Below are 72,089 nucleotides of genomic sequence, written 5' to 3'. Positions count from 1 at the left end.
AAGACCCTTTACCCCATCACTCTCAACACCTTCCCCTGTCTCATCGAGTCATCACCCAGAAAGACCAATTGTGAAATCCAAATCTACCAAATATCACACCAATAACAACTCTTGCACTTCACATTCCTATTCAGCAACAAAGAACAAGCAAAAGCTACCAACTTGATAGACCACAAGCCCTTCCCGACAAACCCATCTCAAAAGCCACGAAATGGAGCAATTCTTTTCACGAGCAATTAATAAATGGACATAAATTGAGAAAACCAGCACTGCCTGATTTGACAAATAAGGAATTTAACAAAGGATGCATAAATTCATCATACGCCATCACTTAATCAAATTGCATACCACAAAGGAAAACGAATGCTTGGATGATTACGCAAAATAAGCTCACTTTATTGTCTTCATATCATTAAGAATGAAGGGGCTCCGGAACCCAAAATAGAAAAGTAGGAGAAAACGAAAGCTTTCTTGATTAGTGCAGAGAAATTGATCAGCGCACATTGTCCTCACATCACAAGACCGAAGGGGTGAGAAACCCAAAACAGAAAAGCATGAGAAAAAGCGAAAGGATTCTTGATTAGTGCAAAGAAATCAATTGACTAACAAAGAAACATTCAGACATCAAATGGGTAACTGTACTGGAGAGTAGAGAGTTCAAACGCCGAGCAAGCTCTCAAGGAGACCCCTCAACTCCTTCCCACGAAAACCCACCGTTCAAGAGCCAAAATGAACTAACACCTAAAAAAAGAAGAGCAAGGAAGAGAAAGAGTAAAGCCTGCCACACAAGGAGAAGAGCGAAAAAGAGCTCACCAAAGCCACAAAAAGATTCCAATCCAAAAGTGCAGTCGAAAGCAGCGAAAGTGTAGTTGAGCAGCGAATAACGCACCGAGCTCTCGCAGTCTTCACAAGGGAGAAAGCGATGGGGAAGGTGGGAAGGGTGCAATCGAGCTCTGAACATCACGAGGGAGAGAACGACGGAAGGGGGTGCAAGAGCAATGGGGAATGGTGCGAAGAGAACGCCATCGAGGGTTTTAGTTTTACAAATGAGTAAAATTGGTTTTTCGGTAAAGTTTTTGAGGGTAAAATAAACAACTTACTAATTTTCACTAAATGAGCCTCAACATTCTGAAAGCACAAAGCTCCACCTGCCTTGAGCTTTCGTGATTCTCAATGGTCTCACTTTCACTTGAAAGCCCTTGAAGAATGATTGCCAAACACCCCAATTGGGGTGAAGGGGCTTTCAAATGCCCATCCAAATGCACCCCTAGTCCATTCCCACCATTAAAGCTCCCCCTCTCTGCCTTCTCATCCCTTAAATTTGACAGTGCTAGTATTTACACCTGAGGGGGTGAATGGTGAGAAAACATTTTTTGTAAATGCAATGAAAACTTTATTTTTAACCTAAGTTTGGTTGACTTTAGACTTTGTAGAAGGATTCAAACTTTTAACGGTTATTTCTAAGCACAGAAATATATCGCAAGAAGTAAAGTAGAGGAGCTTAGGGTAGAGAAAATGAACATAGCAATTTATAGTGGTTCGGCTTAAATTAAGCCTACGTCCACTCTCCCACTGGCAAACATTCTGGCTAAATTCCACTAAGAATCAAAAGAGAATTTACAATCTTGTGATCTCGACTTCAGTGAAGAGTATATACTGCTCTCACAAAGTCTTTATTTGAGTCTTTCTCTCTTTAACTACAAATATCAGCACAAAGGTAAGGAATAACAAGTGAGTGGGAAGCTTCAGACTTTGGAAATTTTCTTTCACGCACACTATCAAACAACTAGAGAGGTCTCCTTAAATACTCATTCGTGCCTTCGACCGTTGGCATTTTCCAAAAGAATTCTTCCAATTAACCCTTTTGACAGAATCAATCAAGGAGATCTTTCTGAGTCAGTTGAGTGATTGTGATGAAACCCATCAATCCTATTTGCCCATACAATTAGGATCTTAGTTTCCATAAGCAGATTCTTTCCAAAATTAATCTTGCTATCCTAAAAATTAATAGATTAAATTGATTCAATAAAGATAATCAATCTTGAAGGTGATATTTCCAACCATAAGACCATATATAACATATACGAACCGAACCCTTGAAGAAAGAAAAATAATCCCGAGTCTGGTTAAGTCTTATTCTTCTGCTCTGCGTTCGCTCCGAACCCGCCAAAGTGGGCAGACTTCAGCAAAGAGACTGACAAAGCCCATGCATCTTCCAATAGAACTTAGATAAGTTTTGTCACCTTCAAAACAACATAGGAGCTTTCATAACAATCCTATTTTGTCTTGTAGACAAAACTTTCCTGCATATTTAAAAGAACTATATTTTTAGAAAAACAATACTTTAGTAGTAATATGATAACTTATAAAACATATTATTAAGGACTTGGATAACATCATTCCCGTAACCACAGAAAACTTGTCAATCTTGAAAGTTTAAGCAAGATTCAATCATCCATATCCATAATCACAATCACAACCATAAAAGATTAACTACAGAATGTGTGTTCAAAATCTCAAAAGAACAAAACTGCTCAAAGTGTTCTCAAAATAAAATCTGCAAACAAATAAATGCAAACAAATCTCAAAGTTCAAATCTGCACTATTACCTCCCATTTTGTCAATAGCAAAAGAATGAGAATTTCAAAATGATAGAATTTGAAAAGATGAAATTAATCAGGTTTGTCTAGGCTCGAACCGCCGGAAATCCTCGCGACTGCACCGCCTTCCACTTTGTCTACAACTCCGGGACGTCTCAAGATTCAAAGTCTCAACTTTAGTATCAAGATTGTACCTTGACATGAAGTCCATCGAGAGAGTTTGTGGAAGATTGTAGGGCAGTGTAGAGCTCACCCCGACTCCATTGCGTATTGCCGAGCTTTCTTCAAAGGGAGAGCTCACCAACCTTGCATAGTTGGGATTAGTTTCAATTTGTACACGGCTTCAGCAAAGTTAGTTTGGAGGAGTACCAAGAGATGGAGGAACATCGACTGAGTACGAGCATACTTGTTGCTTGTCCTAATTGTTAGCTCTTTTCTTCAATCTCAGCTAAGGAAAGTGAGATGCAAAGCACTTTCCGGATCTGCGGTGGGATCCGCTATCACCATCACTAAAGCAGAGGAATTTTCAAGATCTCCCCGACTGCTTGCCTTCAAAGTTGAGATGAGACTTCTCCTTCTGTAGCCTTTTCTTCCTCTACACTAGATCCCTTCCCTTGTAGATTTTCTTCGTCTTTGGAAATAGCATCTCCTATTTCTTCTTCAAAACTCATTTCTCAATCTCGTCTGAAAAGTGGTATGTGGCACCACTAGCTCCATCTCGAGTCTTCTTCTTCATGGTCCTTCTCCGTTGATCTTTCAAGTCAGCCTTTTCTTTGTGTCATCTTCTTTCTTCTTCTTCTTCTTCTTCTTCTCTTATATTTATGCTTCTGGTTTTGTCAACTTCTTCTTCCTATGTTTCTTCGAATCAACTCCTTGAAGATTCCTCAAGGCAAGAGTAGAGATGGTAAGGTCATCCTCCTCTTCTTCAACTATCAGATAGACACGCCTTTTACTCGCTTTGTGCTGTTTAGGCAATACTCTTCCCTTTTCTTTTCTTTGGCAGTTTGGACTTCCCGCTCTTGGTTCTCCTGGCTGATTCTTTCTTTAGATGCTCAATTGCCTTTGTTAAATCTCTTTTCCAACCTCATCTTCAAGATCATCTTCGCTCTATCACCATAGGACTAATGGTTATTGTGCAAAGCAAATAGGGAATTGATCTTGAATGGCGAAACGGCTTGGTGATCAAAGCCGAGCAAGGCAACTACCCTTTTTCTTTCAAGATTGTCCTTGCATATGTGCAGAAAATAGTGTGGGCAAAGAAAAGGAGACTAAAATGCAAATGACCCACATGATCTTTGCTTCAATTTGGACACGTCGGTCTTGGAGGCCGCCTTAGGTCTAAAGCAATTTATCACAATTTTGTGCAATAGAACGCTGGATGCTAGCAATCGAGAGTAAGTGATACTCCTAGTAATCCCGCCCTTCACTCAAGTAACGCGTTGCTTGACCGATTGAGACTGATCAATTGAAAGCCACTTTCTTTCTACTCCTAGAATATCGTAGAGAGTGTCAACATCCACAACACAAGCTTTTTCACGCATTATGAACTAAATGTGAGTCTAGTCAAGAAAAGACATATTTGATAGTAAAAGCAGCCAACTCTCGATTGGCCACAATAGTTTTAGCACATAATTTTTCAAGTTGAAGAGCAGCCAACTTTGCCTCAAATCAACATTGATCGAGCCTCAGGGAAATCAAAATCCACCGTTCGAGGGTTTATCACCTTGTTTAATATCTGGGTATAAGCCCTTTTGTGCCCTTTTTTAGAACGAAACAATCTCATTCTCTCCAGAACATCAACAGCCACACTTTTTGGGTTGAAATTAATAAATCCGCTCATCATCATTCTTTTTGTTTTCAGATGCCTTAACTAAATATAGGGTCAGAAAGAAAATAAAGAAAAGCTTTGTCTCCGCTAAACCTTCCGAAGCGATACTTGCACTCGCTGCTATGCCCATGTCCTCTTAGGAAATTAGTAATAAAATTTATGGGAGAACCACCCCGTCGTATAAGTGTAATGCTTATAGAGAACCTAGGGTGTCAAAAGTTCGTAGAGGAACTGCGTCTTGCTCGATTTCCTCTTCCACAGGTTGGTGGGAGGATTCTGTGGAGAGTGCTGTGGAGAGTTGCAAAGAGTCTTCCTGAGATGATTGCGCTTCGGTCCTTCTAGCATGCTTTGAGGACCTTGACTAGCAATCCGAGAGGATTTCCTTCCAGAACGACATAGATGCAAATCCTGGGAAATTTTTGAAGACATGTTTGAGTGAAAAGGTGGAAACTATAAGGATTTTGAGAGTACGTAATGAGTGCCAGAGAGAATCAAGATTCTAGGGTTTTGAAGAGATGGATCGAAAGAAATGCTTGAAAGTATTAATGAAAATGAAACATCATAACGAAATAGGTATTCGGCCATAAGGAAAAAAATCCTTTTCAAAACAAATTTTTAAAAGGTAACTAAAATTAAAATCCAAAAATTACTCATAAAATCAGAAATTCTAAAAATAAAACAAGCAAGAGACAATTCAGTTAATCACACATTTTCATACCAAAAAAATAATGTACCCGGATTTGATGATTCTCAACTATAGTAGCTTCTTAAAGTTCCGAGTCCGACCAATTTTAGACTTTAGTCGAAAGGAGAAATAATATTCAACTTGTTGCGAATAGACTCAAATAGGATTTTCTCTAGAGGATTCGTGAAGATATCTTCCAATTGATTCTTTTGACTCAATAAATTGAACCAAAATCTCACCATTTTGGACATGATCCCTTATAAAATGATGTCGAATCTTTATATGCTTCGCTCCTTTGAATGAAGAATTATGTTCCTAGTGAGAGATTAATAGCACTTGTATTGTCGCATCTCGATCTTAGTGCAGATTCTTCTATTCCAAAGTATCTTAGTTGTTGTCTTATCTATAAAATTTGAGAACAACAATTACCAAGAGCAACATACTCTATTTCTACTATTGATAGAGCTACCGTACTTTGCTTCCTTGTGAACCAACATACCAGCATATTTCCTGCAACAATATGACAAGTACCGGGAGATGTGCTCTTTTTGTCGACTCTACAACCGGCTAAATCAACATCAGAATATCCAAGTAAAGTAAAGTCTCTTCTTTGGATACCATAGACCCATCTTTAGATAAGTCGCAACATATTTAATGATGCATTCTACAGCACTTAGATGAGATTCCCTTAGATTAGACTGAAATCTTGCATAGATGCATACACTAAATAAATATCAAGTCTAGAGGTAGTAAACTAGAGAAGAGAATTGATCATGCTTTTGTATAGCTTCTGATCTACTTTCTTCCATTCTTCATCCTTGTCTAGTTTTGAAGAACTTGACATAGGTGTCTCTATTTTCTTGCAATTCTTCAATCCAAATTTCTTGATTAGATTTTTGGCATATTCTCTTGGTGAATGGATATACCTTTCTTCTTTGATTGTCTAACTTGCAATCCCAGAAAGAAAGTTAACTTACCCATCATGCTCATTTCGAATTCATCCTTGCATAGATCTCAAAATTTCTTGCAAAGACTTTCGTTAGAGAACCAAAGATAATATCACATAAATTCTTTACTAGCAGAAAATCTTTTTTCATTCTCTTTTTATAAATAAAGTAGTATCAACTTTTCCTTTTCAAAACCATTTTGAGTTAGAAACTTACTCAACCTTCATATCATGCTCGAGGTGCTTGCTTTAGCCCATACAAAGCCTTTTCGCCTATAGACCGAGTCTAGCTACCTTGATCTTCAAATTCTTGTGGTTGTTCCACATAGATTTCTTCTTGTATGAATCCATTCAAGAATGCACTTTGACATCCATCTAAAATAACCTGAAATTTTTAAACAAGCAAAAGCAAGTAATAACCCATTTCGTTTCAATCACGATTTGCCCTTACATCGGTGAATAGGTCTCATCATAGTCTATCCATTCTTCCCCCCGTATATCCTTTTGCCATGAGTCTTACTTTGTTTCGGATCACTTTTCCTTTCTCATTCATCTTGTTCCTAAAACCCATTTCTTGCTTCAATCACGCTTTGCCCTTGAGTTTTGGAATCAACTCCCATACATCGTTGATGCTGAATTGTCTAAGTTCTTGCATGACTTCTATCCAGCTTTCATCGACAAGGCTTCATCTACTCCTTTTGGTTCTATCTCAAAACAAGTGCCAAACACTCGGACTCTTCTCTTCCTTTAGATCTGGTGCGAATTCCTTCATCAATGTCGTCAATGATGAGTTCTTTGGGATGACTTGACTTGTGCTTCCTGTTGCTACTTGATTTGAAAGTCTGTTGATTCTCTCGCTTCGCTTGAATCTTTCTTGATATGCTTGTTGTCTTCCGTAAGTCCGAACCTCTTCTGGGAAGTAGACTTTGTTAAGTTTAGAGCAGGTTCAAACTCTTCAAGTTGAGTTTGATTTGGTTGATTCTCGCACATAATCTTGAAACTTAACGTTCATAGATTCTTCCACGATTGATTTTTTTATTGAAAACCTTGTAAGCTTTGCTTGAAGTCGAATAGCCAAGGAAGATTCCTTCGTCTGATTTTTCCTCGAACTTTCCAAATCAATCATTCGCATTCTTCAGAATAGAACATTTACAGCCAAAGACATGAAAGTAGGAAACAATAGGTTTTTTTTCCTTTTATATATTTCATAAGGAGTTTTATCTAAGATATGCCTTATGGATACTCTATCGAGAATATAGCAAGCAAAAACTACTTCGCCCAAAAACGAGAGGATATTTTTGCTCTCTATCAAGAAAGTTCGCCATCTCCTCGTAAGGATTTGTTTTTCCTTTCCACAACCCCATTTTGTTCTGAGTGTATGGAGAAAAGAAAACATTCTGAAAACCAAATTCATCATAGAACTTCGCAAAGTCCAGATTTTCAAACTTACCTCCATGGTCAATTCAGTATGCTAGAAATAGCATAACCTTTTCATTCTGAACCTTCTTGGCAAACTTTTGAGAAATAAGAGAAAGGTTCAAACTTACTTGCCAAAAAGTATACCCAAGTGAAACGAGAGTAATCATCCATAATTACTAGATAATATTTCTTTCCACCAATACTTTGAGTTCAAGTTAGTCCAAAAAGGTCCATATGGAGAAGCCGCAATGCTTGACTCGGTAGAAACTTGATTTACAGTTTAAAGGAACTTCACCTATTTTCCCAAGACATAGGGGAGTGCATAATTTAAACTTCTAATAGGCCAAATTAGGAAGTCCTTGAACTAGCTTCCTAGAGGAAATTTTTGCAATTTGCTTCATCTTGAATAGAAATAAGATATGAGAACTTTATGGATTTACGTCTAGAAGGTATATGTTGCCATGCCTTTGCCTAGTAAAAGATTAAGAGAAGTCTTGAATCATTCCGTAATAAATGCCTTCTTGGAAATTTATTTTGAAATCGCATCGCAAAGCCGACTTATGCTCGTAAGATTATAGTTTAAACCTTCCACTAAGGAAACATTATTGATAGTCAAAGCTTCTAATCTTCATAGTTCCACATCCTAAAATTTGTCTTTGCTATTTCCTCCAAAAGAAACTTTTTTCCTCCATTCCGCCTAACAAGCTTTATGAAACAAACTTCTTGAGTCTCCCCGTCATATGTCTCGAAAGCAGCCACTATCCAAATACCATTTGATCTTTCTTTAATAGTGACCTGTGATCAAAAGAAAAACTCAAAATTTCTTTGATACCTAAATTTTCTTAGGTCCAGAAAGTTAGTATTAAAGACAAAGCTTTTTGCCCAAACCTTCTTAATCTGGGCTTCAAACCATGGGACATTCTTTCTAAATGTTATGAGCTGTTACACTTCGAACATCTTAGTGCACTTTGGCCAACAGGTTTTAAAAACTTTTTGAAAGTGATTTTTGCAAAAATGCCCTTTGCAGGGCTTTGTTTAATTATCTCCTTTACTTTAGGAAAATTAATTAATGGAAATTGTACTTTATGAAGTCATACCTAAACCAGATTTGTTAAAGTAAGGTATTTGAACTGAAAGAATTTTCTAGTTTTTCGAATCCTTTTGAAAATCTTTTTGTAATATTTGAAATCTCTTTAAAATAGCATTTTCCTTTGAAAGATAGTAAAATTTTCTTTCAATTATCAAAACTTGCATTCAGACTTCTCAAACTTTTCTTCCATGAAACTTCGTGTTGCCTAAGCTTAGAATTCTCCCTTTTAGTTCGGAAATCCTTTAAGAGAAGATTTAAGACCGAGACAAAGTTCATATATATTTTTAGAAATTTTAACAAGAATTTTTGAGTTTCTAACCTTAATTTCTTTGTCTAAGTCCTGAATCGTAGTCTGTTTCGATTTTTTGACCGATTCGAATGAGCCATCGTATATGTTGGCATATTCTTTCTTCACTTTCCTCGCACTCGATGTCACTCCATCACTCCAAGTTTTATCTTTGAGAGCCTTTTGTACCCTTTATTTTTCTTCAACAACGGACAATTTGGTCCGATATGCCCATTTCTCTTGCATTCAAGCATATTTCATCTTTGTTGGTTTCATTGTCCTCCGTCGGTCTCTTCGAAAGTTTTGTGTGCTTTGCTTCTTCCAAATCTTCTTCCCTTTCTAGCTTTCTGAATTTCTTAATCATAAGTGCTAGCTCCTTATCATCCATGTCATCTCTAAATCTATATCATCAAAATCAATGTTAGACTTTAAAGCAATTGACTTCTTACCTTTAGAATCCTTTTCATCATTTATTTGCTTCCACTTCGTATGACTCAAGCGTGCCTATCCGCCCATCAACTAATAGAGGCATGATCCTCTCGAGTTTCTCTAATTAAAGTCTTCACATGATTCCACCTTCGAAAGCCCATGCAGCAATTTGTTAATTTTCATTGGTCCCAGATTGGCTAACTTTGATAAGTCAGGCTATTTACAATCTCTATAAAGAGATTCAAACATATGAGTTATAGATTCTCTAGGTTTCATTCCTCAAGGCTTCATACTATCCGAGCAAAATGTTTATTTCGGTTTCCTTCAAGGTCAGTGCCTTCGAGATAACATGTAATTTGTCCTAAACTTATTTTGTTGTTTCACAAGAAGAAATTCAGTTATACTTGGTGGGAGATAAGGCACAATATAAAGAATAGATTGCTTTTAAGCGTCAAGAACTTGTCTCTTGGGTAATTTCAGCTTGTGTTGTTTTTGTCGCATCAATAACTTTTCTTCACTTGGTCTCGAAGCTAATGATACTTTAGGGTTGATCCCTTTTCTACAACATCCCACCTCAGAGGATCTCTTGATCTACGAAATGCCTTCATCTTGTTCTTCCACACATTGTACTACTCCTATTGAAGTAAAGGGGGTCTGGTGTTGCTTTGACCATCAACCAAACCCGAGCCAAAATACTAGCCATAGAAGATCTTTAGCTTAGAAGTAAAAACACTTCAAAAGTAAGCACAAGATCTACTATACCAATTGACAAGGCTAGTATGAACACCTAGAGAGGTGAATAGATGTGAAAACAGATTTTTGTAAATGCAATGAAAACTTTATTTTTAACTTGAGTTTGGTTGACTTCAGACTTTTGCAGAAGGATTCAGACTTTAACAGTTATTTCTAAGCAGAAATATATCTTAGTAAGTAAAGTAGAGGAGCTTAGGAAGAGAAAAGGAACACATAATTTATAGTGGTTCGGCTTAGATTAAGCCACGTCCACTTCTCCCACGTTGACAGCCTTTTTGCCTCGATTCCACTAAGAATCAAAAAAGAATTTACAATATTGTGATCTCGACATCATAGTGGAGAGTCTCTACTGCTCGCAAAGTCTCTCTTTGAGTCCTCTTTTGAGTACAAATATCACACAAGGTAAGTAATAACAAGTGAGAGGGAAGCTTCAGATTTTGAATTTTTCTTTCACACGTAATTATCAAACAACTAGAGAGGTCTCCTTAAATACCATTCGTGCCTTCCCCGACCGTTGGCATTTTCCAAAAAGAATTCTTCCAATCAACCATTTCGAGCAGAATAACAATCAAGGAGATCTTTGAGACGTATGAAGATTGTGATGAAAGCCCATCAATCATGTTCGCCCATATAATCAGGATCTTAGTTTCCATAAGTAGATTCTTTCCAAATTAACTTACTATCCGAAAAGATTTGATGTATCTAAATTGATTCCAATAAAGATAATCAATCTCGTAGGTGATATTTCAAACCAAAAGACCAAATATAACTCCGTACAAACTTCTAACCCTTTGAAGAAAGAAAGATAATCTCGAGTCCGATTAAGTCTTCATTCTTCACTTGTGTTCAACTGAATCACGAGTGGGCAAACTTGTAAGTTGTAAGATAGACTTGACACAAAGTCTAGCGATCTTCATAATAGAACTTAGATAAGTTTTGTCAGCTTCAAAATAACATAGGAGTTTTCTCTAATAAAATGCTGCCTCTACAGCCGCAACTTTCGGGTTTATACTTTTTTGCAATTTCCCCATCCGCGAATTAAAGTGAGTGGTGGCAAAGAGCATTAGAAGTTCATTGCACTTCAATGTTTAGTAGATGCCCTTTCTTTACTATCCCTCCTTCCAAGGCCTTGTGGTTTAGCAATCCAATCCAAACAGAAGAAGAAGAAGAAGAAAGCACAAACTTCTGAAATGATCCGAATTGGCGGATCTTCTCTATCTCCACATCAAAATGAAGGCTCCTTTCACGAATATCGTGTCACCAAGCTCATCCTTTGAACTTGATCAGGGCGTTGGATGAAGACCTTGAACAAGCTTGACTAGCTTCGCATCCTTAGCATAAAGGACAACCTCCATCTATGGCACTGTCCCTAAATCTCCGCCCCTTAGCCTAAATGGCAGTGCCTCGGCGGCTCCGCATCTTCAACGAGATACCGGGTAGTCAATAACTCCATGAATTTCTTTTTTTCTTCAATATCAATACATTTTTCTTTAGATACTAGCACACATGTAAAAACAAATGGTTTTCTACAGCATATTTGTGGTCTGGTTTACTACTTGTAAAAGTAAAGGTGTTGTTCTTGGAAGCTGCAGGCCCTTTAAGACCTATTTTAGTAATCATTATGTTATGAGAATAATTTTTGCTCATAAATAATTTTTCTTATTCTATTCTTCAAACAAATTTATGAACATTTGAATGCATTTCAAAACTGCACAAAATCTCTAACCACGAAATAGAAAAAGAATAGTAATGCATTTAGTATAACCTCAATTTTTTTTGCGGACTAAACATTTCTTTTTTAATTCTTTATAATTTTATGAGATTTTTCTTTTTCTTTTTATTTCTTTTTTCTTTTTTCTCTTCTTTTCCTCTCTAGTTGGTGACCTTGAGCCTCACTCAGCCATGGTGAGGCCGACTCATGGTGGCTAGGCAAGGTCGACTCGCTGGGGTTGGCAAGGATCAAAGAGGTTGTTGAACCTCATCTTCGCCGTTGCCAACCATCGCTAAGCCTAGTGACCAGCTAGAGCAGGAAGAAGAAGAAAAGAAAAGAGAAAAGAAAATGACTTGATTCCTAGAATTGTTCCTAAGAACAAGAAAGTTACTTTGTTCCACTTGATTTTGTTCCAAATCTATTCTCAGAACAAAGTTTATGGTAAAAAAAATTATAGTGAGCATAATTTATAATTTTGGATAAAAAAAAATCATTAACATAATTTTGCATAGTTTTTATGACTTTATGTTTATATAGTGTTACTTTTGTGGAAACTGTAAGGAATTCCTTGCTATGGAAAGAAGATGGGACTACATCGATTAGAAAGAAAAGGACTGGACATCATTATGGAATTGACGGCGAAATGATAGGTGCCTAAGTCAAAATGATTTAACAATAAAACCATGTTTGGTAACCAGCCACTCCTTGGCTATTTTTGTTATTTTGTTCCTTGGGATATAAATGAATATGATTTCATTTGGTAACATCAGCTAATTTTCTACTTTTTAAGAACCAATTGAACTAATTTAGTCCTAAACATTTTTATATTAATACTAAGTCAGTCCATTCAGCTAATTAAGCTGAAAATTGCTAATGTGGATGTTAGTCATTTTACATGGCATAGCCAACTAATGTAAATATTTTTAATAATATTTTTGAATTCTATTTTATTTTTAATTATTTTTTTAATAATTTTTTAAATTTATTTTAATTTTAAATAATTTTGAATTTTTTTTCTTTTTTCTTTTCCTTTTATTTTTGCTAATGTCGATGTATTAGTTGAAGGCCACAGCCATGGCAGGTCAAGGGAGCACCAAAGAGGCTCCTCTGCACATATGGTGAGGCTGGACCTCACCCTAGTTAGGACGGCCTCATGCCTCATAAAGCTAGATATAATGACAGCAAAGCGAGCTCAGAAGTGGCAACTTCAGCCTGTTGATGCTTGCACTCCCAATGTTTGAAGGAGCTGATGAACTGAGCGAGTATGTGACTTGTTTTGACGATGGCAACGTTGGACCATGGGAACTAGAAAGGAAATTCAAAAGCAAATGAGAGGGCGAGAAGAGGGGCCAAATTTTGATGGACGACAAGGTGAAGTGGATGTTGTCATTGCGAGGCATGTCTCCGCTCAAGGATAGGTGATAGCGACCTAAAATGGCAAAGCAGAGACAAAAGCTCATTGGATTCTAGGTTTTATGAATGGCAAAGAAGATGAAGAAGACAAAGCTAATGCATCAGCTTTCTGAATGAAGATGAGGCGTGGTAAAGCCGTCTTGACTTGGGCAAAGGTCAACCTCACCGGCAAATCACCTCGACCAGGCATTACCCAGCAAAGCCGACCCGCCAACGATAAGGGACCAAATCCACTAGCACCAGCAAAAAGAAAAAGGATAGGAAAAAAATCAAAAAAATGTTAAAAAAAAAAAATTATTGAAAAAAAAAGTCCACTTCAACATCATCTATACCATATAGGACAGCCATCATCTACGTTAGTGATTTCTAACCTAAATTGGCTAAATGGACTGAATTAAAAGTACAAATTTAAAAAGTTTTTGGACTAAACTAGTTCAAGTGAAAAGTTTCTGACTAAATTGTTACTAATGCAGTAGATTTGAGATTTTTTTGTACTTTCCTTAAACATAACACATAATTGTCAAATCATTGTCTTGTATCCATCAAAGATTAAAGCACGTTTCAGCCCCACACCTCTTTGGAACGATAATACCAAATTAATTTGGTGGAGGATGCACATGGTCACCCAAAAATATGTGATCGTAGTTGGTTCTGTAGGGGTGAGCATCGTCTAGGGTCAACCCCGACCTGCCCAACCTTGCCAAGCCTTGGTCCAGCCCTAGGGAAACCGGTTAGTCCTTGGTCTGGGATTCCTAGACCAGCACCGTGCTTGTTGGTTCTCAATCCTAGGAATTTAGGGTTGACCCAACCCATACCAACCTTGACTGTGTGTATATATATTTATATGTCTAATATATTATTTATAACTTTTTTTTTATATAGAGAAAACTCTAAAAAAAATGGTGTCAACAATATTAAACAACTTATTAGTGAGTCCAAGTAATTTTACATTGTTCTTTAATAACTTAGATTTTTAATGTCTTTTTTAAAAAGTTATCAATAGCCATAATTTATAAAGGAGGAAAATGTTTTTATGATGAGTCATCACGGCATCCAAAAAAAAGTATAAATAGCTCATCACGGCATCCTCCTCTAATACTCATTCTCTTTGTCTTATTTGTCCTCTTAGTCCTCAATTTGCCAAAATCAAAAGAAACAATTTCCCTCCGCTCGCCACCTCCGACACTCACCTCGCCCTCTTTTTGGTTACTCATGCTGCTTGCCACTGATGCTCACCTTGCTTGTTGCCTCGCGCTGCCCCGCCTTCGACACTCACCCCACGCCAACGCCCGCCCACTCGACGCCACTGCTAGCCTCTCTTAGCTGACCTCACTCATCATCAAACCCATTGGGCCAATCCAATCCTCGGTTTTTCGAGTACAAAAATGAAATAAAAATTATCGGTTGGTGCCGAAGTTGATCTTGAAATCAAACCAAACCTATTGGGTTAATTCGATCCTCAGTCCTAAGCTTAATAAGGTCGGTCTTCATCTCAAAAAAATTAATTCAACATTGTAATTGGTGATCCAAAGTGTCAGATGTATTGGCCTAACCCGAACCACGCCTCACCCCTAGTTCTTGAGAAAAGGTGATACGAGGTCGGCTTAGTAATTAGTGACGTAGCTACTTTTATAGCAACAATAAATGGAAGCCAGGTTCTACATTTATATAGGGGCAAAAGCACACCTCAAGTGTCAAAAGTTGGTATAGTGGACACTTAAATGCCAAAACTCCCAAAAGGACACGGGTCCCTAAAGTTACAAACTTGGACAGAAAGAGATACTTTGCGCCATAACTTGCGAAATGTACATTTAAGTGCCAAAATCAAGAAAATGGATCACTTGAGTGCCAATCCAGCCAAAATCCAGCTAAAAAGGCTGACGTGGCATTTTCCGACAAAGCGAGCCCAAAACGACGTCAGTTTTGCACGCTAATGTGACCAAATAATGCAAAACGGCATCATTTTGGGCTGATATGGTAAAAAATAATTTAAAATTAAATTTAGTTAAATATTTACTATATTAAAAAATAATAATTTAAAATGTCAAAAAAAAAGGGTGGTTGAGGGCTCAACTATCGCCACCACCTGCCACCTCCCGCCCGTTGTTGGGAAGGGCTAGCGATGGAGGGGGAGGGCCGACTAGCGACCCCGCTAACTGGGGCGACAGGGCTTGAGCCCTCCCTCAAATTGAGGCAAGGGCTGCAACCCATGCCTAGATCCGGGCGAGGGCTGGTGGCCCGCCCAGACTCCGTGGCGAGTGGCGAGGCTCGTACCTCGCCAGATTCCGGCGACGGTCGGCGGCCTCACTGGCCAAGGGCTACCACCCACTAGGGTCGCCCGGCGGGCAGCAGCCCTTGGCCCGGCTGTGGCCGCAACCCTCACCAAATCTGAGCGAGGGCAAAGAACCTCGCCTCGACATGGGCGAGGGCTGCGAGCCTCGCCACACACCCCGCCAACCCTCCACCCTCATTCGTCGATCCTTCCCGCGACGGCGGGAGGTAGCGGGCCGGGTGGCTCACCGTGCTGCCCTCAGCCACCGCCGCCCCTTTTCTTTTTTCTTTTTAATATTTTAACTAAATTTCATTTTAAATTTAATTAATTTTTATATTATTTTACCACGTCAGCCCAAAACGATGTCGTTTTTGCATTATTTGGCTATCGTTAGCATGCAAAAATCGGTGTCGTTTTGGCTGGCTTCGCCGGAAAAATGCCACGCTCAGCTTTTTGGTTGGACTTTGAGTGGCACTTAAATGATCCGTTTTTCTTAATGTGGCACTTAAGTGTACCTTCGTAGTTATGGGCACTTGAAACGTTTTTTTGCCCTTCCAAAAGATATACTTCAATATCACTTATTTATAAATTTGACACTTAAGTGTCAACTCCGACGAGATTTGCAAGAAATATGGCATGACATTATTTTACTAATAAAACTAGTCTACATGACTCGCTGAAATATTTACTCTGAATGTTTGTTCAACGACGTTGAAAAGCTTTCCCAAATTTGATTTTTAATATAAGTATTAATTAAATTAAATTTAAAACTAAAATAAAAAGAAAAAGAAAAGAGAGAGAGAATAGGAGAGGCCCTCATCACTGCCGCCCATCATCGCCGGAAAGTGCCATGACTGGGGGCGCAGCCCTCACCTACGGTCGGCCAAGTTTATTGATCATTGGTCGGGGGCCGGTAACCTCGACTGACCTCACGCCACCATCGCCAGCCCTTTCCATTTATGGTGGGGCGGTGGTGATGAGCGCCCCACTATTCTTTTTTTTTTTTAGTTTTTAATTTAATTTAATTAATATTTATATTTATTAAATCAAATTTGGATCAAAAACGACGGCCATCTTGAGCTAACTAGCCATGACAGTGCCACATGGATAAATTTTTTCAAAGAAAACACCACATCATTTAATTTAATTTAACTAATATTTAATTTAAAAATCAAATTTCAAGGCAAAACGACATTGTGTTGGGCTAACTAGCAACGCCAGCCTCACAAGGATAATTTTTTTTTAAGAAATGCCACATCATTTAATTAATTTAAGTAATAGTTAATTTAAAAATCAAATTTGGAGGCGAAATGATATCATTTTGGGCATATTTAGGTATGTCAACACCACGTGATAATTCTTTTTAAAATAATTGCCTCGTTAGTAAAAAAAAAATGTCGCCGGAAAATGTCACATCAGTAGTTTGGCTGGAAATCCTCGCTGCTAAGTACTCCTAAGTGTTCATTTCTTCTCCGATTTTGACACTTAAGAGTATTTTTTTTTTTTTTTTGGATATTTTGGCTCTTAAGTATCTACCCATGCCATAGAGGCACTTGGAGTGGCAGCAGTCTTATATAAGGGAAGTTCTGGAAAGTACTGGAATTAGTGGAAACAACTTGGAGAAGCAAAGCTTTGGAAGTAGCGGATGACGGTGCCAACGGAGATTGAAGAAAAGATAAAACAAAAACCTGCGTTATATAGAAAAATCCGATTGACCGGCATGATAAAAGAGGCTTGCAAGAAGACCAAACCTCGAGTAGAACAAAGCTGATTATGAGGTGCTTGAGAACAAGAGGAATTGAGGCATTTTCCGCTATTCTTGAGCCTCGTCTGCTGTTACATTGTAGCCAATTGAGAGCTGATCCTAACAATGTTAGGGAAGTGTCCAAACCCATTTTTAGATTTACTTGAGAAGTCCCTGACTTAAATAAAAGACATTGCCTTAAGAGTAAACAAAATTATAACTTTATAATAATTACCGGTGTAGTTTATGATTTGGGGAGTGGTATCATGCTATAGACCAAGTCTGTAGGGTGTACGATAAGCAAATCGGAGGGGGTGTAATAGTGGCTGGTTTTATATGGTGGCTATAGACCAAGTTTGTTTTGGCGGGTAGATCCTTCTATGCATGTAACAAAGCGGTGTATATGCTCTTAGCTAAAATAGTGAATTACAGTTAATTAAACTATTGGAGCTGGAAGAGAGGTTATCAACCAACTGTGCGTAATCAGGCTTGTAGTATCGCTACCCTAAACTCTTTATTGTGTGCACTTCATTTACTAGTTCACTTGCTCGTAGAAAGCAGAATTAACCAAGGAGTTGGTTCTGCAAAATTAGTTTTGTTTACAAGAAAACCAATTCAATCTTTTTAGGTTGCTTACTGGGCCTAACGCTATGCAGAGATTCAGTTAGTCCTTTCTTTAAATACGTTTGAGAAACATATCAATGCATACATGGAACCACCCTGTAGTTTTGTACTACATGTTCTTATCGCAATGAGCATGAATCGCAGAAAGATCATCACCGCATGAATGAGAAAGACATGAGGTTATTTATATGGAGGATTTTTTTTTTTTTTTGTCAATTTTACTCTTTCCTACTCTACACTCACTTTCGACTTTGCCCCGTTTCTGCATGGGAGTCGAAACCCACTCCCCGAAGCACGCTGCTCCCACCCCATCCCCCTGAGAAGGTGGGGATGGGGAGGGGAAAAATGGCCTTCCATTTACTTGGAATATCTCAATCAATTCGAAGAGATCTTGTAGCTCGTGTGAAACTTGCCCAAATGACATTAGAATTCCATTTTGAAATTTAAATTATTTACGGACAAGGAAATTGTTTCACCATTTGCCGTTTACGATTGTATTTTAAGAATTGTACAACGGGAAATTTGTAGCATTTGATGTTGACGTTGATGCTGTCCACAAAATTATTCTGCATAGGAAATTTCTTTTCAACTATAACACATGAGGCCCTTCTCAGCATGAAATATCTTAATTTGCAAATTATTGTCGAGATCATACTCTAGTCACTAAATTTTTAGAAGTGACGATTGCGTGCCCAATTTTGCAAAGTACCCAGGCTTTACAATGGAAAAGTAAAAAATCCTAAATTTATTGCATTTGTTGTACTAATTTAATCCTAAACATTTTAATTGTGATAAATTAATCCCAAACTTTTTCATATTTTGCCAATTTAATATATCAGGCCAATCTAAGTCGAAAATTGTTAGTCATAGACATTTATGGTCTTATGTGGCACATCTAGTGCTAATGTGACATTTTTTTTAATCTAGGCCGTGAGGGCATCGCATCGCTGTTGGCCTAAGCAAGGGCATCAAGGCCCTCTCCTATTGTTGGCAAGGGTTAGCTGGCAACTCTTGCTGGCCCTTAGTCCAAAAAAATAGTAAACAAAAATAAAAATCACAATTTTTATTTAAATTACAAAAAAAAAAAAAAATGCCTATGTTAGCATGAACTATGTCATGTGGGATTATCGATATCTATGTTAGTAATTTCCAACCCAAATTGGCCAAATGGACTCAATGGGTAAAACATAAAAATGTTTAAGACTAAATTGATACAATTAAATAGTTTATGACTGACTTTGGCACAAAATGTAATAGATTTATGACTTTTTTAGTATTTTTTCCCTTTTCAATTAATGCATTAAATGCTCGAATTTACATAATATGTAAGATCACAATATTCAACTTCCCATTGTCTCTATCTCCTATCCCGAGGAAGCACTTTCAACTAAAGCACTTAATTGAGTCCCTCCATTAAAAAAAATGGAAGGTGTTTGTTGAAATGCATAAAATAAATTTTATCCAAGAAATCAGTAAGATTGAAGAAGGTAAGCACATCTAGGATATAACACCATTCTAACCTATCATAAGCCTAGGATAGATCAATTTTTCACAATCATTAAACCAGGCATACCAAATGTTTGGGTGTGATTCATACTCCTCATTGACAGGTGAGCAAGGTCTAGCGGGGCCATTCCAATGGAGGTTAAGGGGTAGTACCCCCACAACGCCATAGGGGCTTATATAATTTGGGCGCATAAATAGTCATTGTGTCACCTATTTATAATCTCTTTCATGTAATTGAGAGTTGTAAATAGAGGAGGAAGATGCTAATTATAGTGGAATCCCCTACTAGATGTAACTATAGTTCAATGGTGAACTAGGATGTCCCTATATTGATTTCTTTTCACAACTTACATTCTATTCTGTTGTGTTTATGTGCCTAATACTAATATATGGTATCATTGCCAGGTTTGAGGTTAAAGTTTCTTGGTGAAGAGAGATCTAAAAAAAAAAAAAAAAGAAATATCGAATCTGGAAGATGTTGACTGGGTCAATCACGAATTGAAGTAGAGAAGTTCGAAGAAATGATTTCAAGTCATGAAAATTGAAGATGGGAGTCCTTGCCCGTGGACAGAAATCTTTGGCATGTGATCGACGAACATGATAAACCTGAGGGAGAGTCCCAATGAGAAGAGAGGAAGGAGTCCATGTTCAATGAATTGAAGTAGTGGATCAACAACGATTGAAAGACACGAAGCTTGGACCTGGCTTTGTCTTACTGAGCAACGCCCTTGGTGAATGTGACCTTTGAGGATATGACGAAGGATATATGGATGAAGCTGGGAAGCCTTATTAGAGCAAGTAGCTCATAGAAAATGCTAATTCTAAGCAAAAGTGACTATGCAACCTTCGATGAGTGTAACCGAGTAAGATGATTCTTTGTCTACACACTTAAACAAGTTTAATACTATTTATGGGCAACTAACATCTATTGATGTAATTTGTGTGAAGGAGATAAAGCATGTACCTACCGTGTTCACTACTGAATTCATGGGAACATAAATTATTTCAATTAGCACGGTATAAGTGTGATATCCTTTACAAGGCAATGAACTACTCTATTTGATTGTGCAACAATTGGAGCTATTCCTCGTCAAAGGAAGGAGTAATGAATGATCCAACTCCAAATTTGGTAACAAGAATTGTTGTACTGAATTAGTACGCTCCATGATGGGGTGCGATGAGAACGCACCATTTCACCTTGGGATACACTACGATGGAAAGACACAATTTAGCAAGGTGTGATGGAGCCATATAAAGACTCCTAAAGACAATCATGGTATGGTTTGGAAGAACGTACATACAGTAAAAAGGAAGTTTTCATTTTCTTGTCCCTTTCCATCAAAGAGTAGGCGTTCCATTTCTTCTTTACGAGAATAGTTTGCATTTACGCCATAGAAATCCGATGCTTTCTTTGGTGGATTGTTTGCATTTAGACCAACGTGAAGTATTTTTTGTTTGTGATTCATCTGCAATTCAACGTTCGTTCCTGAGTTAATTATTGTTTGCATATCGGATAAAGGCAAGTCGCTTTTTCGCCGACTTGGAATTCCAACATTGGTACGTAGCACGGCCGTGATTTCTGCCTTATTTTTCATTGAATTTTCCTGTTTACCATTTGATATTCCGAGATCAAGAGTATGAAATCTACACTCGCTTTTGAATGGTCATTGCACGGAATTGCTAATCCGAATAGACGAAAATCAAATCGAAGCGAAGAGCAGGTTCAAGGTTGTGTTGACCCGTACATGGTCCTGGCCATTTGTCGAAACCTTTTTTTCAGCCAAAATCAATTTTCAAATATACAGGGTGAAAATTACTCGTTGATACAAGTCCGACAATGGGTAGATCGCCACCGGAGGATGTTGGACGCGTCACACATGCGCGAAGCGCACGTGGGCATCACATGCCTGAAGCTTTGGGAACGTTACGTGCGTAACATGCACCGGTCGGGCAAACCGGCATGTGCAACACGCGCCGATCGGGTAAATCGAGCAGATGAGATGTCATCCAATGGTCGGTTGTCGATGATGTCACCGGCTGACGGCGGGCAAGGCCGGGCCGGTGACTGGCTAGCGACGACTCCGAGACCCGACCAACTCGACTCGACCCGAGGCTGACTCCAACCCAACCCGACCGCTGACCAGTCAACGGTTGGACCGGTCAACTGGTCCGGCAATCAAATCGGTCGGGACTAGCCGAGCCTTTTAGGCTCGCTGGCGATGCGCCACACGCACCACACACTTAGATGGCGTGTGTGGCGCGTGAGCCCCGATTGGAGCGTGGTCGGCGGCGTTTGATTCGTATGGATGTGCCTACACTGTGATATATTTATTTTTTTTTTTGCTTTTATAAATGTATAAAAATGTGTAGGAAACCCTTAGTATTTTTGGGCTGAATGCATAATTTATTCATTTTCAGCTTGTATTTTCTTATGTTTGAGGAGACACGTAGCCAGCCTATATGAAAATGATGTCATATATGCTTGTAGAGCTTTGTTCGATGGTAGCATGGGACATAGTTTAATATACTTGCAGTTTTCTAGTTCCAAGAAAATTCGAACAATGATAGGAAACTTATTTTTTCACATGTTGAATTACGATTTTGATTGTAGTTACAACAGATTATTTTTTGTACGTTGGTTGACATTATGCTGTGTTTTTTGTGTTAATGAAAAAAATGTACAAATTATATGAGGTCATGTAATTATTTTTCCTAGTGAGAGTTTGTAGGTTGGTAGAATTCAAGGAGTTCTCACCTAGAACTTAAAATTTGCGCAAATTAAATTTATTAATGATAATAGAACAATTGTACATAGAAGTTAATTAGAAACATAGTGAACTTTTTGTTTCTGTGTCTTTTATTAAATTATCATTAATTTAGTTTTGTTTTTGCTGCAAATTAAATATGTGTTAATCTGAAAAGTGTGCTAGTATGATTCTTAAAGCTTATTATGTCAATTTATTATAGCAATTGATTATGGCTTTGGCAGCCAAGACCATTTTAGTTGACCTCAATAGGTGAGAAGTTGAACGTGATAATTATGATATTTGGCACAGAAATTTTCAGTACATCCTTAAGGAGTAAGAGGTTTTGAAACCTCAACCACACTCATAGATGAACTCCTGAGCATGGAACTTCAGCTCAACACAAGAGAAATCTAGAAGCCATCAAGCTTGAAAAGGAAAAATAGCATTACTCGCATCACGTTGCTGAGTTGTATGCAAGATGATCTCATGTTTGAGTTTAAAGTGACAAAGCTCAAGCTATGTGGGTTGTCTTGAAAGATAAGTTTGGGGGTACATTTGCCACTAAGTTAAGAGACTCACCATCAAATTCAGACACATACCTAAAGCGCCTAAAGATTGACTTCACTCACTAATGTTAATATACCCATACGTGAACATTGTCTAGGAAAGCAACTAGAAAACTATTCGGTAAAGAGACTAGAACCGAATTTTTATTGCAACCCCATATATTCTCGACATTTGTGGTCCATTGAATGTGAGGTGAGGCATGGAGCCTCATATTTCATCACTTTCTTTACGCATGTCTTTCCTGATCTCCCATAAGTCGAAACATTAGATTGCTTTAGGCGATATATAACGATGGTAGAGAATCAATTGAACAAAACAATAAATGCATTGAGAACTTATCACAGACATGAGTATCTATCGGAGCAATTCAAGGCTCCTTGTGATGAAAAGAAATTGTACGAGAATTGACTATTCATGGTACTCCCAACAAAATGGGGTAGTTGAGAGAAGCAATAGAACTCTATTGAAAATTTTGGGTCTATGATGGCGCAAGAAAATTTACCTATCTCCTATTGGGGAGATGTGTTATTGACTACGCATATATATCACCAAGTGTCCTCAAAATCGATCACTTCCACCCCTTATGAATTGTGGACTGGTAGGAAACAGACTTAAGTATTCTATGTCCATGAGGATGTGTAGCTTATGTTCAGGATTCTTCCCATAAATATGGCAAATTAGGTCCTAGAGGGAAGAAATGTATCCTTATAAGATATTCCAAACACTCCAAAGGGTATGTGTTCATAGGTGAACAAGTTGATAGAAGTGTGATCGAAATAGAGTCACGAGATGTCACGTTATTGGAGAAACGATTTTCCTAGTAGAGGTAAGATTGATAAGGACTTCCAATTATATGAGATGAAAGATCTTAATAACACACCCACTAATATTGTAGAGGGAAATGAAGATTTATTTATCCCAACATGCAAGAACTAATCCAGTGGGAGTATTGACATTCGACGAATTGAATTCAAGAGAAATTCAATTGCGTAAAATTAATCGTAAAAAGTGTTCCTCATACGTTTGGAGATTGAAGGGGAAGCATTTTTTATTGCTCATAAAGACGTATGCCGAGCTTAAGACTATTCAAGAGGCTCTCATCCTCCTTTGATAAGGAAGAATGGAAAAGCTTTGAAGATGAAATTGAGTCAATGACAGCAAATCATGTTCGACTTAATTGATCTACCACCCAATCGTAAGGCCAAAAAAAAAAATGGGTCTTTAAGATTCAGCAAAGGGTGGATGGATCCATTGAAAAGTATAAGACTGGGTTTTGTGGTGAAAGGTTATACTAACAAAAGAGATAGACTATGAGGAAACATTTTCACCAGCTTGTAAGGTTTGCCTCTATCACGTTTTATCCTAGCAATCATTGCACATTTGGACCTTGAATTACATCAAATGGATGTAAAGATGGTATTTCTCAATGGAGAACTAGATGAGGAAATATACATGAAGCAATCAATAGGTTTTATATCTAAAGGTCAAGAGAGTATAAAGTTTGCAAGCTTCGTCAGCCTCAATAATATATGGCCTTACAACCATCTAGAGAAAATTCTTCGTTTTCATCAAGCCATAACCACTTTTGGTTTCACGATGATCGAAAAAGATCACGGTGTATATGTCAAACGGTCTGAAAATAAATTTGTAATTTTATCACTTTATGTGAACGATATTCATTGGCTGAAATGACAAGGTTTTGGTTATCACCATAAAAGAATGGTTGTTCTCTAATTTTGAAATGAAGGACATGGGAGAAACGCTTATATATTAAGAGTTAAGATTAAAAGAGATCGATCAATGAAACTCCTTACTTTATTATAAGAGCCTTATATAATGGATTCTGAGTCATTTCAATATGTAGCGTTGTAATCCCATTGATACCCCTGTCATGCAAGGTGAAGGTCTAAGTATTGAGATGTGTCCTAAGACTCGTAAGAAATTAAGTGATGGAAACTGCTCTCTTATACTAGTGCCCTCGGAAGTTTGATAAAGCAGTGATGTGTGTACCGACTCCGATGCATATGTTATGCTATGGGATTGGTATGCCGATATCAATCAAATCCGGTCAAGCACACTAGAAAGCAAAGAAGAGGATCCCGAGATACTTTGAAGGGCACCATAGACTATCGACTTTGTTACTAAGGAAATGATTTATGCCTATTGGGTTATTCAGATGTTGATTGGGGTGGAGACCTTGATGAGCACCCACTGGATATGTGTTCTTGCTCAATGGAGGTACACTCTTTGAATAATAAAGAAAACAGACATGCACCGCCTTGTCTATGATGGAGGCAGAATTTATTGCATGTTCGCGCAAAGGCAAGAAGTAGTATGGCTAAAGCGTTTCTTGAAAATTTAGCCACCGTCACCAGGTTCCAAGACCGATGATAGTTTATTGCAATAGTTAAGCAGCCATTACCTATGTGAATGATCCTAAGTATCATGGAAGAACAAAGCACATTGACATAAAGAACAACTTCATAAGAGAATTCAGGCTTTCATTCAATATAGAACCTAAGCAATGAAATTCAAGACTCGATCCTACCTACAATGGAGGAATCATCTGATCAAATCTTGGAACAAGGAAGGAGGTTGATCAACATCCATCTACTCCAGCTTAAAACCAATTCTACTCCAATTCAATGCCGTATGCACCATGGATTTTATCTAAGGGCCCATGGCATGCTAGACCTAATCAATGGGCCTCCGGTCCAATCAACAATGGGCAAACTACAGCCCATAGCACACCCGAGCGGAAATCTAGACCCGAATTGAACTCGGGTGGGTCTGGGGCAAATCCCTACCCGCGAAGCTTCCCACTGGGTTCATGCCGCTAGTTTTTTCCAACCATCATCGGCCAGCCCAGGTGAGCCTAGCGCCCGTTTATGTACTTTACATCGACCGAGGCACGAGTTGCAGCTGATGACTCTTCATCTCATAAGACCAGTCCACTACTCAATGGGGGAGAGACTTCCAGCGAGCTCTCACGATGGACAAGGTCAGATTCCTTGACGGATTTGTCCCCTTCCCGATCATTGAATACATGCAGCGCTATTGGGTGCAACCATTAGTCCGAACTTGGATCGGAAATTGTGTTGCACTAGAGGTTCGGCTAGGCTTCCCCGACTAAAGACGTAAAGAAATGCGAGACGACATCAAGGAAATGTATGGCAAACTCGACAAGGTTTTTCACCACCCAAGCTCTTCAAAGTTGAAGCAGGGAACCTCTAGTTACTACTTGCTTCAATTGTCTTTCGGCCCTCGAATGAGTTTAAGGTAGTTAAGGAGCAGCTCAAGGGCTGAGATGACCCCTGCCAATATAAGGAAGGCAAAGAGAGAGAGAAAGTGACTCTGTTTCTTACCCTCAAATGAGAGCTACATACCCGCTCGCAAATCCTCGCATGGACGCGTCCCCTCGCTCGACCGCATATTCTAGCTAGCTACCCAAGAAGAAAATCAAACAACTTGGGACCGATAGACATGAGAAAGGAGGTGATGGTGTGGCCCTTATTGCACCGACAAGGTTCTCAAGTCAATCTCACAGTGGCCTTCATGTTACAGCGAGCTAGTGGGTGCAGCAACCCTAGATCAATGAATGAGAAGAAGATGGGGAGAACTCTAGAAGCTATCGCTTCAAGGGTCCCGATCAAAGGAATGAATAAATATGACGGTTCCTATTCCTTTCGGGAGTCAAGGTGGATATCAAAAAGCATGTGGGATTTGACGGCTCCTATTCTTTTTGAGCCGATGACGAAGATCACAAGATCGGCACGGATCTAATGGCCCATCTTCCTAAATCTAATGGCTGAGATCAATGGTGAGGACATGCATCTAACAGCCCTTATTTAATCTCCCATGGGTTCGAATCAAATGGTCATCATAAAGCCACATCCACAAAGAGGGGAGGCCAAAAAAGGGTAAGTATTGTGAATATTGTCGGCGTCCACATCACACCATTGAAACATGTTAGAAATTACATGGTAAGCCCACTAGCAAAGAAAAAAAGGATATATATCATATCCATCTATATTGAATTATGGATACATAAATAATAGAATTATTTTTTGATTGATCAAATGGCGGTCTCTGATAGAGATTAAAGAAGATAGGCAAGAAATTTAAAGAACAATAAACGCTTTTTTCTCTAGTTTATATAAAAAAGAAAAAATCGATGTCTAATTAAAATAAATGTAGGATTTCAGCATAATTAAAAGGGGGATAGCAAAATTGGTAGACACTACGGACTTAATTGATTGAGCCTGGTATGGAAACCTACTGCTGACAACTTTCAAATTTAGAGAAACCATGGAATTAAAGATGGACAATCCCGACTCCAAATCCTGTTTTACGAAACCAACAAACAATAAGGGTTCATAAAGTGAGAATAAAAAGGATAGGATAGGTGCAGAGACTCAATGGGAGCTGTTCTAACAAATGAAGTTGACCACGTTGCATTGGGAAAGGAATCTTTATCAAAGCTTGAGAAAGGGAAAGGATAAACTTTACGTATATATGTATGCGTACTAAATACTATCTCAAATGATTAATGACTACACGAATTTTATATGAAAAAAGGAAATAATTGTTGTGAATCAATTCTAAGTTGAAGAAAGAATCGAATATTCATTGATTAAATCTTTTTACTCCATGGTTTGACAAATCTTTTGAGGAATTGGATTAATCGGGCTAAAATATAGATAGAGTCTCATTCTACATGTCAATACCAACGACAATGAAATTTAGAGCAAGAGGAAAATATGTCGACTTTAAAAATCGTGGAAAGTTCAAGTCCTCTATCCCAAAGGGACCATTTGACTCTTAACTTTCAATGATTTGTCCTATCTTAAAAAACAAAAATTATGGAGTCCGGATAAGACCTTTTCACCCCTTTCACCTTTTGACTGATGGTAGAACCTGTTCATCTAGCAAAGTATTGAGAGTACTTGAATGACCTAAATGTGGTTGTAATTTTCATTGTGTTGCCAATTTTTCTAGTCGATTCTGTGTTGTTCTCCTATAGATGTAAGTCATGCTGACCGAACCATGTAAATATAATGTCCAATTTATTTTCTTACTTGGTTTATTTTATTATTTGATCACTTGCTTTCATAATATCATAAAGCAAGATGGCCTGCTTTCTTAATGCACTCCAATGTTAGTTTTATTTCATTTATGCCCCAAAAAAAAAAGTAAAAGAAAAGGTCAAATTCAAGCCAGAACTTTCATGGATTAGGTGCGGCGAGCAGGTATCCGCCAATAGTACATGAAATGAGGAAAATTTCCAGGTGGATAATATAAAAAAATAATGCTTAAAAAGATCTTCATATCACACAAGCATTGTTGGATGAATGTCTATGAAATAAATTCACCTTTGTAACGAGATTTTATCTTGCGGAAGAAGGTGCAAAAAGTGAGTTTCACACCTCAAGTTCGAGAAACCAAAAGAAGGGATGAAAGCAAGCAATCCAAAATACTTATGCTGATTGGATTACAACATACCGATTGTTGCTCTCAAATTTGAAAAGCACACCATAAGCCGCATGACTTTTGTATGGCACTCATTTAAATATCATAATTTTTTTATCACTTAAAATGTCAAATAACTTTTAATTGATAATTTGAGTGCGATAAAGTTTTAAAAATATTTACCATAAGTACTATGCCATGTTGGATTTTCAGCACTTGGGTGAAATTTAAAAAATAATAAAATAACACTCAAGTGATCGACAAAGATTGTGATATTCAACTAAATTTGTATTTTTAAAGTTATGCTATTTAATTGATAAAAAAATTAAAACACTCAAATGTTTATGTTTGAACCCCGTGATAGTTGTGGACCTTGTGGTATTTTTATCCACTCCGAACGCATCTCTGGTTGGATTTTCCTGATGGGTAAAGGACAGTCCTTTCCTGGAAGTTCTGTCTCAAACAGCCATTGCGCACGGAGGAAACCCACCCTCCTGCTGCGTACGTTATCGCCGTTGCCCAACGCGTGCTATGCCGCCTTTGTCCCCGCTGTCCCGCCATATCTCGTTAGCACGTGTATTTACCCCGAATGTCCTTTTTTTTTTTTCTCTTTAAAACACAGAAAGTTCCATTTACCGTCAATTTCTCAAACATACGGATAAATGCGCGCTTTTTTAAGGAACCAATTTAATACTACAACATTTTTGCTGGATACGACCTAGGTCATTGCCTAATTCCTTCAGTTCAAATTATGTTACCAAGTTTAAAATTAAAAACCCAACTTTTACTCGAGTCTCAAATTTGTCCTTGACCTTTTGTTCAAAGTCACTAGTGATCATTTAATATGGCATTCTCACATCAGCAATAGATCCACTTACAACAAACTAATGGGGATTTAAAAGTTATTACTACCAGCATGTTCCTGGTCCAAGAAAAAGGATTTTGTCTAGAAAATGCATATTAGTCTCTCTTCTCTCTTCAGCCCTCAATCCTGATCAGCGTGCATCCTTACCTCCAACACCTTAGATCTGGTCCGACTCCACCCGTGACAATCTTCTAGCCAACTCGCCACTGAGCTACCGCCACCGGAGCCCTCTCTCCTGTGACCATCTTCACGGCAGACAGTGACAATAAACAATCATCTGCCGCCACTATTCATCTATCTCTCTCTATATTTCTTTTATATAGTAAAGCAAATTCATAACATAATTCCGACGTTGAACACTAAGGTTAGCGTATATTGCAGCAACAGAAGCAATCAAGGAAGCGATGTGAGAGGTTTTCTTAGCAAGATATCAACCAAATAGAATTGTTATTAATTGTGATAATCAAGTGCATGTCTAGCTTAAAACAAATTCATCAAGGTGCAAACCATACAAATTGACGATATTTGTAATCTTTTTAACAAATTATTCTGCTAATTGTCATGGTAGTCATCAGAGAAATTTTTGCGACCCAACTATTTTGTGTGTCCAGCTTTGTAAATAGAGGCCAGAATTTTCTTCAAACATTTATTGTAGACTTGTTCTCCAAAGCAACAATATGGCTGCTTTCTCAATGCATACCAGTGTTGCATTATCTCCCAAATTTCTGTCCAAAAGAACATAACCGAACGAGTCAAATTTCTGCTGAAAATAATTGAATGGAAACCCAGTGGAGCAAACAACATCTTTTAAGTATGTCTATTTACAATAATAGATATCAGGTCGGAAAGAGAGAGAGAGAGACCTATTTAACAGGAAATTATCAGGGAACCAAGTACCAATAAGATAAATAAATCGTTACAAGCGTATCAATACTTCCCAAATAGCTTCATGCAATTTCGCATAGAACATATAATAGCTTTATTAGGTCTGCAAACCGTGCAAAGAAAATTTACATTGTGATTGTCAAATTGATTTTATATATCAAAATTCATTTCTTAAAATTCTGATGCAAACATATGCAATCTAACGAGTTGTCTTAATTGCAAACTAGAATTGGACAAACAAAATTTTCGGTTAAAGTTTATGCGAAGACATGGCTTCTATTCTTCACGATGGAAGATAATCAAGCAAAAGGAAGCAGCAAAGACATGCTGATATAACAATATGGTTTCGGCATTAAAACTTTAGTATTAATAAATACAAATATAAATTGATTGACGAACTATTAAATGGAAATCTGTAAACATACTCTTTCAGTGATTTGGCTACTTCAGCAGGGAAGATCCTGTCATTCTCGCCCCAAACCAGATGCACCTTCTGCGAAAAGATCCCATCAATCATCAGCCAATTTCCACAACATTCTACAAATATGACTAGAAGGAAGGTAGTTCGAGAAAGTCTTGCGTGCGTACACCCGAATAATCTGAGTCCATTTCGTATCAACCATATGTAGCAATGGGGCTATTGCATTAATTAGTACATTGTTTGATTTAAGTAATATAGTATCTATTATACTATTTGTTGTATGGATCACATATAAAATAAGGGTAAATTTTTTTTTCATTTATTATGACTCCAAATTAATTGTTTAATATGTCCAATTAAAAGAATATTATGTATTACATAGTTAAAAATGTGATTGAAATAAAAATTATAATATTTTGAGCATTGATTAATATAATCAGTAATGATTATTCATTATATTATGATAATAAACTATTTGATTATAGAAATTTAGATAACTGCACCTGATAGGAGGCAACTAATATGATGCTAGTTATTGTTATAAAATTTAATATAAACCAATGTTTGTTTCATAGATAACATAATTATTATAACATCCATTGTTTACTGGTTATATCTAGTATTTTATTTATTAACGACATAGCATATGATTATGTCAAAAATAATTAATGTTATTACTATATATAAATAATTCAACAAATTTATTCATAATTTGGAATAATAATCTAACATAGATGAGTGAGCAAGAGAAATACGTGGATATTTAATGTAGTTTTGGCTGTACTACGAATTATGCTATACAAATATTGCCGCATACAAAAACTGTAATGGGCATTCAACATGTAATATAATAGACACTATTACAACCAAACAATGTTCTACGTATTGATTCCATGCGACGCCACAGGATCTAATGGCTGTCATAGCATTAAGTGGGTTCACATGCGCTTCACATGCACTGAGGCATGTTACAATTCTGTGTAGTCATTTACTTAGGTTCTAACCCTTATTTTCTTTTGCTTTTCCATTTTTGTCCCAAACTCTGTACAGGTTCTTACTAGAATATGTAAGTTTTTGCATCACATAAGTTTTGGCCACTAATCATTTCGCTTGAATCTAGTTATAGATCTATTCTTGAAGAACAAGCTTGTGATAATCTCTGCCATTATAGATATGCTCTTGAAGGATAAGCTTGTGATGATCTTTTCCAATCATGCTCAGTTGAAACACCTTGATTTTGGTTTTGTTTATCTTGAGATCTATAGGTTTGTTTTGTTATTGTGACTTTTGAGATTCCCTTTCATGCATCAATTTTGTAATGAATGAAAATTTCTTTGACCAAAAGAAAAATAAAAGAAGAGATTATTAGGTTTGACCAAATAAAATAAAATACATTACCAAGTAAATGAAGACCGTTAGTACAATAAGTGATGAGAGAACTTGAATGAGCATTTATCAGCTAGATAATGTTCGAACATTAGTTAAGAAATGGCAAAGAATGTAGTGCCAAAACTTGACACAAGAGAACACTTAGTGTCAAAAGAACATTCAAATGTCAAAAGTTACAAAAGTTACACTTAAATGTCACTTAAAAAAAAATGGGATACCCGAGTGCCAAATCCAGCAATCTTGGCCATAAATCCTACGTGGCAATTTTTTAATAAGATAACTCACACTATATGACTTGTCGAAGAGACAAGTCAGCAATGAAGAGTCAAAACGACATCATTTTGGCTCTTTTGAATTTAAATATAAATTTAATTTAATTTAATTTTAAAATAAATCATTAAAAAAAAAAAAAAAAAGAGAGAGGAAGAATATAAAGATTACAGAAGGCGAGGGATCAACCCTTGCCACCGCCTTCCACAATCACTAGGAAGGGCCAACAAGGATGGGGGAAAGGTCGTTGCGCCCGCCTGTGGGTCGGCACCCCTGGTTGGCTTATGGTAAAGGCTACCCTTAGCCAATATTGCCCTTTGGTTTGATTGCATAAGGGTCGATGACTTGTAGAATCTGGGGGAGGGCCATGACCCTATCCCCAAATCTAGAAGGTGCTTGCATATGAAGCATACAAGTTCAAAGCTCCTGGTCGTGTCAACGTGTCGGACATGCGATCAACACATGTCGAATTTTCGACACATATCAACTCTTCAACACATTCCAACACGCGTGTCTAAGAGAGAGAATCATTGAAGAAAAATGGCAAAGGGAGCGGAGGCAACGGCACGGGAGCAACGGCGAGGCCACGATGGTGAGAAAGGCTAGAGGAAGAGCAAAATCAGGCGAACTAGAGAGAAGACCACAACGCAATAGAGGGTCGGCGGTAAGGTGGCGAGCGATAATGATGAGGCGACCAAGAGAGGCACTGAGAGGAGGAGGGTCGTGTGAGGAGGAGGAGAAGGCTAGGCTAGGGTTTTTGAGGGCAAAACTCAAAAAAAAATAAGATTTTAATGGGACATTGCCGTAATTTCTTCTTTCTGGAGAGAGGAGAATATGAGTGTTCAATTTTCAAAAGAAGTGACATAGACGGAAACGCCGGGGAGGGGGAGTGTGGTGGTGGAGGAAGAGGAGCAATAAGTTTGTTGAGGGCGGGAAAGAGGGGATGGGTGGGGGTTGGCGTGGACTGGGCTTTATTTTTTATCAGAAAATAAATAAGAGAAACTATAAAGTGGGGAAGAAACGATGGAAAGAGAGTGAAATAAATGTAAGAGAGTTGGGTGACCATGGGGGCTATTTTAATCAGAAAATAGGAAAAAGCTTTAAAGTGATTTCGGAAAATAAAAGGGTTGAATGTTGAATAATAATAAATTTTGGTCATTGCAAAAGATTATAAATTTATTTAAACAAGTTAATTCTAATTTTTTAGTCATTAGTTTCATTAATAATTTTTGTTAGAGTTAGAAATATGTCCTCAAAAATAAATAAGCATTAACTATTAATATGTTTTTCGAATTTCATGAATAGATCTATTACTATTATAAGTGTAAGTTCATTGTTTGCTTTTTTATTATTTAATTATGAATTTGAATCAAATTAATTAAAATAAAAATATTCATTTAATTTATATAACGTAGACGATCTTGTCAATTCTCTATTTTTTAAGATGATGCCTGGCCATATACAGGTCGTGTTTTTCTACGTGTCGAGTGTCTGTAAATTTTACATTTTACTTGCGTAAGCCACACCGTCTAGTTAGCCAGTGGTCATGAAGCCATAGCAGTGGCTCGGGACCCAAGCTGACCCACTCCCACCGCCCCGAACCCTTCCCAACCACGGTGGGGAGGCAGCAGCCAGGCTAAGCCCTCGCCTTTCCCTCTAATGTTCACCTTCTTCCTTTAAAAATAAATACTATTTGTATATTTAATTTAATTTGATTTATATTAAAATTCAAATCCGAGGCAAAAGAACTTCGTTTTGCACTTATCTCGCTGAAAAACGTCACGTTACTATTTTGGTCGACTTTTTCACTGCTGGCACTTAACTAATTCATTTTGCTCCGATTTTGACTCTTAAATGCTCCCATGTGCTAAGTTTTGGTACTCCAAGGGTCCGAGTCTACTAAGAAATATAAAACTCATATCAACGTAAATATACCTTGCATTTCCAATAGGCATACTAAATTGAACATGAAAATATCAATTTCAATGATACATATGTATTTAAAGGCATGCACATGTAATTACATATGAGATTCCAGCCTAGACTAAATATATAGAATTATCTTAGGATAATTATCAAAATCTGTAAAATATATTACATTAATGTTTCAATTTAGCCATAACATGATAGGCAAGGCTAGCCTCACCGGCCAAGGACAAGGCCACCTTCGCCATGGCTAGCAAAGGCTCCATGGCCCTCACATGCAATCGCCAGGGCTTCATGACCCTGCCTAGTGGCCAACAAGCTCTAATGACCTCCCCAACCATAGTAGAGAGAGAGAGAGAGAGAAGAAGAAGAAGAAGTAAAGGAAAACAATTAATGAAATGTGAAAATATTAAAAATTAAAAATTATCCATACGCCGATCATACCACATAGCACGGCCAAAGCATTCAAGCCAGCAATTTTTGGTAAAATTGATTAGATGAACTCAATTGGTAAAACGTGAAAATGTCTAAAATTAATTGACATAAGTGCAATAAGTTTGGAACTTTTATGGTAACTTTCATGAATTATCTTAGTTGTCGATGTAAGCCACACATCTCGACAAGATGAAAGGGTTGAGATCGTGTCAATTGTGCATATCTTGCATAGACATGTTATAAAATTATGTATAATCTACCCGGGATTTGGCGGAACCACGGAAAGTAATTTTATAGGTTGCAAGGATAAGTGTTCTAAGGACTAGCTATTGGCAGAGAAATTGTAGCATACATCACAACTGTGAAAAGTTTTGGCGGAGGTGGTTGATAGAGGAGAGAATGGCGCCGAGCGTGGAAACCAACGGCCTCAATTTCACGAACCCAGAGATCGATGGCCATCCTCCCCTCGGGTTTGAACCCTCATCGACTACTTGTCGCTCACGCTCGATTCCAGCGATCGCCGTCTTCTCATTGGGTCCAATGGTACAGGCTCTTTTCAACTCAAACCATGCATTCTTTTGCCAAAATGTTGTTCTGGGTGTCTCTGTATCTAGTAGTCGACAAGTATATGGCGATCTCATCTTGTTAAAAAGGCGTGCATCTTGGTTACCTTGTTGAATTGGCTTGTTGGTGAAGCTGCTTTATCACATAGAATTTGAGTTTGGTGGTTGAAGTATTTGGATTTCAGTAGCTGGAGATGGTGATTTGATTTCAGGAGAAAGTTGGGTTTATTTTTAAAGAGGGTGGAATGAACGATTTCTCATGCAAAATGTTGTCGATATTCGTTGGGACATTGGAAGATTGGGGCGTTGTTTTTTAAATGGTTATTCGGAGAGAGTGTGTATTTTGGCAAAATTAAATCATGGGCACTTGCAATTTTCTCGTTCAAGAATAGTAATGTAAAGAATCCAAAGAACCACATGACATTCTCATTTGAAGCAGTGCTTGTAACCCTGAATCGGGATATATGCTTTTAGTCATTTATGTGAATTCCTTACTGCTTTGCTTGTCGTCGGGCGATGCTTGTAACAGGTAAGACTACTACATTGAAGATTATTAGGAGGGAAGCATATAGTGGAGCCTCACATGGTCCGCGTGCTTGGAAGATTGGCATTCCATGACACTGCATTGACATCTTCTGGGGATCTCTATTACCTTGGAGGAAAGGTGAGTTATATTCTGTCCTGATCTCATTGTCGGACTGCACACTTCGTTGTGATACTGTGTTTGCATTGATGGTGACTCTGAAAAGTTGTTGCTTTTTATTGTGATATATGTTCTCTTCTGCTTTTTCTAATGAGTCGTATGCTACAGCTCGGCATTCTGCGATTGGTGATTAAGGAAGAGATTAAGTCTGTTGTAATTATCTTCCTTCTCCAGTAAACTATACAATTCCTGATGTAATTGTTCCTTGTTTCCTTTTTTGCCCTTTTCATTCCGCAGTGGAGGCCAAAAGTTGCTTTTGCGGGCTTTGAAGTTCCTAAACAAAGGGTGTCTCTGCTGAGAAAATGATATTTGGGGTGGCAAGAATAGATCCACAAAGAAGAGCTGAGCTAATCAAGGTGAAACAATAACTTTCGGGACATAAAATGATTTGAGAACAGCTTTTATTTTTTTCACCAAAAAAATGCTGAATTTTGAAGTATATACCAAAGGGAAAACTTTAAATAAAAGCTTGAAATATGATAATTTTTTTCAAGAAAGGGCATGAAGTATATATTGTTTTAAATAAGGGCATGAAATGATCAACACGATCTTAAATAAAGGCTTCAGTGAACACACGCATCTCGCAGACACTTTTGAAGTTACTATTAAGGGCATTTTAGTCCAAGGATTTCTTTTCTTTATTCTTTCTCTGTTCATCTTCTTTCTTCTTCCTACAACCGACTCTCTAGTTCATCTTCTTCCTTTCCCTCCTTTTCTTCTTCCTTAGCATGCTGAACTAAACTCCTTCACCTCGTTCACCTCGGACAAAAGCACAAAGCAAAATCAATATCCGGGCTGGTTCAAATCGATTAGTAGAAAGAGTCTCAACTGAACAGTTAATATGAACAAGACAGAAGGAAGAATTATCAACGGGTCGAAAATGATTATGTCCCTTTGTGCTTACAACCAAAGATCGATATGAACCAAGAGAAGCAAAAATTGAAATTCTCAACCATTTCGAGTCAAACATGGATTGGAACGGAGACAAAGAATTACGTCCTATTGTGCTTACAACCAAACAAAAATAAAATAAAATAAACGTATGGACTTGAAATTCGCTGTAAATTAAAGAGGTGAAGGAGAATTGTTTGTTTATATAGGATGGGATGTTGTGGGAGGTGGGAAAATTCTGTAAAAAGATGTTTATGGCCTCCTCTCGATGAGGATCGCTCTTCCTCACGTGCACACTCACACATGAGTCCTTCCTATCGCCTTCCCTAGCTCTCACCACCTAAAGCATCGACTGCTCGCCACCACTCCGGTACATTCTCCGCGGAAACGTGATGGAGCTGAGTGACGAACGACTCATGGGGTTTCACTGGCAAACTAGGGCTTCCGGTTCCATGGGAGGACTGACTAGGTTCTTCTTGAAGGAGTCGGGGAGGTTTTGTACGTGATTGCCTTCTCTTGCAAATATAGTTGGTGTGATTTTTCATTTTTCTTTCATTTTAGGAAAAAAGTTAAGCACCAGGTGAAAGCAGGAAAAGATCAACCGAAGAGACGATGAAGGAAGAAGATGAATAGAGGGAAAAAAAAAGCATCTGGACGAAAATACCCCATCATGATGGCATATGCACCTGCTTTGTCAGACCCTTAATTGAGACTACATTATCACTTGAAGTCCTTATTTGAGACCGTGTTAATCACTTCGGGCTTTCATTTAAAGCAATACTTACTTTGGGCTAGAAAATAACACTACTTCGAGCTCTTATTTGAAATTTTCCTTTGCTAGACATTTATAAAGCTATGGAAAAAGTATGTATGCCATGATTAATATTATTTAAGAGAAAGTAGATGACATGGTCATTTGATTGTTTAGGTGCTAGACGTTGATTCATCCTGAGAATGCACTAGGTTTCGATGAACCGAGAAGGCGAGTGCAAATCTGTATGCGAGTCCTCAAGCCAATCAAGGTCCCTGTACCTTTTGATTCATTCAAGCACAGAGCCCGATTGTTCTTTTTGTTTAAATCTAGTGAAACATCTAACATCGAAGCATCTCGCTGATCAGCGATCGTTGAAGCTTCCGCAGTTGGTATAATCAACACTTGAGGCCTCACTTTTCGCACGCTAATCGGGCAAGTTTCTTTCTGTTTTGCCACAGTTTTCTTATTCTTTTTTTTTATAAGCTTCGAAGGTTGAATTTAATCCATGAGTTTGTGAGAACATCACTTGAGATTGAAACTGCTTTGTGACGATTTGGGCGATTTTGAAGTTGATATGACGTGCCCAGACCAGAAAAATTGCATTAAATTCATATCCGAGGCTTGCATTCAAGATACGCACCGCTAGTTCGATAATTTGCTTATGGGAAGTGTGCGATTTGATTTTGCATAATCGGTCATTTGACAATGCTCAGACCTAGGATGGATTGGCAACTACTTTATTGATTGCTGAATTGAATCTTGACGCTGCGTTTTTGCTTGGTGTCATGGCATATTTCTTGGACGTTTGTCGACGGCCGGAGACAAAACTTTGAACCGAAAGCATCTTTCCTTTTCCAGCAATAGCTTCAGGACAAAGTCCCATCACGTTTGCTTCCTATTTCCCTTTTGGTGATATGTGCATGATTATGTATCGTATGACTTGAGAAATATTAGTTGATGATGGTGTTTGGTGGCCGGAAATCGATGGCCGGCCATGAATGAACTTATTTCGGCAAGGAGAGGTAGTTGCCGAAGATGGTCCGGTGACAGCCGGAATATTGTCCGATGGCGGTGTTTAGACGATCGTAAGCGAAGGTTTGTTAGGGACTGCTATCAAAATCGAACGGAGTTCTGGTGATTATGCATTGGAGGAACGGGTTCGGCGAAGAGGAGCAGAGAAGTCGTCGTGAAGGAGATATGCAGAAGGGTGAAGAAACAAAAATCAGAGAAAAAGAGAAGGAACTAAATAGAAAAGAATAGAATAAAAATATCAATAAAAAAATAAGAATATAAAATTCTGTTTTATTCTGAGGCGGGTCGAAGCCGGGTCGGCGGATCATGTCAGTAAGTCGGACCGCGTAAATTTAGCCCAAACACCCTTTCCCGAATATAATGATAATAATAAATCATAAAAAATATTTAAAAAAGAAAAAAATTATTAAAAGTTCTAAAAATAAAAATAAAAATCAAAGAATCCAGAAAATCATAAAAACATAAAAATGTAAAAACAATAAAAATAATAGAAAATTTCAGAAAAGTTGGAATTCCTCACAAATTTTACTAGTTCTTAGAATAGTTTTTCTCTTAAAGCTTAGAAAATCCTTTAAAAAAATTAAAATTGGAAATTGAACAAGTCTCAAAAATTAAAATTGGAAATTGAACAAGTCTCTAGGACTTTACGATATGGATTTTTGGATTGTCATTTTCTTGTAGGTGCAATATTAGGTTGTTTGTGTGTTACTTTAATTATGCTTAATTGCGCATTTAAATATCTTGAGTGTTATTTTTTTCATAATGATTATTGTAAAATCTAAAATCTTCAATAGGTTACTATGGCATTAGTTAGTACATAGTCGAGTTATGTACGCATTAGTTTTAGGCTTAATGTAATCAAGTCCCCGTTCCAAAATCTCTGCTTGCACATGAAATGAGATATTCTCCCGTATCTCACTAGGTTTCTAGTCGACCTAAATAGGTTAGTGGCGGCTCCTTATCTAAAATTCACATAGGATTAATTAAATAAAAATTGAATGTCCAATGTCACACAAGGTATGAGTTTAGGAAAACGTGAGTCAATTGAAGGCCATCAGCTTGAATTTGGCAACACTTCTAAACCTACTTCCTCTTCCTCTTAAGGGGTAGGTCGCAACAGTGATCAATTATGCATATATGCTTGTTAAGTGTTAAAAAGTGAAGGATATCTTCACACATCAACACAATGAAAGATATCCACCAACTATTTTAATTTCATGGGGAGCTTATAGCATCTTATTCATAGCCAAATATCAGATTGTTACAAACTGGTATAGGCACACAATTCCCCAAGAAATTTTAGGAGTCCCATATGTCACAAATAAAATCGTTAAGACACGGACCAAGAGGTTTTACATGCCACTGACACAAACCTTGACAACGTACTACATCTCTATCCTCTACAAAAACATCATGATGGTGAAACTGATTAGGCCATTGGAAGCTGCAAAAGAAGAGGGTGTTTCCCCAAAATTGGGCTTGAAACGAAATTCCCACATGCCATTAGGAGGGATCTGATGAAAGCCGAGATCATTGTCCTTGGATTGGCAATGAACAGTTAGTGTTACTCCTCCAGGTAAGTCGTTTAAGATTTGGACACGGACTTTTCCAGCTATCCAAAAATCTCCCCCGAGCAAGCTTGCGAGAGGGACAGCAATGGTCATGAATACCAAAAAGGTGTAAGGGACGTGGTCATGTTTGTACCCTTTATATTCTCTTTTGGAAAATGCATAAAGAGGCACGGTGGACCAATCAATTTAAGGAGGAATGAGGTGGCTTCATTTGGTAATATGGAATGATGCTATTTCTATATCTTATATAAGTAAATACACCCAATTTACTAAAAAGATAAAATTGCCCTTAATCATCATTGCAGTTTAAAGTGGTGGCCCCAAACTTTTAGTTTTAATGAAATTATGTAGGCTTTAGTTACCAAAAAGATAAAATTACCATGTATATATTGTTAGATTTTACTTCCATAAAAATCAATTTTGTCGAAAAGAAAAATTTCCAAGAAACTTAGTTCTTTTCTACATTGTTTGTTCCCAAATATTAGTAAAACTCTCACATGCTTTGTATGAAAATATATTGCCAATGGTAAGGAAAAAAGATAAATTCTTTGGCATAGTTAGTAAAGAGACTTGATATACATATTTTAGAATAAAGAAATTAAAATATAAAAAGTTCACCTAGAAAGTGAGCTTTTGATACAAGAGAGACAAAGAATAGATAAGTTATTCTAAGAGCAATGATGAATAAGAGATTTTTAAGTTTTTTAATATATCAAAGAATTTATCTTTTTTCTTACTATTGGTGAGGTACTTTTACACGGGGATATTTAATAGTACACTAAAAATTTCTTTAATACACTTAAAAACAAAAAACTTTGAAATTCTTAATTATGACAACTAGATCCTATATATAATTAGGAAAAAAAGAAGAGAAAAGAAGTCTTTGAATTGAATGATTGGGGCTATTTTATCTTATTTGTGTCAACGTGGCGAATTTAATCATATAGGGAGCGGAAATAGTGCCGCCCAAACATGTATGAAGAGTATATTTTACCTATTAAAGCACTTATATGACAAATGTGAAGGGCACTTACTATAGCAATATAGTGTATGGAGAAAGAGTCTTTTTAAATCTATATCTACATATATCTATACTTGTAATATTTAGTGAGTCTTGATGTCACTATGCAAATTCATTGGTAATTCCAAATGAAGCATCTTCCATTTCTCATTTAGTGCTTGAATAGCTGGTGTATACTGATCATACATATTTTTACCTATTCAAGGACTAAGATGACAAATGTGAAGGGCACTTACTATAGCAATATAGTGTATGGATTGAAAGTCTTTTTGAATCTATATCGACATATATCTATACTTGGAATATTTATTGAATCCTGATGTCACTATGCAAATTCGTTGGTAATTCCAAATGAAGCATTTTACATTTTTCATTGAGCGCTTGAATAGGTAGTGTACACTCATCATACATATTTTTACCTATTCAAGCACGAAGATGACAAATGTGAAGGACACTTACTATAGCAACATAGTGTATGGAGAGAAAGTGTTTTTAAATCTATATCTGCATATATCTATACTTGGAATATTTAGTGAATCTGGATGTCACTATACAAATTCATTGGTAATTCCAAATGAAGCATATTACATTTCTGATTTAGTGCTTGAATAGCTGGTGTATACGGTCATTAGCAAATGAAGCATCTTAATCCTCTCTAAGTAAACAACTTGTCTACATTTTAATGGGAAATCGAACATAAATCTAACGAAGGGTAGATTTGAGTAAGGAATATTGATTTAAAAATTTTGTTAGAATAATTTGTAATAAATGTATTGTGGGGCACCATTTTGGCATTTAACCCTTTGCCATGTCAGAACTCTTTATTTTCCAACTTTACTTAAGCCAAAGTTTACTATAACTCTTGGAATTTGTGAATCGAAATCGATCTATAACCTTGGTCTCTTTAGCTATCATTTTTTATTAGTGATTGACCTCATGCCACATAAGCAGCAATTTTTTTTTTTTTCTTAATCGTTTAATGGATTCAATTTCTAAGGGTTTAATGATGCTTTTTTCACTCGGAATAACTCGATTTTTAGAATTCATGAATGAAAATCGTTCTTTGACTCTGGTCCCTCTAGCTATAATTTTTATTAGTGACCGACACTGTGCCACGTAAGCCGCCAACATTTTTCATTTATTTTTCTGACTGGTGACCGACCCTGTGCCACACCGCCTCTGCTTCGACACACCTAACTCCAGCAAGACACCGACCCTGGCGGAGGTGGTTGTGACAGAGGAGAGAATGGCGCCGAGCGTGGAAATCAACGGCCTCAGTTTCACGAACCCGGGGATCAACGGCCATCCTCCACCCGGGTCCGAATCCTTATCGACGACTTGTCGCTCACGCTCGATTCCGGCGATCGCTATCTTCTTATCGGGTCCAACGGCACAGTTCTTCTCAGCTCAAACCACGTCGTCTTCTGCCAAAATGTTGTTCTGGGTGTCTCTGTATCTAGTAGTGGACAAGTGCATGGCGATCTCATCATGTTAAAAGGCGTGGATCTTGGTTACCTTGTTGAATTGGCTTGTTGGTGAAGCTGCTTTATCACATAGAATTTGAGTTTGGTGGTTGAAGTATTTGGATTTCAGTAGCTGGAGATAGTGATTTGATTTCAAGAGAAAGTTGGGTTTATTTTTAAAGAGAGTGGAATGAATGATTTCTCATGCGAAATATTGTCGATATCCATTGGGACATTGGAAGATTGGGGCGATGTTTTTGAAATGGTGATTCGGAGAGAGTGTATATTTTGGCAAAATTAAATCATGGGCACTTGCAGTTTTCTCATTCGAGAATAGTAATGTAAAGAGTCCAAAGAACCACATGACATTCTCATTTGAAGCAGTGCTTGTAGTCCTGAATTGGGGGATATGCTTTTAGTCATTTATGTGAATTCCTTACGGCTTTGCTCGTCATCGGGCGATGCTTGTAACAGGTAAGACTACTACATTGAAGATTATTAGGAGGGAAGCATATGGTGGAGCCTTACATGCTTGGCATTCTATGACACCGCATTAACATCTTCTGGGGATCTCTGTTACCTTGGAGGAGAGGTGAGTTCTCTTTTGTCCCGATCTCATTGTCGGACCGTACACTTCATTGTGATGCTACGTTTGCATTGATGGTGACTCTGAAAAGTTATTGCATTGATGGTGACTCTGAAAAGTTGTTGATTTCGATTCTGATATATGTTATCTTCTGCTTTTTATGATGAGTTGTATGCTACGACTCGGCATTCTGCTATTGGTGATTAAGGTAGAGATTAAGTCTGTTGGGATTATCTTCCTTCTCCGGTAAGCTATACAATTCCCGATATAATTGTTCCTTGTTTCCTTTCTTGTCCTTTTCATTCCACAGTGGAGACGAGACGTTGCTTTTGCGGGCATTGAAGTTCCTAAACAGATGGATGTCTCTGTTGAGAAAATGATTTTTGGGGTGGCAGGAATAGATCCACAAAGAAGAGCTGAGCTAATCAAGGTGAAACGATAACTTTCAGGACAGAAAATGATTTGAGACAGCCTTTTTTTTTCACAAAAAGAAAAATGCTGAATTTTGAAGTATATACAAAGGGGAAAACTTCAAGTAAGGATCTGAAATATGATTGTTTAGAACTTAAAGTAAATATTTTTTTAAATAAGAGCTTGAAATGATCAACATAATTTCAAATAAAGGCCTCAGTGAGGGCTCACGCATCTCGCAAGCACTTTTCAAGTTACTATTAAGGGCATTTTAGTCCAAGGGTTTTTTTCTTTATTTATTCTCTATTCTTCTTCTTTCTTCTTCCTACAGCTGACTCTCCAATTCATCTTCTTTCTTTCCCTCCTTTTCTTCTTCCTTAGCATGCTGAACGAAACTCCTTCGCCATGAACAAAAGCACAAAGTAGAATCGATATCCAAGTCGGTTTAAATCAACTAGTAAAAAGAGTCTCGACTGAATAGTAGCAGAAGGAAGAATTATCAATAAGTCAAAAATGATTATGTCTCTTTGTGCTTACAACCAAAGATTGATATGAACCAAGAGAAGCAAAAATTGAAATTCTCAACCATTTCGAGTCAAAGATGGATTGGAATGGAGACAAAGAATTATGTCCTATTGTGCTTACAACCAAACCAAAAAAAAAAAAATGTATGGACCCGAAATTCGCTGAAAATTAAAGAGGTGAAGGAGAATTGTTTGTTTATATAGGATGGGATGTTTGTGGGAGGTGGGAAAATTCTGTAAAAAGATGTTTATGGCCTCCTCTCGATGATGATCGCTCTTCCTCAAGTGCACACTCACACATGAGTCCTTCCTATTGCCTTCCCTAGCTCTCACCACCTAAAGCATCGACTGCTCGCCGCCACTCCGGTACATTCTCCGCGGAAACGTGATGGAGCTGAGTGACGAACGACTCATGGGGTTTCACTGGCAAACTGGGGCTTCCGGTTCCACGGGAGGACTGACTAGGTTCTTCTTGACGGATTCGGGGAGGCTTTGTACGTGATTGCCTTCTCTTGCAAATATAGTTGGTGTGATTTTTCATTTTTCTTTCATTTTAGGAAAAAAGTTAAGCACCAGGTGAAAGCAAGAAAAAAAAAAAACCGAAGAGATGATGAAGGAAGAAGATGAATAGAGAAAAAAAAAAAAAAAAGCATGTGGACGAAAATACCTCTATCATTATGGCATGTGAGATGCACCTGCTTTGTCAAATCCTCAATTGTGACTACATTATTACTTGAAGCCCTTATTTGAGACTGTGTTAATCACTTCAAGCTTTCATTTGAAGCAATGCTTATTTTGGGTAATAAAATACCTACACTTCAAGCTCTTGTTTGAAATTTTCCTTATACCAAATGTATATGCTAGGCATTAATAAAGCTTATGGAAAAAGTAGGTATGCCATGATTTATATTATTATTTAAGAGAAAGTAGGATGACTTGGTCATTTGATTGTATAGGTTCTAGACGTTGATTTATCCTGGAGAATGCACTAGGTTTCTGATGGGCCGAGAAGGCGAGTGCAAATCTGTACGTGAGTCCTCAAGCCAATCAAGGTCCCTGTACCTTTTGATTCATTCAAGCACAGAGCCCGATTGTTCTTTATTTTAAAGATGATGCTCTGTTATTACGTTTTTGGATTTGAAAGTTGTTGTTTACATTTGCAAGTTTTGGCTTTTGGGTATTTATGTATCGCATCCTTCCAGAAGTTAGTGCTTCTTCTTGATGAGATAACAGTGGACCTCAGTGTGTTAGCAAGGGCTGATCTTTTGAAGTTCCGCAGAAAGGAATGTGAACAGACAGGATCGATAATTATCCACGCCACCCATATTTTTTATGGCCTAGATGATTGGCCCACACATATTGCATGTACTTATCTACTTCTCCACTAAAGTTCATCATTTCTCTTTCTCGGGAAGCATGGACACTTTCTAAAGCCTTTGTGTCAGTGTTGAACATCCTAATCAAACATCTCGACACGTGTTTGACACGCACTAAATGTTTTTACACGCTTCGACAGGTGATCAACAAGTGTCGAAAATCTGACATACAATGTGGAGTCTTGACACGTGATTTTGACACACACAGGTAAATTTTAAAAAAATTCAATAAATTAGGGATCAAAATATAAATATATAAAATATAAAAAGAAAAGAGAGAAAATAAACCCTTTTGATGATGAAATGTGGATTATTATTTTTTTACTTATTGTTAAATGTTAAATTTAATAATAGATTGTGGATTTCTTTTTTCCTAGTTTTATGGATTATTGAAATAAAATATAGTTGAATTTGTCAAATTAAAATAATGAATGATATTAACAAATGATGGATTAATGTTTTTGGTATAAATTCATTCTAAACTCTTTTTATTATTTATGTATTTGTTGATTTAAATAAAATTTGATTTCATAAAAATGATAATTTCTCACGTATATAACATATAACATGTCGGTGTGTCTTGTCGCATGTCGCATGTCATATGTCGTGTATCGATGTAGGTGTTGGTGATGGTACTACATCAGTGTTGGGATAAACTATAAAACTTTGTATGTCATATTCTCTGTCAAAGCAAATTTACCACTCCTTTTACTCTGGTGTATGTGGCACACGGAAAGTTGCAGCTAGCAATGCCGATTGATAAGGTCAAGGAGATCAGCAAACTGTCTCTGATGGTAACTTTTCCTTTCAAAACCGTTTCGTGTTTTTTTTTTCTTAATTTGGTCTGGATAGATGTTTGTTCTATCATGACAACTATCTTTGCAAAGGACGGTTGAGAGTTGGCTGAGGAGAGAAAGAGATGAGGAACGGCAGAGAAGGAAAGAGAGGAAGGCAAAAGGTCTCCTGAGTAGGAACAGCAAATTGATGGAAGCCAGATCACCGGTGATCCGGCTCTTGTTGCTGCACGGCCGTTGAATAATGGTCGGGCAGGTGGAAGGTTGCACTCTTACCACTGCTGGTGAAGAAAGTTGCTTCTTCAGCTCAAACAGAGTTCTCAGACAGTAGTCGAAAACATGCATCCTTTAATCTTTCAAAGCATAATAATTTTTTCATCGATGGAAGGTTAACTTCAGAGGTTTCTGTTTGTAAAATTCTAAACGCAAGTGCACGTGTCAAACAAGTAATATAATGATGAGAAAAAGTATCGTCCCACAGAGATCGATGATTAATAAACTAATTAAATACTAAAATAGATTAATTATTAAATTTATCTAACAGATCAAAATATAATTAAGAATAAATTAAAAACGAAATTTGTAGATTAAATGCAGTAAATCGATCAAATAAATATGTTAGAGCATCCGATTTCACCATAACCACTATATATGAATTTCAGATTATTGTGGGTACAAGAACGATATCAAACATGTGATAGTGGAATTTCTTAATCAATTTACTATCCTATCTCTAGGTATAACAAACATACTCAGCTTATTAATTCACTATATCTCTATATAAATTAAAATAAACATAAATACATTAAAAACTATGAATATTCCCGGCTTACAATGAGTCTTTTGAATCACCTTATCACCGAAAGTTACACAAATAACGTTGTATATCTCTATCCACATTTAATTCATGGTTATATATTATAATGAACAATTGCATATTATCACTTCTTAGTCTCAAACATGCTCATCAAATGATTCAAGTGGTGGCCAGTCACTCAAAAACATTAAATACAATAATATATAACTTACATGAATAAAATCAATTGTAAAACATAAAAATCATGAAATTCAGTTAGGCTACATCGTAGCCCTAACAAAAGAAAATTAGAACATAGTAAAATAAGAAATAAAAATATAAATCAAACCCAGCATATTGAATCGAGAACAAGAATTCTATCACCACTTTTGTCTTTCCTTCAAAATACTTGAAAAACTCTCAGAACAAAAAAAATGATCTCATAAAAATCTCGTTGCTCTCTCGGCTCTTATTGTTCTCCTCTTTAAAGAATATCTCCAAACGCTTATAGATAACATTAGGGAACAAAATCAAGAATTTCCTGATTTGATATCCATCTTTCACTGCCCTAAAATAGGTAAAATAACTATATCAAACCTTTTCGTACTCGACTAGTCCTAATTTGGCGTCTATTGCTGGAGTCCTAATTTGGCACCGGGGGATGAATTGTATCATCCTGTCTATTGCAGGTAAAATAACTCTATCAAACCTAATTTTCTATTGCTGGAGTCCTAATTTGGCACCGGGGGATGAATTGTATCATCCTGTCTATTGCAGGTAAAATAACTCTATCAAACCTAATTTGGCACCGGGAAAGGTGTCTTTTCCTACTCGACTAGTCCTAATTTGGCACCGGAAAAGATGTTTTATTTCCATTGCTTTGTGAAGTCTCATTGGCTGTTTAGTCCGATGCAATCTTGATTGGCATTTACTTGCCAAATGACTTTGGATCTACGTGATTTGGAAGACTTGGTAGGGACTCAAGTCTTATAAGCTAGTCCATGACTCCTTCCCTAGATGATGTGGGACAAGAGAAGAGAGGGACCCCTTCCTTGCGCATGTCCGAGGACCACCGCTCAGCCGTCACACCAAAAGCCCGACTGAAATAACTCAAAACCCAAGAACTTGGCTAAACTAAAGTTGCTTAGTCCAGAAACATTCCTGCACCTTTTGGGCACCCCACATCCGAAAGAGATAATATGTCATCACCAGAATTCCTGTATAAAGAAGGAATAACTTTGACGGGATTCGAGATGCTTTAGGTAAAATGGAACATATGACAAGACCAAGCAGATGAAGGAAACCAAAGAGACTAATTGGTGACAATGATGCATAGAACACTGCTATACACACTATCTTGTCACACTGCCAAATGAGGAGCCTCTTAATAAATCCAAGTACTCCAAATTCCATAATTGTGGAGTCGTCAGATTGGATATACTTGCTCTGTCTCCTTTTGTAGCTGTAAAGCTGCATCACAATCAAGATTGAAAGAGACTGCCAAATATTTTGCATTAGGGAAGCTTTTGAGTTGTAGGCCAAGTAAAACTGAAGATCAATCAACCCGACAACCACATCTCAAAGGTGGAGAAATTGCTCAAGCTGTGTAAGAAGATAAACACGGTGATTGCATATACTTTCAATGGAAACCAAAGGTGTCTTCTCGTCCTTTCAAAGAGTTGTCTTCCTATGATCCAACATAGGAGGAGCAAAATGTAGCCAAACAATATGTAAATGGGTGTCACCAAGTGAAGTGTTAGGAGGATTGTCAAAAAAAAGCAATATACGTGCCACAAGAGTGATATACCGATAGAAACTTCTGCCCCGTTGCACCGAGAAATGACATGATCCTTCTCTCTGGAAGTTGAAAGGATATTACATTTTAGAAATGCAAATTAGAAATGCATGTCGTATAATTTAGAAAACAGTAAACAAAATCTTCTTCTATAAACCTCTACAAATGAATCTGGCATTCTGAACGGTGCTTAACTAGTCAAAAGTCCGCCACCATATCTAAATAGATAAAGGCCAGTCATTACTAGCATGCTATTAAACCAGTGGCTAATCAATTTTTATGCAGAAATTATATATAGATGTAGGGGAATCTGTTTGGGAAGTAAGAAGCCCCTTTGACATCTCTTCATCTGCAAAGAATTCTCGATGTGAAAACACAGAGACAAAGGGCTGATCTTTGAATAGGAAAAAGAGTGGATCAATAGGGTCCCAAATGAATTGGTTTATTTGAAAAAGCCTTGTTTTTTGGAAGATCTATCTTGTGTCAAGTAGTACATGGTTCCACTATGCAAGAACTCTAAATCATTCTCTTGAAGCTCCTCCATTTCATGTTAAATGATCCGTTTGCTTCAAAATGACCTAGCCTAATAGGGAAATCCCAATGAATTTGGCTTTTCGATGCTATCAAATAGAAAGCCCCAAGGGCGCCATATTCTAGGAGCCCAAACTATGTGATTGAATAAGTCCTGCTCTATCTCGTTGCGGGTCGAGGACTCCTTCTCCTTCCCCTTCTTCAAACTCCGATTCGTATTTTCATAAAGAAATCTCTGATCAACGATAGAACAAGATCCATTTTGCATCATATCTAAGGGATTCCTTGGTTTCTCCATGAGGAAATTTAAAGGGTGTGTTCCTGAAACGAAAGGGAGGAGTCTTGAGCATATTCAAGCAGCCATCAACAAAGAATGAAAATGGCAGTACTCTCAAGTCATTTACTCAAAAGAGAACAGCAAGTGATGCTCAAACTCGACAAAAGGGACGGCTCGTTCAAACCGAGCATGATGATGGTCTAGGGAGTTCACCAGCTATCATTTCGGTTTGACCAGAAGGTGAGCCTGAAGCGAAACGAGCTATGGTACCGCACGACATTCTTGGGCGAACGTCAAGCGCAGCCTCGCCTCCTTGCGTCCTTCGGCCAACGATCCTCTCTCTGTTTTGTCCTGAAGCTAACATCCAAGCGAGGGAAGGAGGAGGAAGGAGGAAGAAGAGGGAGCTGGGCCGCGGAAGAAGAAAGGTGGGTCGTGCCTGGGAAATATAAGGAACAGAAGCAGGCTAGGCCACAAGAGGAAGGGGGGAAGAAAGGGAAAAGAAGGAGGGGCCGGGCTAAGGCTGGCCCTAGCCCTGCCCAGCTGCGTTTTTATTTTTTGTTAATTTTTTTTATAATCTTAATTTTTAAAATTATTTTTAGAATTTTTAATACTAGTAATGCAAATGTTCCTAATGTCTATATGCAATACAATTTAACGAAAACGCGATGCATTTTAATGAAAATTATTTATTTTACTTTTTAGTTATTTATAGAGACTAATACCTAATTTTCTATACGACTAAGTCCTAAATAAAAAGGGCAAAATTTAGATGTCAAAAACAGACAGGAACATTTTTTTTTTCATTTGATAGAACGACAGTAATCAATCGGTTCATTTATTAAGTGGTTCTATTATGGGAAAGAGATGACAATATTGTTCATAGAACTAACATAATTACGGGAGAGTGATTGTAATACTGAAGTTGATAGTGAATAAGTAAACATAATTTTTTTTTTTTTGTGAACTTGAATATTGCACGTAAGTCTTTGCGCAACAACGAAGTTTGTGAGGTTTTAGTCAATGCACGTCAGTCCCATCCCTAGAAATTATCAAATTGCTTTCTTTCTTTCATAACGTGTTACACCATCCAAGAAGCACTAACTCTTGTCTTTCCTTTTAATTTTGTTATACAAGTTAATATTCACTTTAATAGTCTATCTTTGTTACCAATTTTGTTAACTGACACTTGTGGAATATTGGCTTTGAAAATAAAATTGAATGCCAATGCCTCACTTGAAAGGGTTTTGGTTCAATTTAGAGTACATCACATTCAAATCGATTATTTTCTTAATGAACTAAAATTGATTCCTAAAGAGTCAATTTGCCAAGAAAAGTTAAATTTGAAAACTGCAGAGAAGTTTCTTTTCTAATCAACGTGAAAACCACACCATACATAATTCCAACACCGTGTTTTTGTCGCCTTGACTGCAAGGGCTGCAATTTCCACATGAGACCCACGTTTTCTTCGCTAGACTTTGTGTTGATGGTTCACTTGGAAATTTGCATCTATAGTCTTTGCGTGATGACGGAGTAAGTGAGGTTCTAGTCAAGGTGCATTGGTCCATTGCTAGAAATTATTGTATTGCTTTCTTTCTTTCATAACTTGTTACACTATCCAAGAAGCACTTATTTCTTAGTTTCCTTTTACTTTTGTCTAAAGTGACATCATACAATTTAATATTCTTGTTCATAGTCTATTTTTGTTGCAAATTTATGTTTTTTTTTTGTCAAAAATAAAAAGCTTAGATGATGAGATACGACATATTTTTCCTTTTTGTCTTCACAATTTAACGAAGGGACATTGATGGAATATTAGTCTTGAAAAGAAAATAGAACGTCATTGCCTCACTTGAAAAGATTTTGATTCAATCTGAAAACTGCAGAGAAATTTCTTTTCTAATCAACGTGAAAACCACACCATACATAATTCCAACACCGTGTTTTTGTTGCCTTGACTGCAAGGGCTGCAATTTCCACATGAGACCCACTTTTTCTTCGCTAGACTTTGTGTTGATGGTTGACTTAGAAATTTGCATCTATAGTCTTTGCGTGATGACGGAGTAAAGTGAGGTTCTAGTCAAGGTGCATTGGTCCGTTGCTAGAAATTATCGTATTGCTTTCTTTCTTTCGTAACTTGTTACACTATCCAAGAAGCACTTATTTCTTAGTTTCCTTTTACTTTTGCCAAAAGTGACATCATACAATTTAATATTCTTGTTCATAGTCTATTTTTGTTGCAAATTTATGTTTTTTTTTTGTCAAAAATAAAAAGCTTAGATGATGAGATACGACATATTTTTCCTTTTCGTCTTCACAATTTAACGAAGGGACACTGATAGAATATTAGTCTTGAAAAGAAAATAGAATGTCATTGCCTCACTTGAAAAGATTTTGATTCAATCTGAAAACTGTAGAGAAGTTTTTTTTCTAATCAATGTGAAAGCTATGCATAAATAATTCCACCACCATGTTTTGACACCTTGACTGCAAGGACTGCAATTTCCACGCAATATCCACCTTTTCTTCACTAGACTTTGCTTTGTTGGTTGACTTAGACATTTGTATGACCGACGACTCCAGGCTCTTTTCATTCATATTACTGGGCCTCCATCGCATTACCAATTAGCAAAACTTTTATTGCATTAGATCAAACGATATAGAGACGATTAAGTCTCTGAGCTCCACAAACATGTTCAATGCCTTGGTTTTCATATTGTATGTTCTGCTACTATTGGGGACGAGTTGTGCTGCATAGAAGAATCACTTGTGCGCTACTTCATCTTGCGGCGAGGTTCATAACATACGCTATCACTTTCAATTGAAAGGCAACCCAAAAGGATGCGGCCGCTATGAACATAAGTTAGTGTGTGAAAATAGTCGCATTGTTCTATATCTATATGTCAGCCAATATTATGTGAAATCTATTTACTACTGTTCCAATCTTAGAAAATATTTATTTAATGGTGAAATCGTGGTGGTTCACGATGGACTGCAAAAAAGTAATTGCTCATCCCTCCCTTATTACTCATTGGCGCTCTCCAACTTTAGTGATAATGATCCATACGGTTCGTTAGCTGTGCTGGTGGTCTTCATGAAGTGCTCATAGCCCCTTGCTTCTATTTCGTAGGTCAATACTGAACCATGTATTGAGGGAGCATATCCTTCCGATATGCCCCCTATTTTTTTCCCAAATGAAGGTGTACTCATACACTGTACACGGGTTTGATCTCCAAGTAGGGGACATCAAGGATACTTACACCAGAACCATAAAGGCTTTAATACCGCATTATATCCCAAGGTGGGAAAAGGATCGGTATAATTGTGCGAGCTCACCGTATAAGGACCTCCACAACACGATGGTCAAGGGATTCACTATCTCCTATTATAAACTCTCGCCACCAACAAGTTTCGAGTTTTGCTACTTAGGTTTCGCATACCAAAGGGCGAGGTGCAGACACCATGATTCCCGGAAGCTGACTTTCCCAATTCTTTCTTTGTTTCTTTCTTCATCCTCATCCTTTTCTTAAATGTTAGCTCTACTGAGGGATCGTATAAAAATTTACTTATTGAGTGATGTGGCATGTTTCAATTGGATATTGCAATAGCTCGGTTCGATTTTTTGCGAGAAAAAGATGAGATTATTTTATAGGCAAGTGATTGACTAATCCACAAGAATGATATTTCAATTGACAGTGAATAAGTACGTGTCAGTTTATTTTTGTGCATGCAAAGATTACACCTATAGTCTTTGTGCGTGTCGAGAATGGCAAAGCAAGTGAATTTCTAATTGAGACTCACATCGATTGATCATTGGTTGAGAATTTATTGTATTGCCTTTTTCATTGAGATCAGTTTGTTCATTCATTAAGCGGTTCAATTATAGAAAAGAGATGACGGTCATATTCATGATTATAGCACAATTACAAAAGAGTGATTTTAAAATTTAAGCATAGTGAATAAGTAAACATCGCATTATCTTTGTGAATTCAAATGCCACGTCTATAGTCCTTGCGTGTGTCGATCCACAACGACGCAAGTGAGTTTCTAATCGAGGTGCGTCAGTCCCATTGCTAGTTGAGAATTTACCATATTGCTTTCTTTCTTTCATAAAGTTTCACAACATCCATGAGCAAGAAGCGCCTGCTTCTTATTTTCTTTCTATATTTGCGGAAAGCCACATTACATGAGTTAAAATCTATGTACCCGTTAATTAACATGATCCTCTCTCTTGGTCACTAATTTTTTTCTCAAAAATGAAAAACCTTATACAATGAAATACATTATCCTTTTTCTTTCCGTCTTCAAAATTTAACAAAACGACATTTACGAAATATTAGCCTTGAAAATAAAATAGAACACTGGATGCCGTATTTGAAAGGATTTTGATTGAGTTTAGAGTATAAAACATTGAAACCGATTCTTTTTACGATACTAATAAAATAAAGAGAGAATTAATTTGCCAAGAAAAATCAAATTTGGAAAATGCAGAGAGGTTTCCTCTGTAATGAATGTGAAAGCTATCCATCACTTATTCCGAGACCGTGTTTTAGCTAGGCCATACTTCTTAAGACTTTCTTCGCTAGACTTTGTTTTAGGGTTGACTTGGACATTTCGATGACCAACGACTCCCAACCCTTTTTACAACAAAAAAAAAAAAAAAAAAAAAAAACGACTCCCAACCCTTTATTGAGCCTCTCTCGCATTACCAAATGAGCTAAAACCTCCATTGCACCAGACCAAACGATAAAGAGATGATTATTTCTCTCAGCTCTATGTTTACACTCCGTGTTTTACTTCTCGTATCGCATGTTCTGCTACTATTAGGGATGAGTTGTAGTGCGAAGAACAATCATTTGTGTGTCCCTTCATCTTGCGGTGAGATCCATAACATAAGTTATCCTTTTCGATTGAAAGGCGATCCAAAACATTGCGGCAGGTCTCAGTATGAGCTAGCTTGTGAAAATAACCACACTATTCTATATCTATATGCTAGCCGATATTATGTGAAGTCAATCCATTACAGTTTCTATTTTGACCAATATTTCCTCAATGGTAGTATCACGGTGGTTGACCATGGACTGCAAAAGGGTAATTGCTCGTCCCTCCCTCGTTACCCTCGTTACCCATTGATGTACTCCTTCTTCAGTGGTGTTTATGGATACACTGGTAAATACGCTACGGTGGTGGCCTTCATGAAGTGTTCCCAACCCATTGCTTCTGCTTCATATGTCGATACCAAACCATGTATCGAGGGAGCAGACTCTGCCGACACGCTTCCTTATTTTTCCCAAATGAAGGTGTATTCATACGCTGTACAGAACTTAAAAGCAGGGGATTTCAAGGACTCCTGCACCGTAACCATGACGGCATTCGCATCGGATCAAATATCGGGGCGGGAAGGGGATCAGAATAGGAGCTTAACATACAAGGACCTCCACAACAAGATGGCCGAGGGATTCAATCTCACCTATTGGGGACCCGGGTCCTTTTCAAGAAGAAGGTTTTGGTGTCGCTACTTAAGTTTCGTATACCGAATGGAGGGTTGCGGTGATTTTGCGTTCCCCAAGGGATTTCCCCTTAAAGGTGTTCTTTCTTTCTTTCTTCTTCTTCTTCCTTTTCTTAAATCCTAGCTTTACTAAGAGATCTTACCAAAATTTAGTTACCAAGTGATGTGGCAAGTTTTAGTTGGATGTTTTTAATACAATCCACACATTAAGACACTAGTTTCTCTAAAAACACAACAGAAAAAAAAAATTGCCACATCACCTAAGTTGAAAAGTTGAATAAGATTTCTTAGTAGATTCGGCATGCATTTATTTTTTTTAATTTTACAATTTATGGACCTTTTTTTCTGGATTTGACACTATTACTTTATATTCGTTTGGGGGAAAATGGTTGATTTAATAGTTGCTCGTGTCCCTTGCATGGCTGTTATTCTTATGCGGGTGAATAAATTGCACGCGTCCTGGATGATGTTTGTAAATTAGAATTATGGCGCAGTGAGATGTGAACTTATGAATCATTTGGTACTCCTTGAGAAGACAAAAGCGAAATTGTGTTTTCTTTAGAGAAATGGTCATGTTACGATAACATGGATTCCCCAAGTGAATAGAATAAACTGCGATCTGAGCACTTATCTGGGAGAGTAAATTATTTTTTATGTTGAAATGCTAAAATGATAGATTTAATTCTTCATTGATTGATCATCGATTCTAATCAGTCATTTTCCGTCACCTTAGATTATGTTATGGCGTTCAGCCCTTATTTTGCGCCATATGTGGGCCGGAGCCTTGCCTTTGTCTTGGGTATGCCCTCCTAGCCCTTTTCTCCTCACAACTATGAAGATCTCAAGCACCACTCTGATAAAAAAAAAAAAAATCACGTTTAAAATTCTTTTGTTGCACTACGCTAATCTATGGAAAATTTCTACGCAGCCAATTACGTTGCAGCAAGATTCATACTCGGAGCTCTATGTGTGCTGATACTTCTAATCTATAAGTGGATGAGAAGGCACCAAGCGATCGATGCAAACATCGAAGAATTCCTACAAGCTCACAATAACTTTCTGCCCATAAGGTACTCCTATTCGGATATTAAGAAGATTACAAAAAATTTCAAATACAAATTAGGTGAGGGGGGATATGGTTTTGTGTACAAAGGAATCCTTAGAAGCGGCAATGAAGTTGCGGTTAAGATTTTGAACAAACCAAAATCTAATGGCCAAGATTTTATTAGCGAAGTGGCCACAATTGGAAGGATCCACCACGTCAATGTGGTGCAACTTGTTGGTTTTTGCTTCAATTACTCCAAACAAGCTCTGGTCTATGATTTCATGCCGAATGGCTCCCTGGATAAACACATTTCGAATAAGGATGGTGATGATTCTCTTAATTATAAGAAAATGTATGAGATCTCTCTTGGCATAGCTAGAGGGATAGAATATCTACATCGGGGATGTGTTATGCAAATTCTACACTTTGATATCAAGCCACACAACATTCTCCTAGACCAAAGTTTCATTCCGAAAATTTCTGACTTTGGACTTGCAAGATTTTATCCCACCGGTCATAGCATAGTATCGTTGACTGCAGCAAGAGGAACCTTGGGTTATATGGCACCTGAGCTATTCTATAAAGACATTGGTGGCATTTCTTATAAAGCCGATGTTTATAGTTTTGGGATGATGTTGATGGAAATGGCCAGTAGAAGGAGAAATCTAAATGCACGTGCAGAGCGTTCAAGTCAAATTTACTTTCCTTTGTGGGTTTATGATCAACTTGGCAAAGAAAATGAGGTTGAAATGGTAGATGTCATAGAAGAGGAAAGAGAAACAACGGGGAAGATGATAATCGTTGCATTATGGTGTATACAATTGAGTCCTAATGATCGGCCGTCGATGAGGAAAGTCCTAGATATGCTTGAGGGAGATATGGCTAAACTACAACTACCTCCAAAACCACTTTTGTATCCAAGAGAGGTGCGGATTGATGATGTCGACACTGAGATAGAACTTGAAATGGTCTCATCTTCGTCAAGTGCTTCGATAATTTCAGGCAATTACCAATTTTACCATGACAATGATACGAAATCATGTATTGTGTGATCATTCCCTTATCGTAGAAATGAGGTGCAAAATTTAAATAGTACTATCAACATGTATCATTATTCACAATGTAATCTGTGAAGTTTTTACATGTTTTTCATATAGTACTAGTGTTTTCCGGTAGACTCATTATGTCCATATTTTATAAATGACAATGAATGTCGTATGCATTCATTTAATTTTTGTTTCATGTGAATCTCTCTTGTTTCCATCAAAACCTCTCACCCCCACCCTTTGACCCCGCTCGATCACCCACCTCTGCAACTGCTACATGCTCAAGCAATCTCTGACTTCGACCTCATGTCACGGGATGGGTTAGGGCCTAACTGATGAACGACTGGCACATGTCAAAGACGAAAGACAGAGTAGGCCAACAATTTTGCCTTTATGATGAATGGAAATTGAACACGTAGTGTCATTTTAGAGCATGTGATGTATTACAAAAGCTCAATCCCCAAATGCAGTAAGAATTTATGCGTTCACTTGATGATAAGACATGAGATGGTGCCTTATGTTCTTCCAAACAAGTATCATACTCCTCCAGATATTGATGTCGATAAGGAACCCGCGATATCCACTTCACTCAGAGATCGCAGATAGAGAACCCTGACCTGATGCCAAATTAGCGAGGTACTCCCCCCATGAGATTCAAACAATGTCATTCATCAGGACTAAGAAAACATAAAAAAGCAGCGAAAGCGCACGCTGCTGCTTAAAACTTGGGTCGTCTCGCCAAGTACAAAAGCAATTAACATTTTCTGCAAGGTCTTTTCGATTGCTTCAAATGGTTTTTAAAGTATCTAGAAATGGATAAAGCAGAAGGGACCATCCTAGTACAAGGTCAAAAATTGAAGGCTTTCAATGACTCTGAACGAGTCTCGGTTTGGAGAATACGAAATTGTTCGAGACCACTCCCGAAAGCTAACTCTCAACTCTGGAAATGGCAAACCGTGTCTATATGTATAAAGAGATATACTGAGTGATACATTGATTGATAGCATATTACTAGCTTTTTTCAGATTTGATGCACCACGAGTCGAATGCACTGATGGGCAAACGAACAGAACCCCCATGTCTATGCAAGTATGCTGACTAGTATAATGCCAAGCCAAACCTTTACATGAAGAGATTCGCCAGTAGAACGTCCAAACCAAGTAAGGGCGACGATGCTGACTATAGAGCTAAATAGCGTTAAATATCATGAATGCCTTCAGAGAAAGTAAAGACAGGGTTGGAATCCAAGGAGCCAAAGCTTCGAGCCATTAAAAGTCGACAGTTGGAAAGGTCCCCTGAAGTTTGCAGCCTGGGGGCCACCTGCAATGAGGTTCAGAACTATCGAAATTGGCAGCGTCTAATCGAGCATTTATTCTCATTCCCTGTGCCTCCAGTGAAGGACAAGCAAGATTACCGTCGGTTACGAGATGTGGAGCGGACCTTGCCACCTCTCCTGATCCGACAAAGCCGATAGGAATAGCGAGATAAGGAATAGCAGGTAGCTTGTCAGATTCAACTCTGCTCATCATCATCTTAAACCACAGGCGCAACCACAGTTAGCATCACAACTCGAAGTTGAAACTACGTTGTTCGACTAGAATGCACACCGCGACTATCAAGTTCATTGGCAGTGTGTTCTACCAATGGTGGCAATTATGATCATCTAAACATACAATTACTATCGAAAGAATATTCATGTCCTCTGAAGCAAGACTTGACGAGGCAAATAAAGTTTTGCCATGCCTCGTGCCGTAAATCGACAAAGGTACCTGCGCTATCAAACGATGCATGTATTTAAACTAGTGCAGATGACAGAATTCACCGAGTAAAATAGTGTGCGCAAGAAGGTAATTTATATTAAGAATCTTATCAAGTTGGTAAGTAGCTTTCAGATTGAGATGAATAGTTAAGCTCATCGCCAGAGTAGGTACTATGTTCCACGCGATGGAGAAAAAGTAAACGATGCGGCACGGATTGCTCCCCGCCATCTTGGACCTCATACAGATACAAACTCTATGCAAGATCCCTTCGCTTTGCTCCACATTGAGCAAGCTTACAGTGCTAGATACGAAGAATCTCGGCTTATTCTTTAATTCTGCAACATTTTCACATCTGCTCCGAGGACAAAAACCAGCTCTCAGCGGATTTTTCATGGTCATGCCATGTCTAGAGCTTCGGGATTCTCTTCTTGTTCCTTGTCTTTTCTTACACAGTCGTGTAGCTATTCGAGTAGAGAGAGTGTTAAATTGATGTTGATTCGACATTTTTCACGGTTAGTGTACTAATAGGCGAAGAACTACGCGAGTGCTTTTTACTGTCGTTGCTCATCCTGACCATTTACTCGTGACCATTACAATTTTCATTTTGCCGGTGAGCCGAGATGAAAACTTTTCTCTACAAAGGCCACTTAGAGAATTTATCGAAAGATGATAGAAGGACATGCTTGGCAAAATAATAAATAAAGGTTACAAACTAACCTTCTCGGTGGTTTGTTTATGATATCATGTTTAGCATAGAGAAAGACCAGCTGAAACGTGTCTCCAAACAATCTACCGTAGCAATGCTACGTGACCGGACGCAAATCGTAGAGTGTGAAGTTCATACTACTAGATATTGAGTTTCATCTCTTTTGGAGATTTAAGTTTTTTCAATAAGTTTCGGACTTTGCCCTGTTCAAACTATCATTAGAATTAGGAAGGAAGAGAGATGCTAGTTATTTATAGGGAAAATTATCAAAAAGATCCTGAACTCATCACATTTTTATTAATTCAGTCATTAACTTTTCATTTATGCCAATTGAATCTTAAACTTTTTCACGATGCAGTTGAGTCAATCTAGCCAATTTTGTTAAAAAAATCGCTAATATGGACACATGTGTATTTTACATGTTATAGCCGGCGCAAGTGTGGAGAATTTTTAATAATATTTTAATGCTTTTTTGAATTTCTTGTTAACTTTTTTTCCTTTGTATTTTTATTTTTTCTTTTCTTCTCTTTTTTTCTCCTTTACCTTTTTTTTTTTTTTACCGTGGCTGACGAGGGTCACTAGATCTTCACTAGCGGCCACGAGGACCCGACGACTCTCACCGACCATGATAAAATAAAAACTAAAAAAATCCATTTTTAAAAGAATAATTAAAATTTCTCAACATCAGCATTGACCATCCTACGTAAAATGACTGGCATTAGTCCTCAAGCCTTTCAAGGTCCCTGTACCTTTTACTTCATTCAAGCACAGAGCTCGATTGTTCTTTTTGTTTAAAGATGATGCCCTGTTATTAACGGTTTTGGACTTTGGAAGTTGTTTATATTTGCAAGTTTTGGCTTTTTGGGTACTTATGTATCGCATCCTTCCAGAAGTAAGTGCTTCTTCTTGATGAGATAACGGTGGACCTCAATGTGTTAGCAAGGGCTGATCTTTTGAAGTTTCGCAGAAAGGAATGTGAACAGACAGGTTCCATAATTATCCATGCCACCCAAATTTTTGATGGCCTAGATGATTGGCCCACACATTTTATGTCGTTATCTACTTCTCCAATTAAGTTCATCATTTCACTTTCTCAGTAAGCATAAACACTTTCTGAAAACCTTTGTGTCGATGTCGAATACCCTGATCGGATATCTCGACAAGTGTTTGACATGCACTAACACATTTCAACATGCTCCAACAGGTGATCAACAAATGTCAAATACCTGACATGCAATCTGGAATTTTGACATGCGATTTTGACACACACAGGTAAATTTTAAAAAAATTCAATAAATTAGGGGTCAAAATATAAATATATAAAATAAAAAAAGAAAAGAGAGAAAGGAAACCCTTTTGATGATGAAATGTGGATTTTTTTTTTTACTTATTGTTAAATTTTAAATTTAATAGTAGACTGTGGATTTTTTTTTTCTCCAAATTTTATGGATTATTGAAATGGAGTATAGTTGAATTTATCAAATTAAAATAATGAATGATATTAACAAATGATGGATTAATGTTTTTGGTATAAATTCATTCTAAACTCTTTTTTATTATTTATGTATTTACGGATTTGAATCAAATTTGATTTCATGAAAAAGATAATTTGTCACGTATATAATATATATAATGTGTTAGAATTTTCTTTTCTTTTTTTGTTAGAAATAACATGTCAGTGTGTCGTATCGTGTCGTATCATGTCACATGTCCCATATCGCGTATCAACGTCGGTGTTGGTGTCGGTGTCGGTGTCGGTACTGTAAGAGTTTTCTTAATTGTGGATTACATTAATTGATATTGTAATTTACCGTTTAACATTTACCGTTTTACGGGGATTGGTTTAAGGTGAGATAGAAGGTTTCTTAATTAATTTAATATGGGCTGGCTAGTGTGGGCCGAGTTGAGTCTGGCCCGTAATGAAAGGGACTGACTGGAAACTCTATAAATAGTGCTCAAGTCTCTCCTCTAACCCTAATTCTCACATGTATCCTCACCTAAAGGGCGTTTACTTAATGCTACATGTGAGAGGCCGCCTCATTGAGCTAGTGATACGGAGAGCAATAGAGCAGAAGGACTTGCGCGTGGAACATTGTGTTTCCGCTTCCGCTTCAAGAACAATGGATCCCAAAATAAGTGCATTAATCTTTCTATTCAATTATGCATATTCTTGTTCTAGTTATGGAGATCTTGGGATTACGCAATTTGCATCCAACATGTAGTATCATAGCAACCATAACCCTAGAACTGGAATGCATAAAGTTTTTCCCATAATTTGTGATTTTCGAGATTTTTGGTTCAATAAAAATAAAATTAAATCATAAATTCGGATTTGTGTATGTGAGGAGTAAAATTTATATCCCTAGTATGAGAGAATTTCAATGATTCAATTGAGTAGTAACCGCCAAAGTGGCACGCTTGATTGGGTTTGAGAAATTTTGGTCTCGTATGATGATTGAGATGTCTCATGATCTAATGCGTAGTCATACTCCCAAAGAAGATGATTGTGTATTAATTCATGGAGGGATACATGATAGTGTGGTGGAGGAGTGACTGATTCTAGTGATTCATATGCCCAAAGGTGATAAATTCACGAAGAATTAGAATATATTCTCATAACCGCTATCATGTGGGGAGTGTACAACTGCATGTCATATATTCTGTCCAAATGTGATTATATGATTATGCATGTAACTCTTTGGTGTGTACTTATACGTCAAGTTACACGGTACTCACATGATGCTAATTATATATATTACTTGGTTTTCAGTCACATTTTCTGTAATTAATAACTTCATTATTATTGAGGTTTTTACTGCTTCAAATTTTAAGTTGTGGACATATGATTTGTTGCTTGAGAAAAGAGCAATTGAATTTTGCTTACTGTCCATGAAGCGTTCCATTCTGGAACACTTGAAAAGAGGTTTGCCTGTGGACTGCACTGCTATAAGATGATGAAAGCCTTAGCTACTTGAAATTATGTCTTGTCTGATATTGAAATTATGACACATCTGCAAAGATTGTGTTTAAGTCCTAATAACATATACATCTTGTATATGATTAAAAGGTTGTTTCCGAAAGTTTTCTATTTAAGGAAAATGACCGAGATAAAGAATATGACAATGCGAAATAGCTTAAAAGGTCATTTGTCAAATACTTGGTAGATTTTGGAGTGGTAATTTAATCACTATACCTAAAAATCCTGACAAAAAGATTTGGCCGAAAGGCATAAATGCACCATATTGAAACATTGTGATAAGTATGATTAGTAAGACTAATTTATCTGGTTTTTTATGGAATCACATACTCTAAAGTTTTTAAAGATTGACGTAATTGTAGAGGATAACTACTCTCAGACTATTAAAAATAATAGTATGATGGAGGTTACTGTGTTTTTGTCTTTACCTATACAGATAATTATTGAATCTCATGTACCATAAATTAAACTTGTTGAGGTTCAAGGTACTATTCTTGATATAGTTTATAATGAAATTTCTTAAACCTCTCAAGTGCAGAATAAAATGGTTGCAGCTTTATTAAGGAAATTTGTTAGGAAAAGACGATTAGTTATACCATCAGACTATATAGTCTATTTGTGATGGCATGATTACAATATCCACTATATGGTTGATGTAATTGCATATTTATAAATGTCGTTTCTTATTCTCAATCAAGTATATGATTAGATGCTATAAAATGCGATATACAATCTATGAAACATCATAGTGTTTGGAAACTAACTTACTTGCCTAAAGACCATAAGTTCATTAGTTGCAAATTGTCGTACAAAACTAAAAGAATTTCAAAGAAAGATTATGGAATTTAAAGCCAAATTGGTAACTAAAGTTTTTACTCTGAAAGAGGGGTGAATAGTTAATAGTGAATAAATAAATATTTCTTTCTACTATTTTTAAAGATTTTTTCAGAGTGAACGTGGCATTAATAATTTATTTTGATATAGAGTTACGCCAAATAGATACAAAATCTATATAGTGTAACTAGATGATTTTGCAGCAGATTCAAGTAAACTTGTGTATAGACTGAAAAGTCTTATTCATAGTTTTAAGCATATTTCCTAACAATATTATTAAAGTTTCATAGTGTTATTATCTTGTTCAATTAGAAACAAAGTAATTAAATATACTGCAAGGTCAGTGGGAGAAAATTTATTTTTTCTCATACTCTATGTACATGATATTTTGCTTACAAGTTATAACCTTGAGACATCTTATATCTTTTGTACTGAGGTCTGTAAGAATTGTTTTGCCATATTATATTAGATTTTCTCGGAGGACATTTACTGATTGTATATTGGAAATATTCAATATACATTATTGCAAGCTAGGAATTGCTCATGTTGTTAAGGGTGATGGACTAAATCTATCACATTGTCCTTATTTAGATATTGAGAAAATCTAATTAAATGGTGTACCTTGTGTCAGTGCACTTAAAAGTATAATGTATGCTCGAATTTGCACTAGACTAAATGTTGTCTTTGTAACGGGACTTTTAGGCAGATATCGGTCAAATCCAGGACATGATCACTGGGTTGCTATCAAGAAAGTTTTAAGGTACTTAAAGAAGACAAGAGATTATGTGCTAATTTACAGACATGTTCAATTCTTGCAGTTAGTAGGGTATTTAGATGTAAACTTTGCTGGCTGTTCTGATGACATGCAATCAATAACGGAATACATATTTATGTTAGCAGTAAGTGCAGTAAATAAAGTTCTATGTTATCTTCTACTATGTAAGCAGTGTTAGTAACATTCTTTTAGACTGTTACTTGGGCTATTAAGCTCTAGAACCTCATGACGAAGTTGATCGTTTTAACTTTATGGATAGACTCATACAGTTGTATTGAGATAACAAATTTGTAGTATTATTTATTCACTACAGAGGTCTCAATAGGTCTAAATATATGGTGGTGAAATTTTTTTACCAAAAGCAAACTGTACAGAAATGTGATGTTTTAATAGAATATATTTTCACAGATGATGTGATTGCAAATCTACTAACTAAAGGCCTACGCTCATGTGTATTTGAGTGACATATCGTTAGCATGGACCTAAGAGCATCATGAGATGCTGTTATTTAGTGGGAGTTATTTTGGTTTTACTCTGATAAAGGTTTCATCTGTGTTCATTACACTTTGTAACGGTTTAATATGTATCAACTTTTGCATTTAATAAAACATTTTTGAATGTATTGTTATTATGTTGAATACATATTGATAAAGTCTCAAGGGATTGTATAAACCTTGAGTGAAGGCTAGGGGCATCCGGGTATCCGGTTATTAGCCTTGTGCATATGTCTTGTGATACATAAAGAAAGGTTAATCATAAGAACAAGACATATGTGGTTTCATTGGAACCATAAAGCATTCTCTAGTGACACGAGTTTTTGTGACACCTAAGGTAAGAGAATGGTGACTGACAAATGGGATATCTCTATGAGAGATGTTATCCATTTGACACACTACCATATTGAATCCATGTCAATAAAGTTGAGAACATTCGTGACCATGGAATGCTCTGTGTGTATATATACAATTATCGCTATGATTTGGTGTTTAAGACTTTATGGGATAGGATTGACTATTAAAAATTATCTCTGGACCACATGTGCGCACATACAGTACGATTTCAATTAATATAGTCCAAGTGGGAGAATGTAAGAGTTTTCTTAATTGTGGACTATATTAATTGATATTGTAATTTACCGTTTAACATTTACCGTTTTATGGGGATTGGTCTAAGGTGAGATAGAAGATTTCTTAATTAGTCTAATATGGGCTGGCTACTGTGGGCCGAGTTGAGTCTGGCCCGTAATGAGAGGGACTAGCTGCTCAAGTCTCTCCTCTAACCCTAATTCTCACATGTATCATCACCTAAGGGGCGTTTACCTAGCGCTACATGTGAGAGGGCTGCCTCATTGAGCCAGTAATATGGAAGGCAAATTGAGCCAGTAATACGGAGGGCAATAGAGGAGAAGGACTTGCGCATGAAACATTGTGTTTACGCTTCCGCTTCAAGAACAATGGATCCCAAAACAGATGCGTTAATCTTTCTACTCAATTATGCATGTTCTTGTTCTAGTTATTGATATCTTGGGATTACGCAATTTGCGTCCAACAGGTACTACTTAGCTCTTTCTCTATATTAGTGCTGGGATAAACTATAAAACTTTGTATGCCATATTCTCTGTCAAAGCAAATTTACCGCTCCTTTTACTCAGGTGTATGTGGCTCACGGAAAGTTGCAGCTAGCAATGCCGATTGATAAGGTCAAGGAGATCAGCAAACTGTCTCTGATGGTGACTTTTCCTTTCAAAACTGCTTCGTGGTTTTTTTTTTTTTTTTAATTTGGTCTGGATAGATGTTTGTTCTATCATGACAACTATCTTTGCAAAGGACGGTTGAGAGTTGGCTGAGGAGAGAAAGAGATGAGGAATGGCAGAGAAGGAAAGAGAGGAAGGCAAAAGGTCTCCTGAGTACGAACAGCAAATTGATGGAAGCCGGATCACCGGTGATCCGGCTTCTTGTTGCTGCACGGCCGTTGAATAATGGTTGGGCTGGTGGAAGGCTGCACTCTACCACTACTGGTGAAGAAAGTTGCTTCTTGAGCTCAAACAGAGTTCTCAGACAGTAGTCGAAAACACCCATCCTTGAATCTTTCAAAGCATAATAATTTTTTTATTGATGGAAGGTTAACTTCAGAGGTTTCGCTGGTTTGGCCTTTAATTTATCTGCAGATTCGATAGTCTAGGAAAAAACCATCCAATAGGGGGAAAAATATTCAGTATTGTTTCCTTTTTGGATGAAGAAAGTATTCAGAAGCATTTTGCTCTGTTATTTGGAGATATTACGGTTTCTTATTCTTTTCATTCGTTGGCTATATTTTTCCAGGCGATGGTTTTTGCAAGTTGTATCAAACCTTTTCCTACTCGACTAGTCCTAATTTGGCACGAGGGATGAATTGTATCATCCTGTCTATTGCTGAAAACTAAAGAAAAGTTTGATTCTGCCTTTGGAGAGGTGTTTTATTTCCACTGCTTTGAAGTCTCATCGGCTGTTTAGTCCGATGTAATCTTGATTGGCATTTACTTGCCAAATGACTTTGGATCTACGGGATCTGGAAGACTTGGTAGGGAGTGACCGTCATGGTCATGAGAGTTCTCAGAAATGGAAGAGCTTTGAGGGGTTTTAGAAGTGAAAGCATATTGCAGAAACCAGAGTTGATTTTTCCATAAATTTCATAGTGCGCTATTTCTTAATGCAAGATACATAGATAATGCTCAATTGGGATCATGATGAACGTTGCTGCCATTTCTGTGTGACGGAAGCTGCAACTCCAAGTCTTCTCTCTCTCTACACATCACTGCTGCTTCCATCTCCTCAGCAATCTTTGCTTTTGCCTCCTTATCCTTTCCCCATAGAACACAGTAGAGCCCAGCAATGATCAATGTTGACCCCACCAATCTGAAATCAAAAGAAGCAAAGCAATGAAGAACTCGCTTCGTTGCAATTCTTAGACAGTTCTAGCATCAAAAGGATTGCATAAGCCAAAACCGTAGCACTGTCGAATACATACATTCCGACTGTCAATTTCTCTTGAAGAAGTGCCCAGCTCAGGATGGCCGTAATTACTAACAATAAAGGGTTGAAGACCGCGGTGTAAAGAGGACCCTTTCTTTCGATGCACCAGGACATAACACAAAATGCCAGTGCTGAACATATGCAACCCTGCATTTAGATTCCAATTAGCATTACTCTGTTACACAAAATTTCCTAATAAATCATTATTGCATAAAAGCTGAATGATAGCCCTCCATTATTTGTGATAATTTTGTTCATTGTACACGACACTTTACCGCATAAATAGCCGAGATCAACCGGATTCCAGAACTCAATGACCATGCAGTGACACGATGTTCGATAGCTGCACCAGTGACTGCACACTCGATGCTGGCCATGAGACTCATTAATGTTGTGGTAGTGTAAGGAGCTGGAAACTTTCTACTCAGTTTCGCCTGAATGCACCACAAAACACGCATCAGGAAATTGAACTCTCAAACTCTCTCGTCGATCACAATGCTCAGCACTCGAATTGATTTTTGATGAGTCAAGTGCAACATTTTTCCAGCGACTCTGGATATGAATTAGTTCCTTTAATGAACTGACGATAACAAGACTGCAAAGATTAAATCGATTATAGTAAGTGCAATAAACGTTTCCCTCACTTGGATGATGAACCATAGCGCCCAGGCAGCGGAAATCGATAAGAGAAGGAAAGGTCCCAACAAGAAGTTGCCTTTGTTGGTGGGGTGTTTGTCCGTCATTTTATTTGCATACGTCCAATGAATCCTCGAGTCACCAATTCCGATGTAGGGTCCATGGTAAAAAGAAAGTAGCATCGCTCCGCCCACGCAAACGAGTGTCCCGATCACTTTCGCCTGCCCTGCCTTTGATTTGATTCCAAACGATTCTTGTCTATAAACAAATTATGAAAAACGTGAACAGATTGTTGAATACGGATTGCATATAGACTAGTAGCTCCACATGCAGCATTCGAACAACTCAGTTAAGGGAAAAAATGTGTGTTGTTGTTGGAGTAAACAAACAAGAAGTGATGGGACGAAGTAGGACCATCAGAAGCACCTGAAGATCAGTGCAAACAGGAATGTCATGGCTGGGAGGATATTGCCCATTGCGCACGCAATCGTGGGCGTGGAATTGTTCAGGCCGACGAAATAGAAAACTTGGTTCATGAACGCCCTGTACATATTTTGTGGAACCCCTAGCTTGTGATTAAGTCCAAATAAGTAGCAATGCGAGATCGGAGATCCAAAAGACGGCCTACTCACCCGGTGATAGAACATAGAAAGATATGGAGCAGAATCGGGACTGTGATTCTGGGTCTTGTCTTCCTGCAATGCACCATCAGGAATGTGAGTACCCTCAAATCATTCATTCAATTTGCCAAGCCCCAATGATTCTTCATCCTTTTTGAATGATAGAAGAGAATTGAAACCAAATCGAAATTTTAGAGACTTAACAAACAGACCCTTCCCCTCGTTTTCTCGATTGTCAAGAAAACTCATTTTGACAAGGTAACAAAATTCTCACGAACATAATGATTTTGGGAAAAGCGTAAAAAAAGTCATAAATATTTTGTAATTGTGCCAATTTAGTCCGAGACCTTTTATTATTGTAAATTTAGTTATAAACTTTTTTATTTGATGCCAATTCAGTCATTCTGACTAATTTTGGTCGGAATTTGCTAACTGTGCGTCAATCGACTAACGTAACATTATCGGTGCTGACATAAATAACATTTCATAATATTTTTTTGAATTTTTATTTTCTTTTTCTTTTTTTCATTCTCCTCCTCCTCCCTCCAGCCGATCCCCTGGACCTTGGCGATCGGCTATAGGCAACAAGCCGGCGAGGTCAAGGTTGACCTCGCCGACCTCTAGCAAGCCTCACGACCAATAACGAGGCTCAAGCCCTCGCCGAGGTCACGAGGGCTTGAGCCTCGCCAGTGGACGTGAGGTTCGCTAAAGGCCAACAAGGTCGACCTCGACCTCAACCTCATCGGCTATTGCCTCTGGCCGGTCACTAAGGTCCGGCAAACGACTAGAGGAAGGAGGAGGAAAAAGAAAAAAAGAAAAAGAATAAATCAAAAATCAAAAAAATGTTAAAATATTATTTAAAATTGTTCATGTCAATCGATCAACATCTAGTTAGCAAAATCCAGCTAAATTAGCTGGAAATGACTAAATTGACATTAACTGAAAATGTTTAGGACTAAATTGACACCAAATGAAAATATTTATGTTGATACCAATAAAATGTTTAGGATTAAATTGGCACAAATGCAAAAGATTTAACACTTTTCCCTGTTGATTTTCAATTGATGTGAAAGGTTATAGGAAGCTTAACGTGAATTCGACTTTGGTTTTTTTTTTTTTTTTCAGTTGTTAGAAGTATGTAGTTGTTATACGAGGGAAGTATTGCCAACAACAGCACACATATTGATATTGTCCTGCACAGCATTAATGCAAGTCTAGACAAGAATTTCCTCGTAAACTGGGAGGTGACGTGGCAGCCATGTAGACCCATTTAATCAAGCCGTTTCAACGGATCCCGTAATTAAGCCTTTAATTAACTTCGGGCACCGCCCTCACGCAAGCTCCACAGCTTGCACCAATCTAGTGAGAGGAAAAAGGAGAAGTTTACTTAAATATTTGTATATCCATTTAAATTAACCTAAATTTTCTGTCTATTCCTTCTTCATCGTTACCATTTTTTATTTATTAGTCATTTTATATTATTATTATTATTATTATTATTATTATTATTATTATTATTATTATTATTATTATTATTATTATTGTTATTGTTATTGTTATTGTTATTGTTATTGTTATTGTTATTGTTATTGTTATTCTTATTATTATTATTATTTGCCAACAACCATGCCACCATCATCAGTTTAAAGGACAAAACACTTGTTTTTTTTCTTTTTCAAATCTCAACACTCGTTCGGCTGCAAGAACACAATCAACCTTTCAAATATTTTTGGGGGTTAATAGACAGAGCACAATCTACATGCCTTGATCAATTTGAGTGGAAGCTAGAATCTCTCTCCTAGAGAACGTGCGACGCTTTCATTAGTCTTGGCAACCCTGGATAGAACACATGCTACATGCATGACCTAAATGAGCACTCAAGAATTATCACTGAAGTTGAGTGAATCATCCTAGCTAACAATGCATGCATGCGTGTAGGGAACGACTGAGGAACATCATTTTCCTCGCAAGCCAAGAAGCTTTGTTTTGTTTTTTTCCATTGCGAAAGAAGCCATATATGCATTGAAAGATCTAAAGTAGAATTTTCCTGATAGAGCTGTTTCAAGATACCTCTCCAGGAGAAGAGCAAAAGGGATGGTGGCAAGGGTGGCGAAGACCTGGCGATAGGTGACGAGCACGAAAGGATTCATCCCACTGTCCATGGCCAGCTTCGATGTGATCATCATTCCTGCATAACCCACTTGCACGGTCACCATGGCCAGAAAGGGCACAAAATCCACATTTGCCATTTCCTTTGTTTCTATTGGTTTCCTCTGTTCTTCTTTGAACAGATTCCAGAAAGAGAGAGAGAGAGAGAGGAAGGGAGGGAAGGAGGGAGGTTGCGGAGAGATGCAAGAGAGAGCTTCGATATAACGGGGAGGGAAAGAGGGAGAGAGGGAGAGAGAAGATGCAACGCAACAGAAAGCTATAACTCTTTTTCTGGGGAAAAATACCAAAATAGTCCTAAATCTTTTGTGTTATTACCAATTCAGTCATAAACTTTTTAATTTGACTAATTTAGTCCTAAATCTTTTCATATTAGTACCAATTCAATCCATCTGGCTAATTTAAGTCGGAAAATGCTAACGTGGCCTCCGGAGATCTTATGTGGAGCAACATGGATAAATTTTATAATTTTTTATATTTTTTTCAGATTTTTTAAATTACTTTTTTTCTTTTTTTTTCCTTTTCTCCTTACCATTGGCCGGCGAGGTCGCAAGCCGACACCCTCGCCCGTTGGTACCAATTCAGTCCATTTGGCTAATTTAAGTCGAAAAATGCTAACGTTCTTATGTGGAGCAACGTGGATAAATTTTATAATTTTTTATATTTTTTCAGATTTTTTAAATTACTTTTTTTTTTTTTTTTTTTTTTCCTTTTCTCCTCACCATTGGCCGGTGAGGTCGCCAGCCGAAACCCTCGCCCATTGGCCGGCGAGGGCCTCTGCGCCCTCGTCGGCCATAGGCGAGGGCGCGGCAGCCCTCGCTCGTGGCGGGCGAGGGTGTGGCGGCCCTCGCCCGAATCCAGGCGAGGGCGTGGCCCTCCGCGGTTTCAAGCCTCGTAGCTATCGACCAAGGAAGCGGTGGTGGTCAAGGCTTGTGTCGGCATTCTCACAAACATGTCTCATACAAGACGCGACCGCTCGCGGAAGGAAGCAAACGTGTGTGCGTGCAGGGGGGCGGGAGAGAGAGAGAGAGTACCATTGAGCTTGATTGAGAGAAGGGAGAGACGCTTCGCAGCTGGAGGAGACGAGAAGCCCCGCCGCCGCGCCCGCCTGGATCTGGGCAGGGCTGCCGCACCCTCGCCTGCCACAAGCGAGGCTGCTGCGCCTCGCCTATGGCCGACGAGGGGTGCTGCGACGAACGACGATGGGCGAGTTGGCTTCTGCAGATGGTCGAGGGTGATTCGGGAGAACCACCGGCGAACGGAAAGAAATTCATTCTCGGTATCTCGCTTCTCTCTCTCTCTCTCTCTCTCGAGCACCCCTTTTCTCCTCTAGCCGAGCCAACGCCTTCGACTTCTTCTCATTCGGTTACCCTTCATTGCGTCCCGGTATATTCCTTACGCTCGCAACCTGAACGTGCAAAAGGGAGAGAAGAAACAGCAAAGTGGCCACGCCCTTGCTGCTTCGGATGGGCCAATGATGAGAAGAAAAAAAAAAAAAAACGAAGGGAATGGGCTGGATTTGAGAGAAAAGAAAAGGATTGGGTCCAGAAAGAAATAAAAAGCTGGGTGGAGGGAATTAAAGCCTGGGCTGGACTTGTAGCGGTCCAAGAATTCGAGTAAATAAAAATTTAAGACTGAG

At 37.7% G+C, this 72,089-nt stretch overlaps 2 protein-coding genes and 2 long non-coding RNA genes across 5 annotated transcripts; 3 read left to right on the top strand and 1 right to left on the bottom strand.

Annotated features, from left to right (window-relative positions):
* Positions 1-34,679: 34,679 nt before the first annotated feature.
* Positions 34,680-37,056, top strand: LOC120294753. Of its 2 annotated transcripts, XR_005552052.1 has the most exons (4): positions 34,680-34,823; positions 35,373-35,507; positions 35,784-35,902; positions 36,999-37,056. It is a non-coding gene; the product is annotated as an uncharacterized LOC120294753 (long non-coding RNA). The 2 variants fall into 2 exon arrangements; XR_005552051.1 differs by lacking the exon at positions 36,999-37,056 and having other exon boundaries at positions 35,784-36,187.
* Positions 37,057-43,473: 6,417 nt separating this feature from the next.
* LOC120294754 lies at positions 43,474-45,154 on the top strand. Its single transcript, XR_005552053.1, has 2 exons — positions 43,474-44,293; positions 44,756-45,154. It is a non-coding gene; the product is annotated as an uncharacterized LOC120294754 (long non-coding RNA).
* A 10,629-nt stretch (positions 45,155-55,783) lies between these two features.
* Positions 55,784-57,094, top strand: LOC120294329 (rust resistance kinase Lr10-like). Its single transcript, XM_039314376.1, has one exon. It carries the CDS (start codon positions 55,784-55,786, stop codon positions 56,969-56,971), a length of 1,188 nt encoding a protein of 395 aa, XP_039170310.1. The 3' UTR covers positions 56,972-57,094.
* A 9,633-nt stretch (positions 57,095-66,727) lies between these two features.
* LOC120294328 (WAT1-related protein At1g09380-like) lies at positions 66,728-70,533 on the bottom strand. The gene is made up of 7 exons (XM_039314373.1): positions 70,355-70,533; positions 68,297-68,359; positions 68,091-68,207; positions 67,673-67,922; positions 67,304-67,462; positions 67,024-67,175; positions 66,728-66,911 (listed from the first exon to the last, which is right to left on the bottom strand). The coding sequence occupies exons 1-7, from the start codon at positions 70,531-70,533 to the stop codon at positions 66,728-66,730; spliced, it is 1,104 nt and encodes a 367-aa protein (XP_039170307.1).
* Positions 70,534-72,089: the final 1,556 nt, after the last annotated feature.

Source organism: Eucalyptus grandis, chromosome 6, assembly GCF_016545825.1.
Source record: "Eucalyptus grandis isolate ANBG69807.140 chromosome 6, ASM1654582v1, whole genome shotgun sequence".
Taxonomy (NCBI): domain Eukaryota; kingdom Viridiplantae; phylum Streptophyta; class Magnoliopsida; order Myrtales; family Myrtaceae; genus Eucalyptus; species Eucalyptus grandis.
This window is presented reverse-complemented; position numbering and strand designations above follow the sequence as displayed.

Bases quoted from the DNA above. Each gene is read 5' to 3' on its own strand.
- LOC120294329 (XM_039314376.1), top strand. From the start codon at position 55,784: ATGGAAAATTTCTACGCAGCCAATTACGTTGCAGCAAGATTCATACTC.
- LOC120294328 (XM_039314373.1), bottom strand. From the start codon at position 70,533: ATGGCAAATGTGGATTTTGTGCCCTTTCTGGCCATGGTGACCGTGCAA. The intron at 68,360-70,354 runs GTATCTTGAAAC...GGTGCATTGCAG, and splicing joins TTTGCTCTTCTCCTGGAGAG to GAAGACAAGACCCAGAATCA. The intron at 67,176-67,303 runs GTAAAGTGTCGT...ATCTAAATGCAG, and splicing joins TGATCTCGGCTATTTATGCG to GGTTGCATATGTTCAGCACT.